This window comes from Pseudophryne corroboree, chromosome 8, assembly GCF_028390025.1.
Source record: "Pseudophryne corroboree isolate aPseCor3 chromosome 8, aPseCor3.hap2, whole genome shotgun sequence".
Lineage (NCBI taxonomy): Eukaryota > Metazoa > Chordata > Amphibia > Anura > Myobatrachidae > Pseudophryne > Pseudophryne corroboree.
In genome coordinates this window covers 410,458,503-410,530,591 of record NC_086451.1, presented here as the reverse complement: position 1 = coordinate 410,530,591, position 72,089 = coordinate 410,458,503, and the positions used below count along the sequence as shown (strand labels likewise).

At 48.3% G+C, this 72,089-nt stretch overlaps 2 pseudogenes; one reads left to right on the top strand and one right to left on the bottom strand.

The window, feature by feature from the left end:
- Positions 1 to 37,248: 37,248 nt before the first annotated feature.
- LOC134953914 (5S ribosomal RNA) lies at positions 37,249 to 37,367 on the bottom strand (annotated as a pseudogene).
- Positions 37,368 to 44,052: 6,685 nt separating this feature from the next.
- On the top strand, positions 44,053 to 44,171 carry LOC134953902 (5S ribosomal RNA; annotated as a pseudogene).
- Positions 44,172 to 72,089: the final 27,918 nt, after the last annotated feature.

Below are 72,089 nucleotides of genomic sequence, written 5' to 3'. Positions count from 1 at the left end.
ACATGATTGTGAACCATTGGGAAAAACCAAAGGTGGACATGATGGCGTCCCGCCTGAACAAAAAACTGGACAGGTATTGCGCCAGGTCAAGAGACCCTCAGGCAATAGCTGTGGACGTTCTGGTAACACCGTGGGTGTACCAGTCAGTGTATGTGTTCCCTCCTCTGCTTCTCATACCTAAGGTACTGAGAATTATAAGACGTAGAGGAGTAAGAACTATACTCGTGGCTCCGGATTGGCCAAGAAGGACTTGGTACCCGGAACTTCAAGAGATGCTCACAGAGGACTCATGGCCTCTGCCGCTAAGAAGGGACTTGCTTCAGCAAGTACCATGTCTGTTCCAAGACTTACCGCGGCTGCGTTTGACGGCATGGCGGTTGAACGCCGGATCCTAAGGGAAAAAGGCATTCCGGAAGAGGTCACTCCTACCCTGGTCAAAGCCAGGAAGGAGGTGACCGCACAACATTATCACCACATGTGGCGAAAATATGTTGCGTGGTGTGAGGCCAGGAAGGCCCCACGAAGAAATTTCAACTCGGTCGATTCCTGCATTTCCTGCAAACAGGAGTGTCTATGGGCCTCAAATTGGGATCCATTAAGGTTCAAATTTCGGCCCTGTCGATTTTCTTCCAGAAAGAATTGGCTTCAGTTCCTGAAGTCCAGAAGTTTGTCAAGGGAGTACTGCATATACAACCCCCTTTTGTGCCTCCAGTGGCACTGTGGGATCTCAACGTAGTTCTGGGATTCCTCAAATCACATTGGTTTAAACCGCTCAAATCTGTGGATTTGAAATATCTCACATGGAAAGTGACCATGATGTTGGCCCTGGCCTCGGCCAGGCGAGTGTCAGAATTGGCGGCTTTGTCTCACAAAAGCCCATATCTGATTGTCCATTCGGACAGGGCAGAGCTGCGGACTCGTCCCCAGTTTCTCCCTAAGGTGGTGTCAGCGTTTCACCTGAACCAGCTTATTGTGGTACCTGCAGCTACTAGGGACTTGGAGGACTCCAAGTTGCTAGATGTTGTCAGGGCCCTGAAAATATAGGTTTCCAGGACGGCTGGAGTCAGGAAAACTGACTTGCTGTTATCCTGTATGCACCCAACAAACTGGGTGCTCTTGCTTCTAAGCAGACGATTGCTAGTTGGATGTGTAGTACAATTCAGCTTGCACATTCTGTGGCAGGCCTGCCACAGCCAAAATATGTAAATGCCCATTCCACAAGGAAGGGGGGCTCATCTTGGGCGGCTGCCCGAGGGGTCTCGGCTTTACAACTTTGCCGAGCTGCTACTTGGTCAGGGGCACACCCTGGCTGAGGAGGACCTGGAGTTCTCTCACTCGGTGCTGCAGAGTCATCCGCACTCTCCCGCCCGTTTGGGAGCTTTGGTATAATCCCCATGGTCCTGACGGAGTCCCCAGCATCCACTTAGGACGTCAGAGAAAATAAGAATTTACTTACCGATAATTCTATTTCTCGTAGTCCGTAGTGGATGCTGGGCGCCCATCCCAAGTGCGGATTGTCTGCAATACTTATACATAGTTATTGTTACAAAAATCGGGTTATTATTGTTGTGAGCCATCTTTTCAGAGGCTCCGCTGTTATCATGCTGTTAACTGGGTTCAGATCACAGGTTGTACAGTGTGATTGGTGTGGCTGGTATGAGTCTTACCCGGGATTCAAAATCCTTCCTTATTGTGTACGCTCGTCCGGGCACAGTATCCTAACTGAGGCTTGGAGGAGGGTCATAGGGGGAGGAGCCAGTGCACACCACCTGATCCTAAAGCTTTTACTTTTGTGCCCTGTCTCCTGCGGAGCCGCTATTCCCCATGGTCCTGACGGAGTCCCCAGCATCCACTACGGACTACGAGAAATAGAATTATCGGTAAGTAAATTCTTATTTACAGCACTACCTTCCCACCCCACATTACTGCGCTACCTTCTCAACCCACGTTACTGCGCTGCCTTCCCACCCCACATTACAGCACTACCTTCCCACCCCACATTACAGCACTACCTTCCCACCCCACATTACAGCACTACCTTCCCACCCCACATTACAGCACTACCTTCCCACCCCAATTACAGCACTACCTTCCCACCCCACATTACTGCGCTACCTTCCCACCCCACATTACTGCGCTACCTTCCCACCCCACATTACTGCGCTACCTTCCCACCCCACATTACTGCGCTACCGTCACATCCCACATTACTGCACTACCTTCTCACACCACTTTACTGCACTACCTTCCCACCCCACTTTAATGCGCTACCTTCCCACCCCACTTTAATGCACTACCTTCCCACCCCACATTGCTGTGCTACCTTCCCACCCCACGTTACTGTGCTACCTTCCTACCCCACATTACTGTGCTACCTTCCCACCCCACATTACAGCGCTACCTTCCCACCCCACATTACTGCGCTACCTTCCCACCCCACATTACTGCGCTACCTTCCCACCCCACATTACTGCGCTACCTTCCCACCCCACATTACTGTGCTACCGTCACATCCCACATTACTGCACTACCTTCTCACACCACTTTACTGCACTACCTTCCCACCCCACATTACTGCGCTACCTTCCCACCCCACGTTACTGCGCTACCTTCCCACCCCACTTTACTGTGCTATCTTCCCACCCCACATTACAACACTACCTTCCCACCCCACATTACTGTGCTATCTTCCCACCCCACATTACTGCGCTACCTTCCCACCCCACATTACTGCGCTACTGTCACACCCCACTTTAGTGCACTACCTTTCTGTACTGCGCTACCTTCCCACCCCACATTACTGCGCTACCTTCCCACCCCACATTACTGCGCTACCTTCCCACCCCACATTACTGCGCTACCTTCCCACCCCACATTACTGCGCTACCTTCCCACCCCACTGTACTGCGCTACCTTCCCACCCCACTTTACTGCGCTACCTTCCCACCCCACATTACTGCGCTACCTTCTCACACCACTGTACAGCGCTACCTTCCCACCCCAGGTTACTGAACTACCTTCCCACCCCACATTGCTGCGCTACCTTCCCACCCCACATTGCTGCCCTACCTTCCCACCCCACATTACAGCACTACCTTCCCACCCCACATTACAGCACTACCTTCCCACCCCACATTTCTGCGCTACCTTCCCACCCCACATTACTGTGCTACCTTCCCACCCCTCATTACTGTGCTACCTTCCCACCCCACTGTACTGCGCTACCTTCCCACCCCACTGTACTGCGCTACCTTCCCACCCCACTGTACTGCTCTACCTTCCCACCCCACTATACTGCGCTACCTTCCCACCCCACTTTACTGCGCTACCTTCCCACATTGCTGTGCTACCTTCTCACCCCACGTTACTGCACTAACTTCCCACCCCACATTACTGCGCTACCTTCCCACCCCACATTACAGCGCTACTTTCCCACCCCACATTACTGCACTACCTTCTCACATCACTGTATCGCGCTACCTTCCCACCCCACTTTACTGCGCTACCTTCCCACCCCACATTACTGCACTACCTTCCCACCCCACATTACTGCGCTACCTTCCCACCCCACTTTACTGTGCTATCTTCCCACCCCACATTACAGCACTACCTTCCGACCCCACATTACTGTGCTATCTTCCCACCCCACATTACTGCGCTACCTTCCCACCCCACATTACTGCGCTACTGTCACACCCCACTTTAGTGCACTACCTTTCTGTACTGCGCTACCTTCCCACCCCACATTACTGCGCTACCTTCCCACCCCACATTACTGCGCTACCTTCCCACCCCACATTACTGTGCTACCGTCACATCCCACATTACTGCACTACCTTCTCACACCACTTTACTGCACTACCTTCCCACCCCACATTACTGCGCTACCTTCCCACCCCACGTTACTGCGCTACCTTCCCACCCCACTTTACTGTGCTATCTTCCCACCCCACATTACAGCACTACCTTCCCACCCCACATTACTGTGCTATCTTCCCACCCCACATTACTGCGCTACCTTCCCACCCCACATTACTGCGCTACTGTCACACCCCACTTTAGTGCACTACCTTTCTGTACTGCGCTACCTTCCCACCCCACATTACTGCGCTACCTTCCCACCCCACATTACTGCGCTACCTTCCCACCCCACATTACTGCGCTACCTTCCCACCCCACATTACTGCGCTACCTTCCCACCCCACATTACTGCGCTACCTTCCCACCCCACTGTACTGCGCTACCTTCCCACCCCACTTTACTGCGCTACCTTCCCACCCCACATTGCTGTGCTACCTTCCCACCCCACATTACTGCACTACTTTCTCACACCACTGTATTGCGCTACCTTCCCACCCACTTTACTGCGCTACCTTCCCACCCCACATTACTGCACTATCTTCCAACCCCACATTACTGCACTACCTTCCAACCCCACATTACTGCTCTACATTCCCACCCCATATTGCTGCGCTACCTTCCCACCCCACTTTACTGCGCTACCTTCCCACCCCACTTTACTGCGCTACCTTCCCACCCCACTTTACTGCGCTACCTTCCCACCCCACATTACTGTGCTACCTTCCCACCCCACGTTACTGCGCTGCCTTCCCACCCCACATTGCTGCGCTACCTTCCCATCCCACATTACAGCACTACCTTCCCACCCCACATTACTGTGCTACCTTCTCAACCCACGTTACTGCGCTGCCTTCCCACCCCACATTGCTGCGCTACCTTCCCACCCCACATTACAGCACTACCTTCCCACCCCACATTACAGCACTACCTTCCCACCCCACATTACTGCGCTACCTTCCCACCCCACATTACTGCGCTACCTTCCCACCCCACATTACTGCACTACCTTCTCACATCACTGTATCGCGCTACCTTCCCACCCCACTTTACTGCGCTACCTTCCCACCCCACATTACTGCACTACCTTCCCACCCCACATTACTGCGCTACCTTCCCACCCCACGTTACTGCGCTACCTTCCCACCCCACTTTACTGTGCTATCTTCCCACCCCACATTACAGCACTACCTTCCCACCCCACATTACTGTGCTATCTTCCCACCCCACATTACTGCGCTACCTTCCCACCCCACATTACTGCGCTACTGTCACACCCCACTTTAGTGCACTACCTTTCTGTACTGCGCTACCTTCCCACCCCACATTACTGCGCTACCTTCCCACCCCACATTACTGCGCTACCTTCCCACCCCACATTACTGCGCTACCTTCCCACCCCACATTACTGCGCTACCTTCCCACCCCACTGTACTGCGCTACCTTCCCACCCCACTGTACTGCGCTACCTTCCCACCCCACTGTACTGCGCTACCTTCCCACCCCACTTTACTGCGCTACCTTCCCACCCCACATTGCTGTGCTACCTTCCCACCCCACATTACTGCACTACTTTCTCACACCACTGTATTGCGCTACCTTCCCACCCCACTTTACTGCGCTACCTTCTCACCCCACATTACTGCACTACATTCCCACCCCATATTACTGCGCTACCTTCCCACCCCACTTTACTGCGCTACCTTCCCACCCCACTTTACTGCGCTACCTTCCCACCCAACTTTACTGCGCTACCTTCCCACCCCACGTTACTGCGCTGCCTTCCCACCCCACATTGCTGCGCTACCTTCCCATCCCACATTACAGCACTACCTTCCCACCCCACATTACTGTGCTACCTTCCCACCCCACATTACTGCATTACTTTCTCACACCACTGTATTGCGCTACCTTCCCACCCCACTTTACTGCACTACCTTCCCACCCCACATTACTGCACTACATTCCCACCCCATATTACTGCGCTACCTTCCCACCCCACTTTACTGCGCTACCTTCCCACCCCACTTCACTGCGCTACCTTCCCACCCCACTTTACTACGCTACCTTCCCACCCCACATTACTGTGCTACCTTCCCACCCCACGTTACTGCGCTGCCTTCCCACCCCACATTGCTGCGCTACCTTCCCATCCCACATTACAGCACTACCTTCCCACCCCACATTACTGTGCTACCTTCTCAACCCACGTTACTGCGCTGCCTTCCCACCCCACATTGCTGCGCTACCTTCCCACCCCACATTACAGCACTACCTTCCCACCCCACATTACAGCACTACCTTCCCACCCCACATTACTGCGCTACCTTCCCACCCCACATTACTGCGCTACCTTCCCACCCCACATTACTGCGCTACCTTCCCACCCCACATTACAGCGCTACCGTCACATCCCACATTACTGCACTACCTTCTCACACCACATTACTGCGCTACCTTCCCACCCCACTTTAATGCGTTACCTTCCCACCCCACTTTAATGCACTACCTTCCCACCCCACATTGCTGTGCTACCTTCCCACCTCACGTTACTGTGCTACCTTCCCACCCCACATTACTGTGCTACCTTCCCACCCCATATTACAGCGCTACCTTCCCACCCCACATTACTGCGCTACCTTCCCAGCCCACATTACTGCGCTACCTTCCCACCCCACATTACTGCGCTACCTTCCCACCCCACATTACTGCGCTACCTTCCCACCCCACATTACTGCGCTACCGTCACATCCCACATTACTGCACTACCTTCTCACACCACTTTACTGCGCTACCTTCCCACCCCACTTTAATGCGCTACCTTCCCATCCCACATTACTGTGCTACCTTCCCACCCCACGTTACTGTGCTACCTTCCCACCCCACATTACTGTGCTACCTTCCCACCCCACATTACTGCGCTACCTTCCCACCCCACATTACTGCGCTACCTTCTCACACCACTGTACAGCGCTACCTTCCCACCCCAGGTTACTGAACTACCTTCCCACCCCACATTGCTGCGCTACCTTCCCACCCCACATTGCTGCGATACCTTCCCACCCCACATTACAGCACTACCTTCCCACCCCACATTACAGCACTACCTTCCCACCCCACATTTCTGCGCTACCTTCCCACCCCACATTACTGTGCTACCTTCCCACCCCACATTACTGTGCTACCTTCCCACCCCACTGTACTGCGCTACCTTCCCACCCCACTGTACTGCGCTACCTTCCCACCCCACTGTACTGCTCTACCTTCCCACCCCACTATACTGCGCTACCTTCCCACCCCACTTTACTGCGCTACCTTCCCACATTGCTGTGCTACCTTCTCACCCCACGTTACTGCACTAACTTCCCACCCCACATTACTGCGCTACCTTCCCACCCCACATTACAGCGCTACTTTCCCACCCCACATTACTGCACTACCTTCTCACATCACTGTATCGCGCTACCTTCCCACCCCACTTTACTGCGCTACCTTCCCACCCCACATTACTGCACTACCTTCCCACCCCACATTACTGCGCTACCTTCCCACCCCACGTTACTGCGCTACCTTCCCACCCCACTTTACTGTGCTATCTTCCCACCCCACATTACAGCACTACCTTCCCACCCCACATTACTGTGCTATCTTCCCACCCCACATTACTGCGCTACCTTCCCACCCCACATTACTGCGCTACTGTCACACCCCACTTTAGTGCACTACCTTTCTGTACTGCGCTACCTTCCCACCCCACATTACTGCGCTACCTTTCCACCCCACATTACTGCGCTACCTTCCCACCCCACATTTACTGCGCTACCTTCCCACCCCACATTACTGCGCTACCTTCCCACCCCACATTACTGCGCTACCTTCCCACCCCACTGTACTGCGCTACCTTCCCACCCCACTTTACTGCGCTACCTTCCCACCCCACATTGCTGTGCTACCTTCCCACCCCACATTACTGCACTACTTTCTCACACCACTGTATTGCGCTACCTTCCCACCCCACTTTACTGCGCTACCTTCCCACCCCACATTACTGCACTACCTTCCAACCCCACATTACTGCAGTACCTTCCAACCCCACATTACTGCACTACATTCCCACCCCATATTGCTGCGCTACCTTCCCACCCCACTTTACTGCGCTACCTTCCCACCCCACTTTACTGCGCTACCTTCCCACCCCACTTTACTGCGCTACCTTCCCACCCCACATTACTGTGCTACCTTCCCACCCCACGTTACTGTGCTGCCTTTCCACCCCACATTGCTGCGCTACCTTCCCATTAGAGATGAGCGCCTGAAATTTTTCGGGTTTTGTGTTTTGGTTTTGGGTTCGGTTCCGCGGCCGTGTTTTGGGTTCGAACGCGTTTTGGCAAAACCTCACCGAATTTTTTTTGTCGGATTCGGGTGTGTTTTGGATTCGGGTGTTTTTTTCAAAAAACACTAAAAAACAGCTTAAATCATAGAATTTGGGGGTCATTTTGATCCCAAAGTATTATTAACCTCAAAAACCATAATTTACACTCATTTTCAGTCTATTCTGAATACCTCACACCTCACAATATTATTTTTAGTCCTAAAATTTGCACCGAGGTCGCTGTGTGAGTAAGATAAGCGACCCTAGTGGCCGACACAAACACCGGGCCCATCTAGGAGTGGCACTGCAGTGTCACGCAGGATGTCCCTTCCAAAAAACCCTCCCCAAACAGCACATGACGCAAAGAAAAAAAGAGGCGCAACGAGGTAGCTGACTGTGTGAGTAAGATAAACGACCCTAGTGGCCGACACAAACACCGGGCCCATCTAGGAGTGGCACTGCAGTGTCACGCAGGATGTCCCTTCCAAAAAACCCTCCCCAATCAGCACATGATGCAAAGAAAAAGAAAAGAAAAAAGAGGTGCAAGATGGAATTGTCCTTGGGCCCTCCCACCCACCCTTATGTTGTATAAACAAAACAGGACATGCACACTTTAACCAACCCATCATTTCAGTGACAGGGTCTGCCACACGACTGTGACTGATATGACGGGTTGGTTTGGACCCCCCCCAAAAAAGAAGCAATTAATCTCTCCTTGCACAAACTGGCTCTACAGAGGCAAGATGTCCACCTCATCTTCACCCTCCGATATATCACCGTGTACATCCCCCTCCTCACAGATTATCAATTCGTCCCCACTGGAATCCACCATCTCAGCTCCCTGTGTACTTTGTGGAGGCAATTGCTGCTGGTCAATGTCTCCGCGGAGGAATTGATTATAATTCATTTTAATGAACATCATCTTCTCCACATTTTCTGGATGTAACCTCGTACGCCGATTGCTGACAAGGTGAGCAACGGCACTAAACACTCTTTCGGAGTACACACTTGTGGGAGGGCAACTTAGGTAGAATAAAGCCAGTTTGTGCAAGGGCCTCCAAATTGCCTCTTTTTCCTGCCAGTATAAGTACGGACTGTGTGACGTGCCTACTTGGATGCGGTCACTCATATAATCCTCCACCATTCTATCAATGTTGAGAGAATCATATGCAGTGACAGTAGACGACATGTCCGTAATCGTTGTCAGGTCCTTCAGTCCGGACCAGATGTCAGCATCAGCAGTCGCTCCAGACTGCCCTGCATCACCGCCAGCGGGTGGGCTCGGAATTCTGAGCCTTTTCCTCGCACCCCCAGTTGCGGGAGAATGTGAAGGAGGAGATGTTGACAGGTCGCGTTCCGCTTGACTTGACAATTTTGTCACCAGCAGGTCTTTCAACCCCAGCAGACCTGTGTCTGCCGGAAAGAGAGATCCAAGGTAGGCTTTAAATCTAGGATCGAGCACGGTGGCCAAAATGTAGTGCTCTGATTTCAACAGATTGACCACCCGTGAATCCTTGTTAAGCGAATTAAGGGCTGCATCCACAAGTCCCACATGCCTAGCGGAATCGCTCCCTTTTAGCTCCTTCTTCAATGCCTCCAGCTTCTTCTGCAAAAGCCTGATGAGGGGAATGACCTGACTCAGGCTGGCAGTGTCTGAACTGACTTCACGTGTGGCAAGTTCAAAGGGCATCAGAACCTTGCACAACGTTGAAATCATTCTCCACTGCACTTGAGACAGGTGCATTCCACCTACTATATCGTGCTCAATTGTATAGGCTTGAATGGCCTTTTGCTGCTCCTCCAACCTCTGAAGCATATAGAGGGTTGAATTCCACCTCGTTACCACTTCTTGCTTCAGATGATGGCAGGGCAGGTTCAGTAGTTTTTGGTGGTGCTCCAGTCTTCTGTACGTGGTGCCTGTACGCCGAAAGTGTCCCGCAATTTTTCTGGCCACCGACAGCATCTCTTGCACGCCCCTGTCGTTTTTTAAAAAATTCTGCACCACCAAATTCAAGGTATGTGCAAAACATGGGACGTGCTGGAATTTGCCCATATTTAATGCACACACAATATTGCTGGCGTTGTCCGATGCCACAAATCCACAGGAGAGTCCAATTGGGGTAAGCCATTCCGCGATGATCTTCCTCAGTTGCCGTAAGAGGTTTTCAGCTGTGTGCGTATTCTGGAAAGCGGTGATACAAAGCGTAGCCTGCCTAGGAAAGAGTTGGCGTTTGCGAGATGCTGCTACTGGTGCCGCCGCTGCTGTTCTTGCGGCGGGAGTCCATACATCTACCCAGTGGGCTGTCACAGTCATATAGTCCTGACCCTGCCCTGCTCCACTTGTCCAGATGTCCGTGGTTAAGTGGACATTGGGTACAACTGCATTTTTTAGGACACTGGTGAGTCTTTTTCTGACGTCCGTGTACATTCTCGGTATCGCCTGCCTACAGAAGTGGAACCTAGATGGTATTTGGTAACGGGGGCACACTGCCTCAATAAATTGTCTAGTTCCCTGTGAACTAACGGCGGATACCGGACGCACGTCTAACACCAACATAGTTGTCAAGGACTCAGTTATCCGCTTTGCAGTAGGATGACTGCTGTGATATTTCATCTTCCTCGCAAAGGACTGTTGAACAGTCAATTGCTTACTGGAAGTAGTACAAGTGGGCTTACGACTTCCCCTCTGGGATGACCATCGACTCCCAGCGGCAACAACAGCAGCGCCAGCAGCAGTAGGCGTTACACGCAAGGATGCATCGGAGGAATCCCAGGCAGGAGAGGACTCGTCAGAATTGCCAGTGACATGGCCTGCAGGACTATTGGCATTCCTGGGGAAGGAGGAAATTGACACTGAGGGAGTTGGTGGGGTGGTTTGCGTGAGCTTGGTTACAAGAGGAAGGGATTTACTGGTCAGTGGACTGCTTCCGCTGTCACCCAAAGTTTTTGAACTTGTCACTGACTTATTATGAATGCGCTGCAGGTGACGTATAAGGGAGGATGTTCTGAGGTGGTTAACGTCCTTACCCCTACTTATTACAGCTTGACAAAGGGAACACACGGCTTGACACCTGTTGTCCGCATTTCTGGTGAAATACCTCCACACCGAAGAGCTGATTTTTTTGGTATTTTCACCTGGCATGTCAACGGCCATATTCCTCCCACGGACAACAGGTGTCTCCCCGGGTGCCTGACTTAAACAAACCACCTCACCATCAGAATCCTCCTGGTCAATTTCCTCCCCAGCGCCAGCAACACCCATATCCTCCTCATCCTGGTGTACTTCAACACTGACATCTTCAATCTGACTATCAGGAACTGGACTGCGGGTGCTCCTTCCAGCACTTGCAGGGGGCGTGCAAATGGTGGAAGGCGCATGCTCTTCACGTCCAGTGTTGGGAAGGTCAGGCATCGCAACCGACACAATTGGACTCTCCTTGTGGATTTGGGATTTCAAAGAACGCACAGTTCTTTGCGGTGCTTTTGCCAGCTTGAGTCTTTTCAGTTTTCTAGCGAGAGGCTGAGTGCTTCCATCCTCATGTGAAGCTGAACCACTAGCCATGAACATAGGCCAGGGCCTCAGCCGTTCCTTGCCACTCCGTGTGGTAAATGGCATATTGGCAAGTTTACGCTTCTCCTCCGACAATTTTATTTTAGGTTTTGGAGTCCTTTTTTTACTGATATTTGGTGTTTTGGTTTTGACATGCTCTGTACTATGCCATTGGGCATCGGCCTTGGCAGACGACGTTGCTGGCATTTCATCGTCTCGGCCATGACTAGTGGCAGCAGCTTCAGCACGAGGTGGAAGTGGATCTTGATCTTTCCCTAATTTTGGAACCTCAACATTTTTGTTCTCCATATTTTAATAGGCACAACTAAAAGGCACCTCAGGTAAACAATGGAGATGGATGGATTGGATACTAGTATACAATTATGGACGGGCTGCCGAGTGCCGACACAGAGGTAGCCACAGCCGTGAACTACCGCACTGTACTGTGTCTGCTGCTAATATATAGACTGGTTGATAAAGAGATAGTATACTCGTAACTAGTATGTATGTATAAAGAAAGAAAAAAAAACCACGGTTAGGTGGTATATACAATTATGGACGGGCTGCCGAGTGCCGACACAGAGGTAGCCACAGCCGTGAACTACCGCACTGTACTGTGTCTGCTGCTAATATATAGACTGGTTGATAAAGAGATAGTATACTCGTAACTAGTATGTATGTATAAAGAAAGAAAAAAAAACCACGGTTAGGTGGTATATACAATTATGGACGGGCTGCCGAGTGCCGACACAGAGGTAGCCACAGCCGTGAACTACCGCACTGTACTGTGTCTGCTGCTAATATATAGACTGGTTGATAAAGAGATAGTATACTCGTAACTAGTATGTATGTATAAAGAAAGAAAAAAAAACCACGGTTAGGTGGTATATACAATTATGGACGGGCTGCCGAGTGCCGACACAGAGGTAGCCACAGCCGTGAACTACCGCACTGTACTGTGTCTGCTGCTAATATATAGACTGGTTGATAAAGAGATAGTATACTCGTAACTAGTATGTATGTATAAAGAAAGAAAAAAAAACCACGGTTAGGTGGTATATACAATTATGGACGGGCTGCCGAGTGCCGACACAGAGGTAGCCACAGCCGTGAACTACCGCACTGTACTGTGTCTGCTGCTAATATATAGACTGGTTGATAAAGAGATAGTATACTCGTAACTAGTATGTATGTATAAAGAAAGAAAAAAAAACCACGGTTAGGTGGTATATACAATTATGGACGGGCTGCCGAGTGCCGACACAGAGGTAGCCACAGCCGTGAACTACCGCACTGTACTGTGTCTGCTGCTAATATATAGACTGGTTGATAAAGAGATAGTATACTCGTAACTAGTATGTATGTATAAAGAAAGAAAAAAAAACCACGGTTAGGTGGTATATACAATTATGGACGGGCTGCCGAGTGCCGACACAGAGGTAGCCACAGCCGTGAACTACCGCACTGTACTGTGTCTGCTGCTAATATAGACTGGTTGATAAAGAGATAGTATACTCGTAACTAGTATGTATGTATAAAGAAAGAAAAAAAAACCACGGTTAGGTGGTATATACAATTATGGACGGGCTGCCGAGTGCCGACACAGAGGTAGCCACAGCCGTGAACTACCGCACTGTACTGTGTCTGCTGCTAATATAGACTGGTTGATAAAGAGATAGTATACTACTAATATTATATATACTGGTGGTCAGGTCACTGGTCACTAGTCACACTGGCAGTGGCACTCCTGCAGCAAAAGTGTGCACTATTTTAATATAATATTATGTACTCCTGGCTCCTGCTATAACCTATAACTGGCACTGCAGTAGTGCTCCCCAGTCTCCCCCACAATTATAAGCTGTGTGAGCTGAGCAGTCAGACAGATATATAATATATATAGATGATGCAGCACACTGGCCTGAGCCTGAGCAGTGCACACAGATATGGTATGTGACTGACTGAGTCACTGTGTGTATCGCTTTTTTCAGGCAGAGAACGGATATATTAAATAAACTGCACTGTGTGTCTGGTGGTCACTCACTATATAATATATTATGTACTCCTGGCTCCTGCTATAACCTATAACTGGCACTGCAGTAGTGCTCCCCAGTCTCCCCCACAATTATAAGCTGTGTGAGCTGAGCAGTCAGACAGATAATCAGATATATATAATATTATATATAGATAATAGATGATGCAGCACACTGGCCTGAGCCTGAGCAGTGCACACAGATATGGTATGTGACTGAGTCACTGTGTGCTGTGTATCGCTTTTTTCAGGCAGAGAACGGATTATAAATAAAACTGGTGGTCACTATCAGCAAAACTCTGCACTGTACTGAGTACTCCTAATGCTCCCCAAAATTAGTAAATCAAGTGTCTCTCTAATCTATTCTAAACGGAGAGGACGCCAGCCACGTCCTCTCCCTATCAATCTCAATGCACGTGTGAAAATGGCGGCGACGCGCGGCTCCTTATATAGAATCCGAGTCTCGCGATAGAATCCGAGCCTCGCGAGAATCCGACAGCGTCATGATGACGTTCGGGCGCGCTCGGGTTAACCGAGCAAGGCGGGAAGATCCGAGTCGCTCGGACCCGTGAAAAAAAACATGAAGTTCGTGCGGGTTCGGATTCAGAGAAACCGAACCCGCTCATCTCTACTTCCCATCCCACATTACAGCACTACCTTCCCACCCCACATTACTGCGCTACCTTCCCACCCCACATTACTGCGCTACCTTCCCACCCCACTGTACTGCGCTACCTTCCCACCCCACTGTACTGCGCTACCTTCCCACCCCACTGTACTGCGCTACCTTCCCACCCCACTTTACTGCGCTACCTTCCCACCCCACATTGCTGTGCTACCTTCCCACCCCACATTACTGCACTACTTTCTCACACCACTGTATTGCGCTTAGAGATGAGCGGGTTCGGTTTCTCTGAATCCGAACCCGCCAGAACTTCATGTTTTTTTTCACGGGTCCGAGCGACTCGGATCTTCCCGCCTTGCTCGGTTAACCCGAGCGCGCCCGAACGTCATCATGACGCTGTCGGATTCTCGCGAGACTCGGATTCTATATAAGGAGCCGCGCGTCGCCGCCATTTTCACACGTGCATTGAGATTGATAGGGAGAGGACGTGGCTGGCGTCCTCTCCGTTTAGAATTAGAATAGATTAGAGAGACACTTGATTTACTAATTTTGGGGAGCATTAGGAGTACTCAGTAGTGTACAGTGCAGAGTTTTGCTGATAGTGACCAGTGACCACCACTTTTATTTATAATCCGTTCTCTGCCTGAAAAAAGCGATACACAGCACACAGTGACTCAGTCACATACCATATCTGTGTGCACTGCTCAGGCTCAGGCCAGTGTGCTGCATCATCTATTATCTATATATAATATTATATATATCTGTCTGACTGCTCAGCTCACACAGCTTATAATTGTGGGGGAGACTGGGGAGCACTACTGCAGTGCCAGTTATAGGTTATAGCAGGAGCCAGGAGTACATAATATAATCCGTTCTCTGCCTGAAAAAAGCGATACACAGCACACAGTGACTCAGTCACATACCATATCTGTGTGCACTGCTCAGGCTCAGGCCAGTGTGCTGCATCATCTATTATCTATATATAATATTATATATATCTGTCTGACTGCTCAGCTCACACAGCTTATAATTGTGGGGGAGACTGGGGAGCACTACTGCAGTGCCAGTTATAGGTTATAGCAGGAGCCAGGAGTACATAATATATTATATAGTGGGTGACCACCAGACACACAGTGCAGTTTATTTAATATATCCGTTCTCTGCCTGAAAAAAGCGATACACACAGTGACTCAGTCAGTCACATACCATATCTGTGTGCACTGCTCAGGCTCAGGCCAGTGTGCTGCATCATCTATATATATTATATATCTGTCTGACTGCTCAGCTCACACAGCTTATAATTGTGGGGGAGACTGGGGAGCACTACTGCAGTGCCAGTTATAGGTTATAGCAGGAGCCAGGAGTACATAATATTATATTAAAATTAAACAGTGCACACTTTTGCTGCAGGAGTGCCACTGCCAGTGTGACTAGTGACCAGTGACCTGACCACCAGTATATAATATTAGTAGTATACTATCTCTTTATCAACCAGTCTATATTAGCAGCAGACACAGTACAGTGCGGTAGTTCACGGCTGTGGCTACCTCTGTGTCGGCACTCGGCAGCCCGTCCATAATTGTATATACCACCTAACCGTGGTTTTTTTTTCTTTCTTTATACATACATACTAGTTACGAGTATACTATCTCTTTATCAACCAGTCTATATATTAGCAGCAGACACAGTACAGTGCGGTAGTTCACGGCTGTGGCTACCTCTGTGTCGTCACTCGGCAGCCCGTCCATAATTGTATATACCACCTAACCGTGGTTTTTTTTTCTTTCTTTATACATACATACTAGTTACGAGTATACTATCTCTTTATCAATCAGTCTATATATTAGCAGCAGACACAGTACAGTGCGGTAGTTCACGGCTGTGGCTACCTCTGTGTCGGCACTCGGCAGCCCGTCCATAATTGTATATACCACCTAACCGTGGTTTTTTTTTCTTTCTTTATACATACATACTAGTTACGAGTATACTATCTCTTTATCAACCAGTCTATATTAGCAGCAGACACAGTACAGTGCGGTAGTTCACGGCTGTGGCTACCTCTGTGTCGGCACTCGGCAGCCCGTCCATAATTGTATATACCACCTAACCGTGGTTTTTTTTTCTTTCTTTATACATACATACTAGTTACGAGTATACTATCTCTTTATCAACCAGTCTATATATTAGCAGCAGACACAGTACAGTGCGGTAGTTCACGGCTGTGGCTACCTCTGTGTCGGCACTCGGCAGCCCGTCCATAATTGTATATACCACCTAACCGTGGTTTTTTTTTCTTTCTTTATACATACATACTAGTTACGAGTATACTATCTCTTTATCAACCAGTCTATATATTAGCAGCAGACACAGTACAGTGCGGTAGTTCACGGCTGTGGCTACCTCTGTGTCGGCACTCGGCAGCCCGTCCATAATTGTATATACCACCTAACCGTGGTTTTTTTTTCTTTCTTTATACATACATACTAGTTACGAGTATACTATCTCTTTATCAACCAGTCTATATTAGCAGCAGACACAGTACAGTGCGGTAGTTCACGGCTGTGGCTACCTCTGTGTCGGCACTCGGCAGCCCGTCCATAATTGTATATACCACCTAACCGTGGTTTTTTTTTCTTTCTTTATACATACATACTAGTTACGAGTATACTATCTCTTTATCAACCAGTCTATATATTAGCAGCAGACACAGTACAGTGCGGTAGTTCACGGCTGTAGCTACCTCTGTGTCGGCACTCGGCAGCCCGTCCATAATTGTATATACCACCTAACCGTGTTTTTTTTTTCTTTCTTTATACATACATACTAGTTACGAGTATACTATCTCTTTATCAACCAGTCTATATATTAGCAGCAGACACAGTACAGTGCGGTAGTTCACGGCTGTGGCTACCTCTGTGTCGTCACTCGGCAGCCCGTCCATAATTGTATATACCACCTAACCGTGGTTTTTTTTTCTTTCTTTATACATACATACTAGTTACGAGTATACTATCTCTTTATCAACCAGTCTATATATTAGCAGCAGACACAGTACAGTGCGGTAGTTCACGGCTGTGGCTACCTCTGTGTCGGCACTCGGCAGCCCGTCCATAATTGTATATACCACCTAACCGTGTTTTTTTTTTCTTTCTTTATACATACATACTAGTTACGAGTATACTATCTCTTTATCAACCAGTCTATATATTAGCAGCAGACACAGTACAGTGCGGTAGTTCACGGCTGTGGCTACCTCTGTGTCGGCACTCGGCAGCCCGTCCATAATTGTATACTAGTATCCAATCCATCCATCTCCATTGTTTACCTGAGGTGCCTTTTAGTTGTGCCTATTAAAATATGGAGAACAAAAATGTTGAGGTTCCAAAATTAGGGAAAGATCAAGATCCACTTCCACCTCGTGCTGAAGCTGCTGCCACTAGTCATGGCCGAGACGATGAAATGCCAGCAACGTCGTCTGCCAAGGCCGATGCCCAATGTCATAGTACAGAGCATGTCAAATCCAAAACACCAAATATCAGTAAAAAAAGGACTCCAAAACCTAAAATAAAATTGTCGTCGGAGAAGCGTAAACTTGCCAATATGCCATTTACCACACGGAGTGGCAAGGAACGGCTGAGGCCCTGGCCTATGTTCATGGCTAGTGGTTCAGCTTCACATGAGGATGGAAGCACTCAGCCTCTCGCTAGAAAAATGAAAAGACTCAAGCTGGCAAAAGCAGCACAGCAAAGAACTGTGCATTCTTCGAAATCCCAAATCCACAAGGAGAGTCCAATTGTGTCGGTTGCGATGCCTGACCTTCCCAACACTGGACGTGAAGAGCATGCGCCTTCCACCATTTGCACGCCCCCTGCAAGTGCTGGAAGGAGCACCCGCAGTCCAGTTCCTGATAGTCAGATTGAAGATGTCAGTGTTGAAGTACACCAGGATGAGGAGGATATGGGTGTTGCTGGCGCTGGGGAGGAAATTGACCAGGAGGATTCTGATGGTGAGGTGGTTTGTTTAAGTCAGGCACCCGGGGAGACACCTGTTGTCCGTGGGAGGAATATGGCCGTTGACATGCCAGGTGAAAATACCAAAAAAATCAGCTCTTCGGTGTGGAGGTATTTCACCAGAAATGCGGACAACAGGTGTCAAGCCGTGTGTTCCCTTTGTCAAGCTGTAATAAGTAGGGGTAAGGACGTTAACCACCTCGGAACATCCTCCCTTATACGTCACCTGCAGCGCATTCATAATAAGTCAGTGACAAGTTCAAAAACTTTGGGTGACAGCGGAAGCAGTCCACTGACCAGTAAATCCCTTCCTCTTGTAACCAAGCTCACGCAAACCACCCCACCAACTCCCTCAGTGTCAATTTCCTCCTTCCCCAGGAATGCCAATAGTCCTGCAGGCCATGTCACTGGCAATTCTGACGAGTCCTCTCCTGCCTGGGATTCCTCCGATGCATCCTTGCGTGTAACGCCTACTGCTGCTGGCGCTGCTGTTGTTGCCGCTGGGAGTCGATGGTCATCCCAGAGGGGAAGTCGTAAGCCCACTTGTACTACTTCCAGTAAGCAATTGACTGTTCAACAGTCCTTTGCGAGGAAGATGAAATATCACAGCAGTCATCCTACTGCAAAGCGGATAACTGAGGCCTTGGCATCCTGGGTGGTGAGAAACGTGGTTCCGGTATCCATCATTACTGCAGAGCCAACTAGAGACTTGTTGGAGGTACTGTGTCCCCGGTACCAAATACCATCTAGGTTCCATTTCTCTAGGCAGGCGATACCGAAAATGTACACAGACCTCAGAAAAAGAGTCACCAGTGTCCTAAAAAATGCAGCTGTACCCAATGTCCACTTAACCACGGACATGTGGACAAGTGGAGCAGGGCAGGGTCAGGACTATATGACTGTGATAGCCCACTGGGTAGATGTATGGACTCCCGCCGCAAGAACAGCAGCGGCGGCACCAGTAGCAGCATCTCGCAAACGCCAACTCTTTCCTAGGCAGGCTACGCTTTGTATCACCGCTTTCCAGAATACGCACACAGCTGAAAACCTCTTACGGCAACTGAGGAAGATCATCGCGGAATGGCTTACCCCAATTGGACTCTCCTGTGGATTTGTGGCATCGGACAACGCCAGCAATATTGTGTGTGCATTAAATATGTGCAAATTCCAGCACGTCCCATGTTTTGCACATACCTTGAATTTGGTGGTGCAGAATTTTTTAAAAAACGACAGGGGCGTGCAAGAGATGCTGTCGGTGGCCAGAAGAATTGCGGGACACTTTCGGCGTACAGGCACCACGTACAGAAGACTGGAGCACCACCAAAAACTACTGAACCTGCCCTGCCATCATCTGAAGCAAGAAGTGGTAACGAGGTGGAATTCAACCCTCTATATGCTTCAGAGGTTGGAGGAGCAGCAAAAGGCCATTCAAGCCTATACAATTGAGCACGATATAGTAGGTGGAATGCACCTGTCTCAAGTGCAGTGGAGAATGATTTCAACGTTGTGCAAGGTTCTGATGCCCTTTGAACTTGCCACACGTGAAGTCAGTTCAGACACTGCCAGCCTGAGTCAGGTCATTCCCCTCATCAGGCTTTTGCAGAAGAAGCTGGAGGCATTGAAGGAGGAGCTAACACGGAGCGATTCCGCTAGGCATGTGGGACTTGTGGATGCAGCCCTTAATTCGCTTAACAAGGATTCACGGGTGGTCAATCTGTTGAAATCAGAGCACTACATTTTGGCCACCGTGCTCGATCCTAGATTTAAAGCCTACCTTGGATCTCTCTTTCCGGCAGACACAGGTCTGCTGGGGTTGAAAGACCTGCTGGTGACAAAATTGTCAAGTCAAGCGGAACGCGACCTGTCAACATCTCCTCCTTCACATTCTCCCGCAACTGGGGGTGCGAGGAAAAGGCTCAGAATTCCGAGCCCACCCGCTGGCGGTGATGCAGGGCAGTCTGGAGCGACTGCTGATGCTGACATCTGGTCCGGACTGAAGGACCTGACAACGATTACGGACATGTCGTCTACTGTCACTGCATATGATTCTCTCAACATTGATAGAATGGTGGAGGATTATATGAGTGACCGCATCCAAGTAGGCACGTCACACAGTCCGTACTTATACTGGCAGGAAAAAGAGGCAATTTGGAGGCCCTTGCACAAACTGGCTTTATTCTACCTAAGTTGCCCTCCCACAAGTGTGTACTCCGAAAGAGTGTTTAGTGCCGCCGCTCACCTTGTCAGCAATCGGCGTACGAGGTTACATCCAGAAAATGTGGAGAAGATGATGTTCATTAAAATGAATTATAATCAATTCCTCCGCGGAGACATTGACCAGCAGCAATTGCCTCCACAAAGTACACAGGGAGCTGAGATGGTGGATTCCAGTGGGGACGAATTGATAATCTGTGAGGAGGGGGATGTACACGGTGATATATCGGAGGGTGAAGATGAGGTGGACATCTTGCCTCTGTAGAGCCAGTTTGTGCAAGGAGAGATTAATTGCTTCTTTTTTGGGGGGGGTCCAAACCAACCCGTCATATCAGTCACAGTCGTGTGGCAGACCCTGTCACTGAAATGATGGGTTGGTTAAAGTGTGCATGTCCTGTTTTGTTTATACAACATAAGGGTGGGTGGGAGGGCCCAAGGACAATTCCATCTTGCACCTCTTTTTTCTTTTCTTTTTCTTTGCATCATGTGCTGATTGGGGAGGGTTTTTTGGAAGGGACATCCTGCGTGACACTGCAGTGCCACTCCTAGATGGGCCCGGTGTTTGTGTCGGCCACTAGGGTCGCTAATCTTACTCACACAGTCAGCTACCTCATTGCGCCTCTTTTTTTCTTTGCGTCATGTGCTGTTTGGGGAGGGTTTTTTGGAAGGGCCATCCTGCGTGACACTGCAGTGCCACTCCTAGATGGGCCCGGTGTTTGTGTCGGCCACTAGGGTCGCTAATCTTACTCACACAGCTACCTCATTGCGCCTCTTTTTTTCTTTGCGTCATGTGCTGTTTGGGGAGGGTTTTTTGGAAGGGACATCCTGCGTGACACTGCAGTGCCACTCCTAGATGGGCCCGGTGTTTGTGTCGGCCACTAGGGTCGCTTATCTTACTCACACAGCGACCTCGGTGCAAATTTTAGGACTAAAAATAATATTGTGAGGTGTGAGGTATTCAGAATAGACTGAAAATGAGTGTAAATTATGGTTTTTGAGGTTAATAATACTTTGGGATCAAAATGACCCCCAAATTCTATGATTTAAGCTGTTTTTTAGTGTTTTTGGAAAAAAACACCCGAATCCAAAACACACCCGAATCCGACAAAAAAAATTCGGTGAGGTTTTGCCAAAACGCGTTCGAACCCAAAACACGGCCGCGGAACCGAACCCAAAACCAAAACACAAAACCCGAAAAATTTCAGGCGCTCATCTCTAATTGCGCTACCTTCCCACCCCACTTTACTGCGCTACCTTCTCACCCCACATTACTGCACTACATTCCCACCCCATATTACTGCGCTACCTTCCCACCCCACTTTACTGCGCTACCTTCCCACCCCACTTTACTGCGCTACCTTCCCACCCAACTTTACTGCGCTACCTTCCCACCCCACGTTACTGCGCTGCCTTCCCACCCCACATTGCTGCGCTACCTTCCCACCCCACATTACAGCACTACCTTCCCACCCCACATTACTGTGCTACCTTCCCACCCCACATTACTGCATTACTTTCTCACACCACTGTATTGCGCTACCTTCCCACCCCACTTTACTGCACTACCTTCCCACCCCACATTACTGCACTACATTCCCACCCCATATTACTGCGCTACCTTCCCACCCCACTTTACTGCGCTACCTTCCCACCCCACTTTACTGCGCTACCTTCCCACCCCACTTTACTACGCTACCTTCCCACCCCACATTACTGTGCTACCTTCCCACCCCACGTTACTGCACTGCCTTCCCACCCCACATTGCTGCGCAACCTTCCCATCCCACATTACAGCACTACCTTCCCACCCCACATTACTGTGCTACCTTCCCACCCCACATTACAGCACTACCTTCCCACCCCACATTACAGCACTACCTTCCCACCCCACATTACAGCACTACCTTCCCACCCCACATTACAGCACTACCTTCCCACCCCACATTACTGCGCTACCTTCCCACCCCACATTACTGCGCTACCTTCCCACCCCACATTGCTGTGCTACCTTCCCACTCCACATTACTGTGCAACCTTCCCACCCCACATTGCTGTGCTACCTTCCCACCCCACATTGCTGTGCTACCTTCCCACACCACTTTACTGCGCTACCTTCCCACCCCACTTTAATGCGCTACCTTCCCACCACACATTGCTGTGCTACCTTCCCACCCCACGTTACTGTGCTGCCTTCCCACCCCACATTACTGTGCTACCTTCCCACCCCACATTACTGTGCTACCTTCCCACCCCACATTGCTGTGCTACCTTCCCACCCCACATTGCTGTGCTACCTTCCCACCCCACTGTACTGCGCTACCTTCCCACCCCACATTACTGTGCTACCTTCCCACCCCACTTTAATGCGCTACCTTTCCACCCCACTTTAATGCGCTACCTTCCCACCCCACATTGCTGTGCTACCTTCCCACCCCACGTGACTGTGCTACCTTCCCACCCCACATTACTGTGCTACCTTCCCACCCCACATTACTGCGCTACCTTCCCACCCCACATTACTGTGCTATCTTCCCACCCCACATTGCTGTGCTACCTTCCCACCCCACATTACTGTGCTACCTTCCCACCCCACATTGCTGTGCTACCTTCTTACCCCACTGTACTGTGCTACCTTCCCACCCCACATTGCTGTGCTACCTTCCCACCCCACATTACTGTGCTACCTTCCCACCCCATATTACTGCGCTACCTTCCCACCCCACATTGCTGTGCTACCTTCCCACCCCACATTGCTGTGCTACCTTCCCACCCCACTGTACTGCGCTACCTTCCCACACCACTTTACTGCGCTACATACTACATCACTACATTGACCCCACACACACACAGACACTACATAACATCCCCACACTACATCACTGCATTACACTCTGCTAATCCTACCCACCTACATGAGAACATACCCAGGGGTAAATTTACTAAGGTGGGAGATTTTTAGAACTGGTGATGTTGCCCATAGCAACCAATCAGATTACATCTATTATCTGCTAGAAGCAGCTAGATAATGGTAAGTAGAATCTGATTGGTTGCCATGGGCAGCATCACCAGTTCTAAAAATCTTCCATCTTAGTAAATTTACCCCCCAATCTCCACAGGCAGTTACCTGTAAAGAGGATTTCTGTGTCCCACTCACTTCCTTTCCTCAGGACAGGTTTCTGGCAGCACGTACAGAAGCCCCTCCTCCGGAGCATCAGCACTAGTCATGGGCAAAGAGATACATTGAACTGAGGCCCTCATTCTGAGTTGTTCGCTCATTATTTTTCTTCGCATCGGTGCGATTTTCCGCTAACTGCGCATGCGCAATGTTCGCACTGCGGCTGCGTCAAGTAAATTTGCTAAGAAGTTTGGTATTTTACTCACGGCATTACTAGGTTTTTTCTTCGTTCTGGTGACCGGAGTGTGATTGACAGGAAGTGGGTGTTTCTGGGCGGAAACTGACCGTTTTATGGGTGTGTGTGAAAAAACGCTGCCGTTTCTGGGAAAAACGCGGGAGTGGCTGGAGAAACGGGGGAGTGTCTGGGCGAACGCTGGGTGTGTTTGTGACGTCAAACCAGGAACAAAACTGACTGAACTGATCGCAGTGGCAGAGTAAGTGTCGAGCTACTCAGAAACTGCTAAGAAATTTCTATTCGCAATTTTGAGAATCGTTCGTTCGCAATTCTGCTAAGCTAAGATACACTCCCAGAGGGCGGTGGCTTAGCGTGTGCAATGCTGCTAAAAGCAGCTTGTGAGCGAACAACTCGGAATGAGGTCCTGAGTTAAGACATTTGACTCCGCCCAGTGTAGTGTCTGGAGACAGTGTCTCGGTACATGGCTCTTTTGTAATGCATTGCAGACTGTGCACTTGCAGTAAGTGCAGAGAATGCTGGCAGTGCTGGGACTTGTGGAGGGAGTGACTAAAGGCCCATACACACTTGACGATAAAATGAACGACGTCGTTCATTTTAGCCCTCATCAACGACGTCGTTCATTATTATCGTCAAGTGTGTATGCATCCGACGACCAACGATGCGCGGCCCCGCGGAACGTTAACGTCCATCGTTCATCTGTGGAGCATGTATGCTCAATTTACACTATGGTCGTTGCCGACCATAGACGTCGCTGAATGTGTATAACACCAACGACCAACGACGAACGACGTTGCCAGGCTATTATTTAAATCCACTGTCCAGATTGGAAGCTGAATGGTCGTTGGTCTTTGGTCGTTGGTCGTTGGTCTTTGGTCTTTGGTCTTTGGTGTAGTGTATGCTCATGTCGTTTGCTCAGCTGTTCAAGGGAAGTTCAAGGGAAGTCGTTGACGACGGTCGTTGACGATGTGTGCATCGTCAAGTGTGTATGGGCCTTAAGACAGTATCCAATGTTTAGGTTGACAGTGAGTATGTCAACACTGATTGAAGGTCGACATGTATGCAAGGTCAACATGGTCATTAGGTTGCCATGGGAAAGGTCAACACAGGTTTTGGGGGATTTTTAGTACCTTTTCATACCTACTCTATCCAAGTGGGCATAAAGTTGGTTATAAACCATTTAACGAGTGTAGTGAGCCACCGTGCCCGAAGCATGGCGAGCAAAGGCGTTTCATCTGTCGTGGTCCTATATGGAAATTCGGGTCAAGAACCTCCCCCCAAAACAAAAAGCTGTGTTGACCTAATGATCATGTCGACCTAGTAATGTGTCGACCTACTCACTGTCTACCTTCTGTGGTCAACCTAGTGACTGTCAAACTAGACAGTATCGACCCAATGATCGGCACCTGACTCAGACATCTGTGGGTGGGTCAGCTATTCAGCTGCACTGAATGAAGCTGATCCTTCTCCACTGAGTCTGCATCAGTCGAGTGAAGTTTCTTCAATCCCCCCGTCACGCGGCTCCATTGAAGTGCAGGCAAATATGGACGAGATCGTCCATATTGGCCTGCATGCACAGCCGACGGCGGACCAGTGATGAACGAGTGCGGGGCCGCGCATCGTTCATAGCTGGAGCCCCCACACTGAAAGATATGAACGAGTTCTCGTTCATTTATGAACGAGATCGTTCATATCTTTCAAAAAAATCGACCAGTGTGTAGGGCCTATCAGTCAGTGCTCAGTGACTTATAGGGGGGTATTCAATTGTTTGAAGAGTCAGTTGGGTGTCTTTTTTTTTTTCTATCTAATAGGAAAAAACAGACACCCAACCGACTTTTCAAACAATTGAATTTCACCCATAATGTGTAAGCTATTCTGCTGCACTGAATGAATCAGTAATGAATCCTATGAGTCTCCACTGAGTTGTGCACTGTCTCACAGGCAGTCAGTGCTCAGTGACTCAGACCTCTGATTGTGGGTCAGCTATTCTGCTGCACTGAATGAATCAGTAATGAATCCTTTGAGTCTCCACAGAGTTGTACACTGTCTCACAGGCATTCAGTGCTCAGTGACTCAGACCTCTGATAGTGGGTCAGCTATTCTGCTGCACTGAATGAATCAGTAATGAATCCTATGAGTCTCCACTGACTGAGTTGTGCACTGTCTCAACTCAGTGTCACAGGAAGTCAGGCACAACAGCAGCAGCCCTGACACACTAAGCAGCATCTCACTGCTCCGTCAGCCAGGATTACTGCCACCCAATCACCGAGACTGACTGAAAGAGGCTACCGTGGGCTGTCTCACCACCATTGGCGTTTCTATAATGGGTGCAATGTGTGCGTTTCACACGGGCCCCTGGGTCCAGGGGGGGCCCAGACCACACACATTGCACCCACTTAAATACTTACCTAACCGGAGTCCTGCGGCGGGCGCAGCGTCCGCGGTGGAAATCGCCACCAAAATGGTCGCTGCGCATGCGTGGTAGCCAAATTGGTCTCCAGATCATGGCGGGCGCATTGTTTCCGAAGACCTGTGCATGCGCAGTAGACTCCGGCACATTGCCGGAGTCTACAGTGCCGTTCAGAGGAGGGGCCCACCCGGAGGTGCACACGGGCTCCCTCCTCTGTAGAAACGCCCCTGCTCACCACACCAAACTGTGAGTGACTCCAATCATGCAGACTTCTAAATGATTCAAATCACTGTGTTGAGACAGCAACTCAGTAGCCATCTCTAATCAGCACAGAGAGGACAGGCTCAGATAGGACGGAGGATAAGGAGAGGCGGTCCTGAGGATGAGGATGGAAGAAACAGAAGAAAAGAGGGAGGCAGCTGGGGCTATAGGAGCAGGGTTGGTTCTAAATCGGAGTGGGAGAAGGGACCTTCTGATGTCACTAGGGGAGGAGACACGTCACCAGGGGGAGGAGCTAAGGCCGAACAGGGTACCCCAAAAGTACCCTCGTGGGCTCGTTGGCTCGCTCCGCTTCGCTCGCCACCTGTTTACTAAAGATAATAGTTGGTGGCGTGGATAGTAGAGGAACTATCCCACTGGCCTAGCTCCTCCCCCTTGTGTCATGCCGCCTCCCCCTGACGTAAAAGGTCCCTTAGGCCACTTGAATCTAGCATCTACCATATGAGCAGGAGGAGGGGGAGGGTCTGTTCCTGGGAATGGGAGGGGCTATCTGGTTGTCTGTCTATTCTAATGCCTATTCACTACAATGCTGCTGCTGCAGCAGAAGGCAGCCGTGGCTGGTGGAGGGGCCAGCCACAGCATCCCAGCATGTCAGAGTCAGAGTGGGTGAGAGGTGAGAACCAAGACGGACAGGACTTGGTGCATACAGCCTGACACTGCGGGTTACAGCAGCTAGTCGCACTGCATGGCTGACAAATTGCAGGGGATTCTTTGGGCCTATTTTTATTGGGGGCCTGGAGCTGCAGCTCCATCCGCCCCATTGTAAATCCGGCTCTAAGCCTAGAAGAGATCATCAGGACCTCTGATTTTTGGGGGTCCTGGTGCTAAAGAGGAAGAGCTCCAAGCATGCCGAAGCCAAGCCTGGGTAATTAGTAACCCCCCACCCACCTTGGAGCCCACCAGTCAGGGCCGGCTCCAGGCCTACTAGCACCCTGAGCGAGAAAATATCAAAGCACCCCCTCCCATACTCTATGTGCGCACTCCTGGAGAAGTGGGCGTGGCCTCCTGGAAAAGTGGGTGGAGCCTCACAACTTCATATTATCAAACTATAAATAAATATATTTTCACCCCCCCCCTCTACGCACACAATTAGCAGCATTACACATAACAGCTACAGTAGTGTTCCTTACACATAATGGCCCTCATTCCGAGTTGTTCGCTCGGTATTTTTCATCGCATCGCAAAGAAAATCCGCTTAGTACGCATGCGCAATGTTCGCACTGCGACTGCGCCAAGTAACTTTGCTATGTAGAAAGTAATTTTACTCACGGCTTTTTCATCGCTCCGGCGATCGTAATGTGATTGACAGGAAATGGGTGTTACTGGGCGGAAACACGGCGTTTCAGGGGCGTGTGGCTGAAAACGCTACCGTTTCCGGAAAAAACGCAGGAGTGGCCGGAGAAACGGTGGGAGTGCCTGGGCGAACGCTGGGTGTGTTTGTGACGTCAACCAGGAACGACAAGCACTGAACTGATCGCACAGGCAGAGTAAGTCTGAAGCTACTCTAAAACTGCTAAGTAGTTAGTAATCGCAATATTGCGAATACATCGGTCGCAATTTTAAGAAGCTAAGATTCACTCCCAGTAGGCGGCGGCTTAGCGTGTGTAACTCTGCTAAATTCGCCTTGCGACCGATCAACTCGGAATGAGGGCCAATGTCTCCAGTATAGTGCCAGCTACACATAATGTCTACAGTAGTGCAGTGCCAGATACACATGATATACACCCCAGCAGTGCCAGATAGACATGATATACACCCCAGCAGTACCAGCTACACATGACATGCCCCCCAGCAGTGCCAGCTATACGATAAACCCCCCAGCAGTGCCAGATAGACATGAAATGCCCCGCAGCAGTGCCAGCTACACATGACATGCCCCCCAGCAGTGCCAGATACACATGATAGTGTTCACTCTAGGATTTTTTTAGGACAGGGTGCTGACCATGGGAGGGCACATTTTTTTTAAGTTAGAAGGGTAAAATTATGTACATACCGTAATGCTTGGTGCTCCGTATGCGAAATCATGGACAGTGCGCGCCGAAGGCGCGCAGCAAAAATTTTGCGGCGTTGCTTCGTGGGGAAGGGGCGTGGCCACATAATAGTGGCAATTCGCATTACACCACACATTAGTGCAGCTAATACACATTGCACCAGGTAGAATCTCCTATACACACTGCGACAGGTAGAGCACATTATACACTTGCGCCACATTGCCCCAGGTATTGCACTGAGACACGGGAAACTACATGATATGCCGCCCAGCCATGCCAGCTACACATGACATGCCCCCCAGCAGTGCCAGATGCACATGACATGCCCCCAGCAGTGCCAGATGCACATGACATGCCCCCCACAGTGCCAGATACATAAATGCCCCCCACAGTGCCAGATAAATGCCCCCACAGTGCCAGAAATGCCCCCACAGTGCCAGATACATTAATGACCCCCACAGTGACAGAAATGCCCTCACAGTGACAGAAATGCCCCCAGTGCCAGATACATTAATGACCCCACAGTGCCAGATAAATGCCCCCACAGTGCCAGATACATTAATGACTCCCACAGTGCCAGATAAATGCACCCACAGTGCCAGATAAATGCCCCCCACAGTGCCAGAAATTCCCCCCACAGTGCCAGATAAATGCCCCCACAGTGCCAGATACATTAATGACCCCCACAGTGCCAGATAAATGCCCCCACAGTGCCAGATACATTAATGACCCCCACAGTGCCAGAAATGCCCCCAGTGCCAGATAAATTAATGACCCACACAGTGCCAGATAAATGCCCCCACAGTGCCAGATAAATGCCCCCACAGTGCCAGAAATGCCCCCACAGTGCCAGAAATGCCCCCACAGTGCCAGATACATTAATGACCCCCACAGTGCCAGAAATGCCCCCACAGTGACAGAAATGCCCCCAGTGACAGATACATTAATGACCCCCACAGTGCCAGATAAATGCCCCCACAGTGCCAGATAAATGCCCCCACAGTGCCAGAAATGCCCCCACAGTGCCAGATACATTAATGACTCCCACAATGCCAGATAAATGCCCCCACAGTGCCAGATAAATGCTCCCCACAGTGCCAGAAATGCCCCCCCACAGTGCCAGATAAATGCCCCCACAGTGCCAGATACATTAATGACCACCACAGTGCCAGATAAATGCCCCCACAGTGCCAGATAAATGCCCCCACAGTGCCAGATAAATGTCCCCCCACAGTGCCAGATATATGCCCCCACAGTGCCAGAAATGCCCCCACAGTGCCAGATACATTAATGACCCCCACAGTGCCAGATAAATGCCCCCACAGTGCCAGATACATTAATGACCCCCACAGTGCCAGATAAATGCCCCCCAAAGTGCCAGATATATGCCCCCACAGTGCCAGAAATGCCCTCACAGTGCCAGAAATGCCCCCACAGTGCCAGATACATTAATGACCCCCACAGTGCCAGAAAAATGCCCCCACAGTGCCAGAAATGCCCCCACAGTGCCAGATAAATGCCCCCACAGTGCCAGATAAATGCCCCCCACAGTGCCACATATGCCCCCAGTACCTGCTGTGCCGACTGTGAGGGAGGAGAAGTGCTGCTGTGCTATCCGCTCCCTGAAACAGAACTGTGCGCGCTGTGCGGCGCCGTGCGGCGCTGGTGTCTGACATCAGACGCCGGTGCCGCATAGCTCGCACAGCTCACTGTGGAGATCAGCTGCTGCGGGCTTCAGGACAGGGCCGGCTCCAGGCTCCGACATAGCGGCGTCAGCGTGCGGTGCCCATTAAGGGTGGCGCCCTGCGCGGCCCCTCGAGTCGAACATGCCTCGAGCCGGCCCTGCCACCAGTGCAAGCATAAATACTTTAATAAACAAACTCAGCTCTGTTCCAGACCTGTTGGGATCATGAGGATTTTTGAGGGCAATTCAATTGTGAGCGCTGCTGGAATTGTGCCTTTGGAACAGGCTGCACATTGTAGGCACAAATCACTCATTTACCTTTGGACAGTGCCGTAACTAGGCATTTTAGCGCTGTGTGCAAGAAACGGCATTGGTGCCCCCCCCCCCACACATGCAAGATAGGGGCAGTGCACACCGTAGGCACGCAAAAAATATATAGTGGCGTGGCTTCATGGGGAAGGGGCGTGGCCACAAAATAATACCATTCATACTACGGTGCACAGTAGACAGCGTCCCCCTTTTTACACATTACGGCAGACAGCGTCCCCTTTTTACACATTACGGCAGACAGCGTCCCCTTTTTACACATTACGGCAGACAGTGTCCCCTTTTTTTACACATTACGGCAGACAGCGTCCCCTTTTTTACACATTACGGCAGACAGCGTCCCCTTTTTTACACATTACGGCAGACAGCGTCCCCCTTTTTTACACATTACGGCAGACAGCGTCCCCTTTCTTACACAGTACGGCAGACAGCGTCCCCCTTTTTACACATTACGTCAGACAGCGTCCCCTTTTTTTTTAATTCAATACGTTTTTATTGATTTTTCCAGACAAACATATAAACCATAACATTGAATAAAAAAAAAGGTATGCACTATGTAAACACAGATAAACATCAACGAATGTTGTATGCATCAACAGAACAACATAAAGAGGGTTGCAATAGCTATAAGTTATATATAGCAAGTGTCGTGGTTTCTTTTCATTTGTTCATACAGTGGTGCTACACGAAGTGACCAGATATCAATACGAGGCAGAAGCACGGGTACACTGGTACAGTGGAGACGATAACCACCTATCCCATATCTTGTAAAATTTATCCGGGGCTTTCATAGAAATATAAACAAACTTTTCATGGGACACAACCGAGTTCACTAACGGGATCCATTTATTAATATCAGGGCCCGCAGTCGCCATGCATGAGTGTGCTATCAGTACTTTGGCCAAAGCGCATAAATTAAGAATATATCTTCTAGAGTGAGCATCTAATATCTCCTCATCTATGACCCCAAGGATACACACAAGGGGGGTAAACACGTCAAAGGGGATTCCCGTAGAGGCTATTACCCGTATCACCGCCTGCCAAAAGTCCTGTACCACCGGACAGGCCCACAATAGATGCCAGAAGGTACCGTCAAGGGAGGCACACTTCGGGCACCATGGTCACTCCGTCCCCCTATGTTGACAAGACGTGTGGGAGTGATGTAGACTCGATGTAATATAAACAAGTGTATCTGTTGAAAACGAGCCGAGGTGGTAGCGGTACGTGCAGTCCCCAAGGCCTCCCCCCATACATCTAGGGAAATCGGTCCCAAATCTACCTCCCATTTAGATTTAAGGTGTGAGCGGAGTAGAGAGCAGAAACAGTCCCTGAGCCTAGCGTATCAGTCAGGAGCAGGTGAACCGGTGACTTCCGAAGGAGAGGTGGAGCAGCACTAAACTGAGACGCGCACGCGTGGCGAAGCTGAATATATCTATAATAATAGGATGCGGGTATATTAAACTCAGTCTGCATTTGTCCAAAATAAATAAGCGTGCCCGAGGCGTACAATTGATTAAGGGAACAAACTCCCCAGCATACCCACACCGATCCCATTTGTAGGGACGTGAAATGAGTGAGAGCACGAGTGTGCATCAATGGGGTGTCAGGATCCCATCCCTCCTCCCCCAACATAGAATGTATCTGTCTCCAAACCATGAGCGCTTGTTTAACCAACGGCATCCTAAGGAGTGCAACATTATCACTAAGTAGGAGCTGGAGGGGTGACAAATTGATTTTAGATGCTAGTAATACTTTAGAGATTAATAAATCCCCAGACGAGTCGGAGACCCAAGGAATTAGATGGAATAGCTGAGCCGCTAAGTAATAGAATCTAAGTTTAGGGAGAGCCAGACCACACGAGTCCCGAGGCCTAGTTAGAGTATCTAGTTTAATCCGAGCTCTACGGTTGGACCACACCAGTGAGGACAAGATACCATCTATCATACCAAATAATCTCTGGGGGAGATAGACAGGGAAATGTTGGAGGACATACAGCATTTTAGGTAATACAACCATTTTAATTAGGTTTATCCTACCCGTAACAGTAAGTGGCAGTTTACTCCACACCCTGACACGAGACCGTAGATAGTCCATTTGTGGACGTATATTCAGATCAATAAATTGTGAGGACCGGTTAGTAACCCATACCCCCAGGTATTTAAAAGAGTCCACCCAGCAAAGCGGCAGGTCCCCGGGAGGGCAGACAGGACAGAGGCCTCTAAGCGGAAGGACACAGGACTTGTCCCAGTTAATGGACAAACCAGAGAATCCCCCAAACGTGTCAATTACTTCCAAGATATGAGGCATAGTGGCAAAGTAATCAGATACAAACAACAGAATATCATCTGCATAAAGAGCAATTTTGTCTGTCCTGCCACCCAACCGGGAGCCCGCCACCCGCGAGGAGGATCTAACAATACAGGCCAAAGGCTCTATGGCCAGAGCAAATAGGATCGGGGACAACGGACAACCCTGTCTCGTCCCTCTCTGTAAAGAGAAAGTGGAGGATATGTGGCCGTTAACAGAAACAAGGAAATCGGACGATAAGATTCGACCCGTGTTGGGTCTTTATCCGGCTTAAGGAGGACTATAATTAGGGCCTCAGCCATAGAGTCAGGCAGCCTACCCTGCGCAAATAAATAATTACATATATCAAGTAGTTTAGGGCCATAAAAAGGTAAGTGCTTTTTATAAAGTTCCAGGGGCATTCCATCAAGACCCGGGGGCTTTCCTCCAGGAAAAGAATTAACAGCGGATTCCACCTCAGTCAGTGTTAAGGGGGAGTCCAAAAACGTTATATCGTCCTGGGACAGTGTGGGTAATGGAATATCAGCTAAGTACACCTCTATTTCCGTCCCAGTGTGAGTAAGCCTAGAACTATACAGCCGTCTATAGTAATCTACAAAGTCCCCCACAATGTCGGGCGTATGAAAATGGGTCACAGTATCATTAGTACAAATTGCAGGCACCATATTAGATGCCCTGTCCGCACCCGCCAATGTTGCCATAAAGCTACCTGGCCTGTCACCCGTTGCATAGTACGTGTGTTGACCATAAAGTAGACGGTACTTAGCCTTATCAGCCAAGCAATCACGCCATTCAGCCTGCGCAAGCAACCACCTCTCCCTCGTAGTGTCAAGACCATCGGCCATATACTGCAGCTCCAGCCTCCTACATCCTGCCTCAAGGTCACGCTCACCCTGGGCATAACCAAATTTGAAGACAGCCACTGTTTTGATCACGGTGCCGCGTACATATGCCTTAAAGGCATCCCATAAAACTGTGTCAGACACTGAGCCCTGATTTTCCAGCAAAAAGGCCTCCCACATCTCCACCAACTCCGCACCGGTGCCCATCTGAGTCAGCCAAAAGGAATTAAACCTCAAAAACCGTGCCCCCCTAACATCTCCCATGTCTAGACAGAGAATAACCGGGGAGTGATCTGATATGCCCCTAGTAGCATACTGAACATCAACCACCCGTGGCAGCAAGCTTTTAGAGGTGAAGGCCAAATCTAACCTAGAGAAGGATAAGTAGGTAGGAGAAAAGCATGTATACTGATGTATGCCAGGATGACGGACCCTCCACGCATCGACCAATCCCAGACTGTCCACCAGCAGCGCAAAGTCCCTCCTGCGCACCACAGGAGCATCAGGGGACCGTCTAGATCTATCTAAAGCATGGTCGATGACGTTATTAAAGTCACCAAGACAAACTATAGCAACATTTGGATACAACGTGATAAACTCTGCTGCCTTTCTGAGAACTTCCGGGGAATAAGGGGGAGTATATAAACAGCCAGGATAAGCAAAGACATAGAATAAACTTGACATTTTAGAAAAACATATCTGCCCCACTGGTCCAATTGGACCTGATCAAGGACAAACGGGACCGACCTTCGAACTAGAATGGACACACCCCGCGAATGCGACGTATGGGTGGAGTGGTAAGCCCAGCCCACCCATGGTTTCTTAAGAGCCAGGACCTTTGCCCCCACCAGATGGGTCTCCATGAGGCAAATAATATCTGCACCATATTGTTTAAAGTGCCGAAGCACTAGTGAACGTTTGACTTTATCATTCAGCCCCCGGACATTCCAGGATAGAAATTTAAGTTGATTAGAGGCCATAAGTCAAGACAAAACAAAATATATGATCGGTCCCGCGTATCCCCACCAGGCCATCAACACCAAGACTAGATGCTGTTGAAAAAATCAATGAACCCATAGCGTCTGCAACCTATACAAGAAAAGAAAAAAAGAAAACAAACAACAAAATACAATCCCTCCCATCCTGCCCCCCCTCCCTGTATACCCGCCCGAACTGAGGCATACCTTATCCCAATAAACTGTTCCCCTTTAACAAAGAAAAAACAAACTATACCAACATAAAAGGGCAATGAATAGAATGACCCAAAGACAAAAGGCGTAGGTCCCCCTCCCTCACCTAAGAAATGTGAGGAGACCCCACCCCGAGCCCTAAATATAAACATCAGTGATGTGAAAAAATTAACATTAGCAGAGGCAATGTAGTATTATCCGGGTAACATACTGCGACGCGGATATCAGCAAGAAATACCAGCCTAAACATAAGAATATATCAGACATTAAGGATCATCAGCAAGCGCCCGCCTGGCCGGGGCCCATCGATCCAGCCACAGGGCAGCGTCCCGAGGTGTAGCAAAGAATTTTGTTTCTCCGTCTGCCACCACCCTTAACCTAGAAGGAAAAAGCATTGCATACTGTAGATTAAGTTCCCTGAGGCGTCTTTTAATCGGAACAAATTGTGCACGGTCCTTTTGCACCTCCAGCGCAAAGTCAGGAAACACGGAAATTTTGGAGCCATTCCACAACAGGGGCCCCCTGGTGCGCGCCAGAGATAGAACAGCATCCCGATCTCGGTAGTGGAGAAATTTCGCTATAAGTGTGCGCGGTGGCGCACCCGGCGGCAGCGGCCTGAAAGGGATTCTGTGAGCCCGTTCAACCGTGAAGAAAGGCGTAAAGGAGTCAGCCCCAAAATAATTTTTCAGCCAAGATTCAACTAATTGCTCCGGGGCGTTGCCCTCCTCCTTTTCCAGGAGCCCCACAAAGCGGACATTATTCCTCCTCAGTCTACCTTCCATATCTAGCATCTTGCCTTTTATATCGGACAGCTGACCATCAATGGCAGTAACACGGGAGCTAAGCAGTGAGATCTTATCCTCAAGCGTGGATGTTCGTGTCTCGACTTCCCCGACTCGTTCTCTAACCTTTTGGATATCGTGATGGATTATGGTCAGGTCAGCCTGCACCTGGCCTATCTTGTCTGAGAGACGGGATTCGCTAGCCGCCAGGGCCTCCAACACTTTTTGCAGCACATCATCAGAGGTATCACCAGAGGAGGATGAGTGACTGGGGGACCCCGGTGGAGGGGTATCCCCACCCCCCCTCGGCACCGCCGCGCGCCCTCTAGGGGTATGCGAGTATTGTGCAAGCCGGGCCGCAGCAGATTTATGGTGATTCTTCACCATTTTGTAGATATCTTAGAGTAATTCAGGATCAGTAGCTCAAAGAATATCAAACAACAGCACAGAGGTTTTATAGCTCAGAGTAATAGTAGTGTGTGCACACACTGGAAGCAGAAGGATATATTCACAGCACCACAGATAACTATATATGGCAGTCCAGTGAAGTTCCACAGGAGCATACAGGAGGAACCAAGGTAGAAGGAGTACGACAGTGCCGTAACTAGGCATTTTAGCACTGTGTGCAAGAAACGACAGTGGCGCCCCCCCCCCCATGTAAGATAGGGGCAGTGCGCGCCGTAGGCGCGCGAAAAAATTATAGGGGCGTGGCTTCACTGGGAAGGGGCGTGGCCACAAAATAATAGCAATTCATACTACGGTGCACAGTAGTCTACATTATTCAAATTACGCTGCACAGTAGCGCCACTACACCAGGTAGAGCCCCTTTTATACATTTTTTTATACAAAGGGGAGAGGACAGAAGGCTCTTGTGTGGGCGCACTCTTATAGAAAAGAAGTAAATTTGATAAGGTAATTGAGATAAATGGTTAAAACATAACTTTTATTGACTAATATTACAAACGAGGTTGTTACCGGAGATCTATCCTTTAAGAATGCAATATACCGAGCATCTTAGTGAGATAAAAAATGTTCTGGTCTCTTAATGATTAAAAGTGTGTGGAAGGGCGGTAGACATTAGTTGGTCATACCCCCATTCCCACTTGACCAGTACAGACTTGCTGTATTGATGGAACCACAGGGTAGTCAAGACACAAAAATAATGATAATAACTATGCTCTCTTGGCTTAAGTAGAATTAGAGAAATGATCAGAAGTCATTCCTCTGAGTATAATACAAGAAAAATGGACATGCTCCTATCTGGATTTGAGACAGTAATAACGGTAGAGGTAAATATGGCACCTCACGTAGATGGTGCCCGTGACCAAAGGTCTGGAGATTGCAGAGTAAAGAAAAAAAGTGGTGATACTGCTGTTGGTGTTGCTACCACATAGGTGAGGAAAAAATCCCACTCTACAACACCAGGTATTCGCAGGTGGTCCCCCTTCCTGGTACTGACTTGGCCCAACGCTGTTTAGCTTCCAAGATCAGACGAGATCGGGCGTTGGCAGCGTGGTATGGTAGTAGAGAATTTTATGTGAACATCAATGAGAGTGCACCTATTTAAGAATATTGAAAATCAGAGCCGACAGGAAGAGGATTGAGGAAAGATGGAGTAAAAAGGTGGATCTGCTTTCCACGTTAGACCTGATCCAATATTCCCACTCATGTGGTGCAATGTACCAGGAATCGTAAATGAGAGTCCACGAAGGATAGTGATCTATAGACAGTTGAAGTTAATGAGAATCATGATCTATAGACAATTTGAAATTAATAAAAATACAGTCAGAAAAACACTATCACAGGTATATTACAGTATATCCCGACAGATAGTGCATGATAGGAGATGCTGATTGAAACAGATAAATGCGTAGTCACTCTGGTGATACGGTCTATTTCAAAACTGAGGGTAAGGTCTGGGATCTATAGGGTTAAGCACTGAGGTGACTGATTTATAGAAACTATACCAACATATATCTGTTAACCATGTGTGTCATACACTGTTTGCCACGTAGTCCCGGATAGAATATGGGATGCTAATATATACTAATTATCTGCATGCATAAATTGCTATGAGGAGGCAATAATAAAAATGGATGAATACCAGCACTTAAATAAGTATAACAAATATAATGGTCAAAAATTAATAACACCTAAACTAGGCGTTAGTTTCCAATAGGTTCACTCAATGCTAGGTGAGTGCTAATGAATAAAGGTCTCTAGATAATCACCCCTATGATACGTACTAGGTACGAGATAATTCAAGCGGTACTGCTAGGTTTTGTAAGTAGGAGTTGCTATCCGTGTCAGAGAGCCACAGGATAGTAATGCTTACAGTTTCACCAGAGATCAGGGTAAGCCGAGAGAGCAAGGCAGATAAATGAAGCTAAATGCCAGGATACGGTAGTGTCGACGGGACCCCTGTTCCTAAATGCGGAAGACGCGTTTCGCCCTAGGGCTTGTTCACTTCCGGGTTCCGTGCTGTACGGTGTAGGGAGAGGGCTTTTATGTCCGCCCCGGTTAAGGCTTAGCCAATCATGTGGTGTGGTGTGGTGGGTGTGATCTCCCCATATGTGTAGTTGCTAGGAGACCGCATGCATAAGGACGTCAGATAGGGAGGCGGGAGATACATAACTTATCGCGAGATCGCGGGCGCCATCTTGGATGTGGGAAGAAAATCTTGAAGGTTTGTGTGGGCAGTTACTAAGAGACTGAGAATAGCGGAGCGAAAAACGTCATTGCCGGAGGCTAGAAACATTGGGTGATGGTAAATCACCAATTAAGATATGTCGTATGATGAATGTGATCTCCCCGTATGTGTAGTTGCTGGGAGACCATATTTACTGGTGACGTCAGATCGAGAGACAGCAGATGCACCTCATATCGCGAGAGCACGGGCGCCATCTTAAAGGTGGGAGAAATGCCATAGAGAATAGGGTTTGTATAAGCGGTTGCTAAGATACTGATAATACAGAGCTGAGAAGTCATAACCGGAGGGCTGTGAACATTAGGTGGTAGTAAATCACCATTGTTAGATATAAAAATACTAAATAGTGGATAGGTGGCAAAAGCCCTTATTGCATTGCTGCGTTATAAAGGATGCTAATGTTGCCATTTGATATTAGGTGATACAAATAGATTAAATATTTAGGAAGAACTATACATGGGGGATGAGGGAATGTGATGAGATGGGGATATAATAATGAGAGAAAATAAAATATGATATGAAAAATCTATAAGATATATAAAGAAATAAATAACCTAAAATTATGACTGGAAGTGGATAACAGATAAAGATAATAATTTATTAGTACCATACTTGATTATAGGGAAATATTAAAATGAAATTAAATTAAAATGAGAATAAAATTAAAAAAAATTTTTGAAAAGTAAAATGATAAATAAATAAATGATAAATAATAAATGAATAAAAAATATATTGATGAATGAAAGGTGAAAAATGAAAAATGAAAAGCAAACAGGATAGGCCTGGGGGAAATTGTAATGGAGGGGCTGGACGTGCCTAAGGGGCCATGATAAAAGGGAGGTAAATGTAGGAGTGGAGGGGTCGGATTGTGACAGTGATAATACTGTATGTACATAGGAAAGCAGGTGTCGGGGTGCAGTAACAAGTCAACAAATGAAAGGGGTGAGTGGAAGCTGAGGATGGGATGTGAGTGCAAGGGGGTGCAATGACCATGGGAATAGATAAAATAATTAGTCTTGCATTTGTGAGGATAGAAAAGAAGATGAGGGGTGGGTGTGAGTGGTTATGATTGATGGGGGAAAATCAGGGATAAATGTCTGGTGGGTGTGGGCTATTGGTGAAGAATGGAAATGGGAACTAGGTGTAAAGAGGAATGTTGGATGGGAAAGGGGGATGATGAAGTCAGGTGTTAAAAAGTGATGTAAATATGGAAGATGAGAGGTGCATGGAAATTGTGTGCAGTGAAAGGTGTAGGTGTATCCATGACCTGTGGAAAAAATGATAAAAAGAGGAATATAAATTCAGAACATATAAATGGTAAGTGAAAAGCTAAATTACAAGAAAGCTCCATAATTAATGGTTTCATTCAAGCCAAAGGGTTTCAGGCTGTTCAGGCGGAAAATCCACTCACTCTCCTTTTTGTATAGTTCTTTTGTTATGTCTCCTCCTCGTATTCCGAGATGTACTCGATCCAAGCAGAAAGTCTTGAACCCTTTGATGGATCCTTTATGCACAGAGTTGAAATGTCTTGCTACTGAAGTGAGCTGTTTCATTCTGTTTAAATCTCTGGAGGCATTACGGATGTTCCCAAGGTGTTCCAAAATTCTTTCTTTCCATTTGCGAGTGGTCATGCCCACATACTTAAGATTACACTCGCACGTTATGCAATATATCACCGCCTGCGTATTACAATTGAAGAAATATTGTAACTTAACAGGCTGGTCAAATTTATCGATGACCGTGTTGGTTTGCAAAATTTGGGGGCATGCTTTGCAGTGGCCGCAGGGGAAAGAGCCTGTGATGATAGGTTTTTTGATATTTGAAGAGATCAAATGGCTGTGCACTAGCTGGTCTCTCATATTTTTTGATCTGCGCCAGCTCATTTGCAATGGGGAGTCGAAGAGGGGTGCCAAATCTGGGTCCAATTGTAAGATTGGAAGATGTCTAGTTATTGCTCCCTTCAACTTCCTCCATTCAGGGCAGAAGGTCCCAATGAAGCGAACGGTGTCTTCCTGCTCCGTGCTCTTATTTTTCTTTCCAAAGATCAAACTCTCTCTTTTGGTTTTTGCTATGGCAGTGTATGCCCGCTTGAGTGAGCGTCTGCTGTAGCCTCTATCCAGTAGACGGTTGGTTAATTCCAAGCTTTTGGCCTTGAAAGTTGAATCTTCCGAGCAATTGCGTCTTAGGCGTAGATATTCCCCTTTAGGGATGTTCTCCACAGTGGGCGGAAAATGAGAGCTTGTTTGGTGTAGGAGGCTGTTAGTAGCCGTCTCCTAGGAGACGGCTACTAACAGCCTCCTACACCAAACAAGCTCTCATTTTGGAATTAACCAACCGTCTACTGGATAGAGGCTACAGCAGGAAGTTGAAGGGAGCAATAACTAGACATCTTCCAATCTTACAATTGGACCCAGATTTGGCACCCCTCTTCGACTCCCCATTGCAAATGAGCTGGCGCAGATCAAAAAATATGAGAGACCAGCTAGTGCACAGCCATTTGATCTCTTCAAATATCAAAAAACCTATCATCACAGGCTCTTTCCCCTGCGGCCACTGCAAAGCATGCCCCCAAATTTTGCAAACCAACACGGTCATCGATAAATTTGACCAGCCTGTTAAGTTACAATATTTCTTCAATTGTAATACGCAGGCGGTGATATATTGCATAACGTGCGAGTGTAATCTTAAGTATGTGGGCATGACCACTCGCAAATGGAAAGAAAGAATTTTGGAACACCTTGGGAACATCCGTAATGCCTCCAGAGATTTAAACAGAATGAAACAGCTCACTTCAGTAGCAAGACATTTCAACTCTGTGCATAAAGGATCCATCAAAGGGTTCAAGACTTTCTGCTTGGATCGAGTACATCTCGGAATACGAGGAGGAGACATAACAAAAGAACTATACAAAAAGGAGAGTGAGTGGATTTTCCGCCTGAACAGCCTGAAACCCTTTGGCTTGAATGAAACCATTAATTATGGAGCTTTCTTGTAATTTAGCTTTTCACTTACCATTTATATGTTCTGAATTTATATTCCTCTTTTTATCATTTTTTCCACAGGTCATGGATACACCTACACCTTTCACTGCACACAATTTCCATGCACCTCTCATCTTCCATATTTACATCACTTTTTAACACCTGACTTCATCATCCCCCTTTCCCATCCAACATTCCTCTTTACACCTAGTTCCCATTTCCATTCTTCACCAATAGCCCACACCCACCAGACATTTATCCCTGATTTTCCCCCATCAATCATAACCACTCACACCCACCCCTCATCTTCTTTTCTATCCTCACAAATGCAAGACTAATTATTTTATCTATTCCCATGGTCATTGCACCCCCTTGCACTCACATCCCATCCTCAGCTTCCACTCACCCCTTTCATTTGTTGACTTGTTACTGCACCCCGACACCTGCTTTCCTATGTACATACAGTATTATCACTGTCACAATCCGACCCCTCCACTCCTACATTTACCTCCCTTTTATCATGGCCCCTTAGGCACGTCCAGCCCCTCCATTACAATTTCCCCCAGGCCTATCCTGTTTGCTTTTCATTTTTCATTTTTCACCTTTCATTCATCAATATATTTTTTATTCATTTATTATTTATCATTTATTTATTTATCATTTTACTTTTCAAAAAAAATTTTTAATTTTATTCTCATTTTAATTTAATTTCATTTTAATATTTCCCTATAATCAAGTATGGTACTAATAAATTATTATCTTTATCTGTTATCCACTTCCAGTCATAATTTTAGGTTATTTATTTCTTTATATATCTTATAGATTTTTCATATCATATTTTATTTTCTCTCATTATTATATCCCCATCTCATCACATTCCCTCATCCCCCATGTATAGTTCTTCCTAAATATTTAATCTATTTGTATCACCTAATATCAAATGGCAACATTAGCATCCTTTATAACGCAGCAATGCAATAAGGGCTTTTGCCACCTATCCACTATTTAGTATTTTTATATCTAACAATGGTGATTTACTACCACCTAATGTTCACAGCCCTCCGGTTATGACTTCTCAGCTCTGTATTATCAGTATCTTAGCAACCGCTTATACAAACCCTATTCTCTATGGCATTTCTCCCACCTTTAAGATGGCGCCCGTGCTCTCGCGATATGAGGTGCATCTGCTGTCTCTCGATCTGACGTCACCAGTAAATATGGTCTCCCAGCAACTACACATACGGGGAGATCACATTCATCATACGACATATCTTAATTGGTGATTTACCATCACCCAATGTTTCTAGCCTCCGGCAATGACGTTTTTCGCTCCGCTATTCTCAGTCTCTTAGTAACTGCCCACACAAACCTTCAAGATTTTCTTCCCACATCCAAGATGGCGCCCGCGATCTCGCGATAAGTTATGTATCTCCCGCCTCCCTATCTGACGTCCTTATGCATGCGGTCTCCTAGCAACTACACATATGGGGAGATCACACCCACCACACCACACCACATGATTGGCTAAGCCTTAACCGGGGCGGACATAAAAGCCCTCTCCCTACACCGTACAGCACGGAACCCGGAAGTGAACAAGCCCTAGGGCGAAACGCGTCTTCCGCATTTAGGAACAGGGGTCCCGTCGACACTACCGTATCCTGGCATTTAGCTTCATTTATCTGCCTTGCTCTCTCGGCTTACCCTGATCTCTGGTGAAACTGTAAGCATTACTATCCTGTGGCTCTCTGACACGGATAGCAACTCCTACTTACAAAACCTAGCAGTACCGCTTGAATTATCTCGTACCTAGTACGTATCATAGGGGTGATTATCTAGAGACCTTTATTCATTAGCACTCACCTAGCATTGAGTGAACCTATTGGAAACTAACGCCTAGTTTAGGTGTTATTAATTTTTGACCATTATATTTGTTATACTTATTTAAGTGCTGGTATTCATCCATTTTTATTATTGCCTCCTCATAGCAATTTATGCATGCAGATAATTAGTATATATTAGCATCCCATATTCTATCCGGGACTACGTGGCAAACAGTGTATGACACACATGGTTAACAGATATATGTTGGTATAGTTTCTATAAATCAGTCACCTCAGTGCTTAACCCTATAGATCCCAGACCTTACCCTCAGTTTTGAAATAGACCGTATCACCAGAGTGACTACGCATTTATCTGTTTCAATCAGCATCTCCTATCATGCACTATCTGTCGGGATATACTGTAATATACCTGTGATAGTGTTTTTCTGACTGTATTTTTATTAATTTCAAATTGTCTATAGATCATGATTCTCATTAACTTCAACTGTCTATAGATCACTATCCTTCGTGGACTCTCATTTACGATTCCTGGTACATTGCACCACATGAGTGGGAATATTGGATCAGGTCTAACGTGGAAAGCAGATCCACCTTTTTACTCCATCTTTCCTCAATCCTCTTCCTGTCGGCTCTGATTTTCAATATTCTTAAATAGGTGCACTCTCATTGATGTTCACATAAAATTCTCTACTACCATACCACGCTGCCAACGCCCGATCTCGTCTGATCTTGGAAGCTAAACAGCGTTGGGCCAAGTCAGTACCAGGAAGGGGGACCACCTGCGAATACCTGGTGTTGTAGAGTGGGATTTTTTCCTCACCTATGTGGTAGCAACACCAACAGCAGTATCACCACTTTTTTTCTTTACTCTGCAATCTCCAGACCTTTGGTCACGGGCACCATCTACGTGAGGTGCCATATTTACCTCTACCGTTATTACTGTCTCAAATCCAGATAGGAGCATGTCCATTTTTCTTGTATTATACTCAGAGGAATGACTTCTGATCATTTCTCTAATTCTACTTAAGCCAAGAGAGCATAGTTATTATCATTATTTTTGTGTCTTGACTACCCTGTGGTTCCATCAATACAGCAAGTCTGTACTGGTCAAGTGGGAATGGGGGTATGACCAACTAATGTCTACCGCCCTTCCACACACTTTTAATCATTAAGAGACCAGAACATTTTTTATCTCACTAAGATGCTCGGTATATTGCATTCTTAAAGGATAGATCTCCGGTAACAACCTCGTTTGTAATATTAGTCAATAAAAGTTATGTTTTAACCATTTATCTCAATTACCTTATCAAATTTACTTCTTTTCTATAAGAGTGCGCCCACACAAGAGCCTTCTGTCCTCTCCCCTTTGTATAAAAGTTTGCATACTTTCTGGCTCTGGGCGCACCACCAACTAGGACGATAATAACACCGATACGTATATAGTATACCATATGGAAAAGGCTAATTTTTGCCCTTTTTCTCCCCTACCAGTTTAGGGTAACTCACTGTCCTGTTTTGGTTTTTCTTCTTTAATTTTCAGTATCTATTCTTATTTAGCTTTACCGGTGCCGGATCGCCCTAGGTTTTTGTATACCCCTTTTATACATTACAGCAGACAGCATCCCCCTTTTTACACATTACAGCAGACAGCGTCCCCCTTTTTACACATTACGGCAGCCAGTCCCCCTTTTTACACATTGCGGCAGCCAGGACCCCTTTTTACACATTGCGGCAGCCAGGCCCCCTCTTTACACATTGCGGCAGCCAGGCCCCCTTTTTACACATTGCGGCAGCCAGGACCCCATTTTACACATTGCGGCAGCCAGGACCCCCCCCTTTTTACACATTGCGGCAGCCAGACCCCCTTTTTATACATTGCGGCAGCCAGTCCCCCTTTTTATACATTGCGGCAGCCAGGACCCCTTTTTACACATTACGGCAGCCAGTCCCCCTTTTTACACATTACGGCAGCCAGTCCCCCTTTTTACACATTGCGGCAGCCAGTCCCCTTTTTCACACATTGCGGCAGCCAGGCCCCCTCTTTACACATTGCGGCAGCCAGGCCCCCTTTTTACACATTGCGGCAGCCAGGACCCCATTTTACACATTGCGGCAGCCAGGACCCCCCCCTTTTTACACATTGCGGCAGCCAGACCCCCTTTTTATACATTGCGGCAGCCAGGCCCCTTTTTTACACATTGCGGCAGCCAGGACCCCATTTTACACATTGCGGCAGCCAGGACCCCCCCCCCCTTTTTACACATTGCGGCAGCCAGACCCACTTTTTATACATTGCGGCAGCCAGGACCCCTTTTTACACATTGCGGCAGCCAGTCCCCCTTTTTACACATTGCGGCAGCCAGTCCCCCTTTTTACACATTGCGGCAGACGGTGTCCCCCTGAGAGAGAGAGAGAGAAAGAAAGAAAGAGAGAGAGAGAGGGATATACTTACCTTCTCCCCGCTGACAGGCTCCTCGTGCTGGCATCTCCCTCTCGGTGCAGGCAGTGAGATGAGAAGGAGGAGGAGGGAGGGGGAGCCGCAGCAGCGCTATTTGCAGGGCCGGCGCTACCACTAGGCAGTTTTAGGCAGCTGGCTAGGGCGGCAGCCGCTGGAGGGCGCCTCTTATTCAGCCCAACATTAAAATGATGAAAGACATTTCTTTAACATCTTTCATCTACTGTACCAGATGCTGGTGACAGAAGCGGCAGCCACTTTTCCCCCAGCAACCCATTTTTACCTTAATATTTTCAAGGGGGAGGGGATTAAGGTCAAGCGTGCATGCAATCAGAGGCAGCAGGTACCTGCTCCTCACCAGCGGCACTTTAACCCCCGCCAGCTGCGCTATGTAGCCGGTGACCGCAACGGGGCGGGGAGCAGCGCCTCCCCGCCAGCAGCAGCAGCGCCAACCCGGCCGGCGGGACCAAGGGCTGATAGATGTTGGAAGCTGCAGGGAGCAGTAACTCCCCCCGCCAACCCGGCCAGCGGTAAGATGTACTTTGTGGTGATGCTGCATCCGGAGTAGTGGCTTCCTGGAGGAGTCTCTCCCCGAGAAAGTGGTAGAGGTCACAGTGTGCCCTGGCTACATATATGTGTGGACTATGGAGGCAGTCAGTGTATTTATGTATGAGAGAGGCAGGGTGGCAGTGGTGCTGTGTTGTGCTGCAACAGTCCAGTGGTGGTGTCTTGTACTGCATCAGTCCAGTCACAGTGGTGGTGTCCTCTGCTGCCATATTTCCAGTGCTGCTGTATAAGTCCAGTCCAGTGGTGCTGTGTTGTGCTGCATCAGTCTAGTGGTGGCGTATTGTGCTTCATTAATCCAGTCACAGTGGTGGTGTCCTCTGCTGCCATATGTCCAGTGCTGCTGGATAAGTCCAGTCCATTGCAGCGGTGCTGTGTTGTCCTGTATAAGTCCAGTGGTGGTGTCCCTATGCTGATGTATAAGTCCAGAAGTACTGCCGTATATCTCCAGTGATACTGCCGTATATGTCCAGTGATACTGCCGTATATGTCCAGTGGTACTGGTGTATAAGTCCAGTGATTCTGCCGTAAAAATCCAGTGGTACTGCCGTATAAATCCAGTCCAGAGATACTGCCGTAAAAATCCAGTGGTATTGGAGTATAAATCCAGTCCAGTGATACTGCCGTATAAATCCAGTGACACTGCCGTATATGTCCAGTGGTACTGCCATATAAATCCAGTCCAGTGATACTGCCGTATATGTCCAGTGGTACTGCCATATAATTCCAGTGATACTGTTGTATATGTCCAGTGGTACTGCCGTATAATTCCAGTGATACTGCCATATAATTCCAGTGGTACTGCCATATACTTCCAGTGGTACTGGCGTATAAGTCCAGTGGTACTGCCGTATAAATCCAGTCCAGTGGTACTGCCATATAAATCCAGTGGTACTGCCGTATAAGTCCAGTGATACTGCCGTATAAATCCAGTCCAGTGATACTGCCATATAAGTCCAGTAGTACTGCCATATAATTCCAGTGATACTGTCGTTTAATTCCAATGATACTGTTGTATAATTCCAGTGGTACTGCCGTATAAGTCCAGTGGTACTGCCATATATTTCCAGTGGTACTGGCGTATAAATCCAGTGGTACTGCTGTATAATTCCAGTGATACTGCCGTATATGTCCAGTGGTACTGCCATATAATTCCAGTGATAAATGGCGTATATGTCCAGTGGTACTGCCAAATAATTCCAGTGATACTGCCGTATATGTCCAGTGGTACTGCCATATAATTCCAGTGATACTGCCGAATAATTCCAGTGATACTGCCGTATATATCCAGTGGAACTGCCGCATAATTCCAGTGATACTGCCTTATAATTTCAGTGATACTGCTATATATGTCCAGTGGTACTGCCATATAATTCCAGTGATACTGCCGTATATGTCCAGTGGTACTGCCATATAATTCCAGTGGTACTGCCGTATAATTCCAGTGGTACTGCTGTATAATTCCAGTGGTACTGCTGCATAATTCCACTGGTACTGTCGTAGAATTCCAGTTATACTGCCGTATAATTCCAGTGGTACTGCCATATAATTCCAGTGATATGACCGTATAATTCATGTGATACTGCCGTATAATTCTAGTGGTACTGCCGTATAAGTCCAGTGGTACTGCCGTATAATTCCAGTGGTACTGGTGTATAAATCCAGTGGTACTGCCGTATAACTCCAGTGACACTGCTGTATATGTCCAGTGGTACTGACATATAATTCCAGTGATAGTGCCATATATGTTCAGTGGTACTGCCGTAACTCCAGAAAAATAATGGAGAACAACAATTGGAGGATAAAATAGGGAAAGATCAAGAACCACTTCCTCCTAGTGCTGAAGCTGCTGCCACTAGTCATGACATAGACAATGAAATGCCATCAACGTCGTCTGCCAAGACCGATGCCCAATGTGATAGTAGAGGGCATGTAAGATCCAAAAAGCCAAAGTTCAGTAAAAAGACCCAAAAAAATAAAATTAAATTGTCTGAGGAGAAACTTAAACTTGCCAATATGCCAATCATGACACGGAGTGGCAAGGAACGGCTAAGGCCCTGGCCTATGTTCATGACTAGTGGTTCAGCTTCACATGACGATGGAAGCCCTCATGCTCCCACTAGAAAAATTATAAGAATTAAGCTGGCAAAAGCACAGCAAAGAACTGTGCATTCTAAGATGGTATCACAAATCCCCAAGGAGAGTCCAAGTGTGTCGGCGGTTGCGATGCCTGACCTTTCAAACACTGGACGGGAAGAGGTGACTCCTTCCACCATTTGCCCTCTGCAAGTGCTGAAAGTAGCACCCACAATCCAGTTTCTGCTATTCAAATTGAAGATGTCACCGTTGAAGTACACCAGGATGAGAATATGGGTGTTGCTGGCGCTGAGGAGGAAGTTGATGATGAGGATTATGATGGTGATGTTGTTTGTTTAAATCAGGCACCGGGGAAGACAATTGTTGTCCGTGGGATGAATAAGCCCATTGTGATGCCTGGGCAAAATACCAAAAAAGCCACTTCTTTGGTGTGGAATTATTTCTCCACAAATCCGGACAACAGGTGTCAAGCCATGTGTTGCCTCTGTCAATCCATAATAAGTAAGGGTAAGGACGTTAACCACCTAGGAACATCCTCCCTTATACGTCACCTGCTGCGCATTCATCAGAAATCATTGTCAAGTTGTGAAACTTTGGGTAAGAGCGTAAGCAGTCCACTGACACCTAAATCCCTTCTTCCTCTTGTACCCAAGCTCCTGCAAGCCACACCACCAACTCCCTCAATGTCAACTTCCTCCTCAGTCAGGAACATAAGTAGTCCTGCAGGCTATGTCACTGGCAAGACTGAGGAGTCCTCTCCTAACCGGGATTCCTCCAGAGGACCCTTGAGTGGTATGCCTACTGCTGCTGTTGCTGCCGCTGCTGTTGTTGCTGCTGGGAGTCAATCATCATCCCACAGGGGAAGTCGTAAGACCACTTGTACTACTTCAACTAAGCAATTGACTGTCCAATAGTCCTTTGCGAGGAAGATGAAATATGACAGCAGTCATCCTGTTGCAAAGCGGATAACTGAGGCCTTGACAGCTATGTTGGTGTTAGACGTGCGGTATCTGCCATTCGTTCAGTGGAACTTAAAGAATTGATGGAGATAGTGTGTCCCTGGTACCAAATCCCATCTAGATTCCACTTCACTAGGCAGGCGATACCGAGAATGTACAGAGACATCAGAAAAAGTGTCCTCAGTGTCCTAAAAAATGCAGATGTACCCACTGTCCACTTAACCACGGACATGTGGACAAGTGGAACAGGGCAGACTAAGGACTATATGACTGTGACAGCCCACTGGGTAGATGTATTGCCTCCCGCAGCAACAACAGCAGTGGCACCAGTAGCAGCATCTCGCAAATGCCAACTAATTTCTAGGCAGGCTACGCTATGTATCACCACTTTCCGTAAGAGGCACACCACTGACAACCTCTTACGGAAACTGAGGGACATCATCGCACAATGGCTTTCCCCACTTAGACTCTCCTGGGGATTTTTGATATCGGACAACACCACCAATATTGTGTGTGCATTACATCTGGGCAAATTCCAGCACGTCCCATGCAATTAATGCCATTAGTTCCAGCACATGCAATTAATTTGGTGGTGCAGAATTTTTTTTTAAATTACAGGGGCGTGCAGGAGATGCTGTCGGTGGCCCGAAAAATTGCAGGCCACTTTCGAAACATTCAGCCACTATATGCCAAAGACTGGAGCGCCAGCAAACACTCCTGAACCTGCCCTGCCATCACCTGAAGCAAGAGGTGGTAACGAAGTGGAATTCAACACTCTATATGCTTCAGAGGATGGAGGAGCAGCAGAAGGCCATTCAAGCCTATACATCCACCAATGATATAGACAAAGGAGGGGGAATGCACCTGACTCAAGCGCAGTGGAGAATGATTTCCAGCTTGTGCAAGGTTCTCCAACCCTTCGAACTTGCCACACGTGAAGTCAGTTCAGACACTGTCAGCTTGAGTCAGGTCATTCCCCTCATCAGGCTTTTGCAGAAGCAGCTGGAGAAATTGAAGGAGGAGCTAAGACGGAGCGATTCCGAAAAGTATGTGGGACTTGTTGATGGAGCCCTTTATTCACTTTGCCAGGATTCAAGGGTGGTCAATCTGTTGAAATCAGAGCACTAAATTTTGGCCACCGTGCTCGATCCTAGGTTTAAAGCCTACATTGTATCTCTCTTTCTAGCAGACACAAGTCTGCAGAGGTTCAAAGACCTGCTGGTGAGAAAATTGTCAACTCAAGCGGAACGTGACCCATCAACAGCTCCTCATTCATTTTCTCCCGCAACTGGGGCTGCGAGGAAAAGGATAAGATTTCCTAGCCCACCCACTGGCGGTGATGCAGGGCAGTCAGGAGCAAGTGCTGACATCTGGTCCGGACTGAAGGACCTGCCAACGATTACTGATATGCCTACTGTCACTGCATATCGGCCCTCATTCCGAGTCGTTCGCTCGGTAATTTTCTTCGCATCGCAGCGTTTTTCTGCTTAGTACGCATGCGCAATGTTCGCACTGCGACTGCGCCAAGTAATTTTGCTATGAAGATAGTATTTTTACTCACGGCTTTTTCTTCGCTCCGGCGATCGTAGTGTGATTGACAGGAAATGGGTGTTACTGGGCGGAAACACAGCGTTTTATGGGCGTGTGGATAAAAACGCTACCGTTTCCGGAAAAAATGCGGGAGTGGCTGGAGAAATGGAGGAGTGTCTGGGCGAACGCTGGGTGTGTTTGTGACGTCAAACCAGGAACGACAAGCACTGAACTGATCGCAGATGCCGAGTAAGTCTGAAGCTACTCTGAAAATGCTAAGTAGTTTGTAATCGCAATATTGCGAATACATCGTTCGCAATTTTAAGAAGCTAAGATTCACTCCCAGTAGGCGGCGGCTTAGCGTGTGTAACTCTGCTAAAATCGCCTTGCGAGCGAACAACTCGGAATGAGGGCCATCATTCTGTCACCATTGAAAGAATGGTGGAGGATTATATGAGTGACAGCATCCAAGTCGGCATGTCAGACAGTCCGTATGTATACTGGCAGGAAAAAGAGGCAATTTGGAGGCCCTTGCACAAACTGGCTTTATTTTACCTAAGTTGCCCCCCCCTCCAGTGTGTACTCCGAAAGAGTGTTTAGTGCAGCCGGTAACCATGTCATCGATCGGCATCGAAGGTTACTTCCGCAAAATGTGGAGAAGATGATGTTCATCAAAATGAATTATAAATTCCTCCAGGACCAGTTATCCTGTCTGACACTGCAGTGCCACTCCTAGATGGGCCAGGTGTTTGCTCCGCACACTTTTGTTGCTTAGCTTAGTCATACAGCCACCTCGGTGCAACCTTTTGGCCTAAAAACAATATTGTGAGGTGTGAGGTGTTCAGAATAGACTGGAAATGAGTGGAAATGAATGTTATTGAGGTTAGTAACACCGTAGGATCAAAATTACCCCCAAATTCTGTGATTTTAGCTGTTTTTATGTTTTTTCCCAAAAATCATCCAGATCCAAAACCAAAACACGAAAGGGTGGTTTTGGCAAAACCAATCCAGATCCAAAACACAAGCATAGAACCAGAACCAAAACACTAAAAGTGCCCGCCGAACATCTCTACATTTTACCTGTCACGGCAGCTGTGTGTGACGTCACGCAGCCGACACGACCACTCCCCCGATACTCCCCAATTTGCCCCCCACCGCCCACCATTCGGGTCGCCCTGCCCCCGCAACGCTCCATCTCCTCCCTGGAAACGGAGCGCTGCTGCCCCCCCTCCCGCCCCGTGACTGCCTCTGCCTAAATGACAGGCAGAGGCGAACACATTTTCTGCGGCCCCCCACATTAAGTGTGTGTGCTTGCGCAGTATGGGCGCTGCGCTTGCGCCCACGGGCCCACCGCAAAAACTCCGGTTGGATCGCGATTTGCGATCCAACCTGAATTAGCCCATATAGCCTTCCAGGGCTAAAAACACTCTCTGTATGCAGCATATGGTGTCCTTATTGCAGGTGTAATAATGTAATGCAGCAGTCACTGTGAGACCAGCTCACTGCGATCTCACACCAGAGACTCGTGATCCTGTTAGTATATGTATAATAATATATCTCAGGCAGCATTACCCAGAACACATGCATAAGGTGGTAACTTGGTTACAGTACACTCCTATGGGCCTGATGCTGGGCCACTTTGTGCATTCCTCCTAACTGTCCCGGATACAGCGGGACAGACCCGCTATTCAGGCACTGTCCCGCTGCCCCTCCTGTGGATAGTAGTGTTCCACGGGCGTGCGCGGGGGGGACCAGTTAAGGAGGATTTGATCACCTGCTGCTATGCTCTGCAAAACAGCGAGAGATCTCTGAATAGATGTTGTGCGCACTCGCACGGCATCTATTCAGTGCTGGGCAGTGAGCAGGGGGGTGCCCAGCTGCTTGGAGAGCGCTGGGCACGCTCCCTAAATGCCGGACAACAGGTTAGTGTAACAAGGCCATGCCCACTTGGACGAGGTCATGACCACTTATCCCGATGTCACACCCCCTTTCCGGGTCCCAAACGAAGTTGGGAGGTATGGTTTGTGAGCCATTAGTTGCGCATCTTCACTAGACTCATGCAGAAACACCTTACATCTGTAGTGGCATAACGAGGGATGTAATGGGATGCGCTCAATTTACCTGACGGTCAAAATCCTGACAACCATTGACAGACATTCAAAACCCCGACATGGTCAAAATCCCGACAAGGTCAAAATCCAGACATGCTCAAAATCCCAACATTTAAAATACCGACATTTAAAATGTTGACAGGTCAAAAAGTCGACATGAGTTTTTCATGTTTTTTTTTATTGAAACCGACTTGTTCATACTTTACCATCCCAGTGGACCTGGAGGGGGAATATAATATAATATAACCGTGCCCGAAGCATGGTGAGCGCAGCGAGCCATGCGAGGGGCCACGGTACACTTATACGTTGTCCAAGTCAACCTATGTCGACATACACACCAAAAAACAATGAAAAACTTGTGTCAACTTTTTGACCTGTCAACATTTTAAATGTCGGTATTTTGACCTTGTCTGTATTTTTAATGTCTGTATTTTGACCTTGTCGGAATTTTGAGCGTCGGTCAATTGTTGGGATTTTGATTGTAGGTATTTCATACTGATCCCGATGTAATGGGCGGTCTGATAAAGACCAAGCGCAGTAAGGGCGGATATGTGTAAGTGCGGCTTATGCAGTCCTCATGCAGCATGCATCTGTGAATACAGGAGAAGCATCTTTCATCCACCCTAGGGATCAGAACAGTCTATCTGGCCAACTTTGGCACAGAGCAACATGTCCACATTGAAAGACTCAATGTGCCTTGTTATGGGCATCAGTCGTACCTCCCAACTGTCCCGAGTTTGGCAGTACAGTCCCGTTTTTCATGGGCGGTCCCCCTATCCCTCCTGCGGGCTGCAGTGTCCTACAGTGGTGGTGGGGCAGTTGGGAGACTCTTGCTCACTTGCTGCTCTTCTTAGCAGAGCAGAGGTAAATAGAGCACAGCACACAGCGTCTATTCACCAGCAAAGAGGGACAGGGGGCACGGCCAGCAGCTCCCAAAGCGCTGTTCATGCCTCCATAGTGACGGAAATGGGGGCCTGGCTCGCGATTGCGTCACTTCCAGTGAGGCCACACCCTATAGGCTTGAGGCCACACCCCCTAATTTCAGGCAGGATTTTGCATTGTGCAGATGTCCCTCCTAAGACAAGCAAAAAGTTGGGAGGTATGAATCAGGAACCTAACGCCCTAATTTATACTGTGCTTTCCACCATATACTGTATACTAGTAGGAAGAGACAGTATACTGAGGTCCTGAACAGAGCTGTTGTATACAGATATATATGGCGATATACTGCTGGGTTCCGCCACTGTGTACAGTGCTGCAGAACCCTAGGGGCACCTAACAACATACAGGGGGGTATCCTATTTGCCCTGATCATTTTCATACAAAAAAGGGTCTGATATCCTGATTTTAGACCGGTGTTGAGTATCGGGCTATCCTATTACAGCCTGCTTTCTACATCCGTAAATGTGTTGGATTGCCTGATAACACATGGGATCTAGGATAAGTTCCCGGACCCATGTGTTATTGCGGGTCTGAGGGACTGTTTATCTGGGACTATGCTTTGTGTGCATGAGGCTTAATGCAGATTAGGTGCATAGACACAGGGCCGGATTAACAATGGGGCGGGTGGAGCTGCAGCTCCAGGCCTCCCATGAAAATAGGCCCAGAAGATCCCCTGCAGTGCAGTGTTGACAGGAAAAAATGTTTTTCCTGTAAACACTGTGACGACTAGCCCAGCACATTATCCTCCTGGCTGCCCCAAGCATTGTACACACATACCCCCAGTTCCTGGCCGCTGATCAGCGGAGCTGACCAAAGCTCCGCCCCTGGCTGTGCTAAGCTGCGCCCCCGGCCAACCAAGGATTTGCCACCAGTGTGTGATTCGAGTCCTGACTGCGCAAGGCCCCGCCCCCTGTGCGCAATAAGCCCCGCCCCCGGCCATCCGATGCTTTGCCACTAGAGTGTGACAATCCTGGCTGCTTAAGGCCCCGCCCCCTGTCTGCGATATGTCCCGCCCTCGGCAATCCGATGCTTTTCCAACAGTGTCAGACAGTCCTGACCGTGCAAGGCCCCGCCCCCTGTCTGCAATAAGTCCCGCCCCAGCAATCCGATGCTTTTCCAACAGTTTGAGACAGTCCTGGCCACGCTAGGCCCCGCCCCCTGTGCGCGATAAGCCCTGCCCCTGGCATGAGATGCTGTGCCATCAGTGTATGAGCCTACTGGTCGCGCTAGGCTCCGCCCCCTGTGTGCGATAAGCCCCGCCCCCGGCCATGCATTTCTTTGCCAAACTTGGTGTGGGAGGCTCGGAGCCTCCTGGCTGCACTTTATCTCCGCTCCCAGTTATTTGAAGCTGTGTTATTTGTGTGGGAGCCCCCTGGTTGCACTTAGCTTCACCCACAGCCATCAGAAGCTGTGTCACCAGAGTGGACCACCCTGGTCTCACTTAGCTCCGCCCCCAGTCGTGAAAACCCCCACTCCTGGTCACCTGAAAATGTCACACCAGTGTGGGTGCCCCCTGGTTGCTCTAAGCTTCCCCCCTCCCCCAGCCATCCGAAGAACCTATGGTTCGGTGTGCCTCATTAACTGTACTGGACCAACTACAGCATTGTATCTCAGAAACCCAGAATTGGTGAGTGGGACAGCTGATTTTTCCCTACTTGGTTGTACTCCCTGAAGTTGACTTTTTCTCTTTTTGTCTTTGCTGTAATGTGTATGCGTTGCAGCAAGCACAGCGTGGCATAGCTGGGCGCATGCAATCGCACACTTCCGCTATTCCATAGACATGATTGAGAGCTGGCGTGTGCATGCACCCGCCTCCCATTCACTTCTGTGGGACCCAGCAGCGATGCGAACAAGCGTGACATGACGCACTGCGTTCACATTGTGGTCCCGCTACAGCACGCTGCTAAAAGCAGCAAGGCTGTAGTAGGACACATCTTTATGGTGATTTAAGAACATCAGGGCCTGATTCAGAGATGTACGTAATACCTGATTATTTGCGATTGTGGGTCTGCGCTCACAAGACCGGATTAAGCCTTGGAGGTGGCTAGGGCACTTAAGACTGGGGGGCCCCAGTGGAAGGTGGTCAGTGTATACTAGATTGTGCATACCTCCCAATATGTCCCATTCCAAGAGGGACAAAATGCTGTCTACCTGGACTTCTCACCTAATATATGATTGGTGTCAACTGAACAAAGGTATTTCAACACAGGTGATTGCAATCATAAATTAAGATGGAAGTCCAGGTAGAGAGCATGTTGTCCTTCCTGGAATGAGTCATGGTAGGAGGTATAAATTGTGTATATTAAATTTAAACCAATGGTGTATATTAGTTTTAAACTAATAGTTTAGTAATGGCTATTAGTTGTTAATGGCTGTTTATAGCTCCACCTAATTGAAAGTCAACTATTTTGTAATATTTTCTTGTAGTGTAACAAAAACAACTTAACCTTAAAATACACATAGAAAAATAAAATAATTTATCTTGTCACATGCAAGAATAGCAGCAGCCTCTGTACTACTTACACACTGGGACAGGACTCAGGGGGACTATATGTGTGTGTCTGTATCTCTAGACCCAAATGGTTTAGTTGCATAACAGGTTACACTGGACTCAGACACCAAGGCAGGGAGGAGGAGAAGCTGGGATCCCTGTGTCACTTACAGCTCTCTCCACCCTCCTATCTTTCCTAAAGCTCCCGGTAGCTCATGAAACATGATACTCCTGTGTCTCTGCCTGCACTGTATACTGTCCTGCTCACATTCTGGCTGCTGGTTCTGCTGCTGCCTAAGCGGGAAAGCTAGTGATGACAGTGTGCTCTGGCCGGGGTGCCCCCTGACACAGGGGGGCCCGGGGTACAGTATGCCCTGCTTCCCCCCCTTAATCTGGCTATGTGCGCACATGCTGTGTGTGTTGCCACTGTACAGATTGACCCTGTGTGTGCTGGTGCAGTGCTGTGTAACACAGTGTGTGCTTCCACTCAATGGATTTGCCCTATGTGTGCTGTCACTGTATGTTGTAACCCTTTGTGTGCTGGAGCACTGCGGTGTAAACCTTTGTACTGCCACTGTATGGTGTGTTCAGTGCAGTGTAACTCTGTGTGTGCTGCCCATATGGTGTAACCCTGTGTGCTGGTGTAGTTTGGTGTAAAACTGTGTGTGCTGGAGCAGTGCAGTGTATCCCTGTGTGTGCTAGTGCAGCCTTGTGTGTGCTGGTGCAGTGGCCATAGTATATTGCATTTATGTGTATACACAGGAGAGTGTGTGTATGTGTGTGTATATATATATACATACATACAGTGCTCGATGTGGGCCAGTATACACCGCTGTGGCATACTGACACTTCGCGCACTGACTGCTGAAGACTCCCGCTGCTGCCATCATTTCAAATTTGGCGCTATTCAAGTACCAATTGGAGCTCTCAAGCCAGCAGCTAATGAGGAGCAGCCGCTCGGCCGCTCCTGATTGGCTGCTGGTCCGTGGCAGATTTTAAATGATAGGCGGACTGGACGTGGGGGGGGGCGTCACAACCAGAGCCACACTGAAGGCCACAGAAGCCGCTGCTTCCTCCGCACCGCCAACCACAGCCTCCTCCTTCGCACCGCTGCCGCCGACCACAGCCTCCACCTCCTCTGCACTGCCGCCGACTGCAGCCTCCTCCGCACCACCACCACTGACCACAGCCTCCTTACTGCTGTCCATTAGGTAATCTTACCCTGCTGCTTTTCTCTCTACCTACTGTATGTCCTTGCTGTCTCTCTCTCTGTCCCTGCTGTCACTCTCCCTGTCCCTATGTCCCTCTGTCACTCTCCCTGTCCTTATGTTCCTCTGTCACTCTTCCTGTCCCTCTGTCACTCTCTATGTCCCTGCTGTTACTCTCTCTGTCCCTATGTACCTCTATCACTCTCTCTGTCCCTCTGTCACTCTCCCTGTCCCTCTGTCACTCTCCCTATCCCTCTGTCACTCTCCCTGTCCATATATCCCTGCTGTTCACTCTCCCTTGTCACCCTCCCTGTCCCTCTCTATGTGTTAGGGTCTCCTGCCCTGTGCTGCCACGTCGTCATGGCAACCGGGAGACAAGTGCTAGCGGAGTGACCTGAGCGCAGCTGATACTCCGGTTCGGGTCTTTTGCTGTGCAGTGGTTATAGGCTCTGTGCATGGCAGGGGATCCGGTGCTGGTTTTTGTGCTCACAGTCTGTGAGGTCTGAGTGGGGCGTGGACAGCACCTGCTTTATAAGGCCTCTTCTCAGGGTAAGCAGATGCTGCTGAATCTTTGTTGGTTAGTCAGTTTCTGAAAGTTAGCCAGTACTGTGTAGCTTTGTATTTGTTTGTTGCTTACTGCAAATAGGCCTGGGGATTTGGTATTACACTCTGCCAATCCAGACCTAGCAGTAAGACTGGAGTCAGTCGTTTAGCTTGCTGGGGTTCTGTTACTACTCTGTGAACTTAGCAAGTTTGCGGCTGTATTCTAAGACTTGCCTGTCTAATCCTGTCTCACTGTGCTAGGTGTCAGGGGTCAGTTTAGTGGCAGTAAGCTGAACCTGTGCACTGCAAGTGAGAATTAGGATTGTGGAGACTCTCCTTGTGTCTATCATTCCATCTCTGACCAAGGAGTTTACTGCCACACCCGTTGGTAACCCTTTAGGGTTTTGCTGTTGCCCTTAGCAACAGCATTTCGGGTTCTCTACGTATTAAAACACAACATCTTGCTTTTCCCATCTGAGCAGTTCTAATACAAGGGAGATACCCAGTTCCTTAGCCTCTGGGCTTCTCTGTTCACTTTGTGTGTATTTTGTTAACCTATCACCTTCTGTGTACGTTATGTCATATTCCCCAGTCTGTCTGTAAGTCCATTTGTTTTGCATAACAGTTCAAACACCAGTACATTCCTGCAGGCACTGGAGTGCATAACAGTCCTGACACCAGTACTTTCCTGCAGGCACTGGTGTGCATAACATATTCAGCAGCCTAATACTCCTGTTGAAATTTTGTGGGAATATGGAGCATACCCCTCAAAATACGTTGCAACAGGTGGTCGATCAGGTGCAGGTCCTGACTCGACAATTTAATGATTTGTCCATTAAAATGCACACCTCCCAGGCTGCTGGCGGAGCTCCCGCAGCAGCAGCACCTGCAGGGGTTAAGGAGCCGAAAGTAAATCTCCCGGGTCGTTTTTCTGGAGATCGCTCGCAGTTCTTTTGTTTCAAGGAGAGCTGCAAGCTATACTTCCGGCTTAGGCCTCAGTCTTCTGGGTCAGAGATTCAGCGGGTGGGCATAGTGATTTCCTTGCTACAAGGAGACCCACAGGTCTGGGCATATGGGTTGCAGCCTGACTGTCCGTCGCTTAAAAGTGTTGATGCTTTTTTTACGGCACTGGGCATGTTGTATGATGACCCTGACAAGACGGCCTCAGCCGAGGCTCAGATTTCGATCCTTAAGCAAGGGCGAAGGCCAGTTGAGGTTTACTGTACGGAGTTTCGGAGGTTGGCCCATGATACCCAGTGGAATGACCCAGCCCTGAGACACCAGTACCGAAGAGGTCTTTCTAACCAGATAAAGGACCAACTGGTACAATATCCCTTGCCTGATAGCTTGGATCAGCTCATGCAGTTATCCATCCGGGTGGATAGATGGCTGAGAGAGCGTAGGCTTGAAAGGGAGACTGAGATTTCCTTCCTTCCCAAGGGAACCTCAGACTCTGAGGAATTTTCAGAGGAGCCTATGCAGATTGGGGCTACCCGCCTCTCCTCGCGTGAGAAGACGCGGAGGAGACAGCAGGGGTTGTGTTTGTACTGTGGGAATAAAGGTCATGTGGTAGTATCATGCCCAGAAAAGCCGGAAAACTTCAGGGCCTGAGGGTGATGGGAAATATCCTGTCAGGCCAGAAGTCAGAATTTCCCAAGAAGACTTTTATCATTCCGGTGACCTTGAAGATCCTCGGTCAAACTGTCAAGACTGAGGCCTTTGTGGACAGTGGGGCCGACGGGGTTTTTATGGACCGCCAATTCGCCCTGAAACACTCTGTTCCCTTAGTACCCCTGGCATCGGAAATTGAGATTTGTGGGTTAAACGGGGAACCATTATCCCAAGGTAAAATTACCTCTTGCACTAGCCAGATTTCTTTGTTTATTGGAGCCACACACTCTGAAAAATTGTCCTTTTATGTGACTGTCTGTACTTTTGCCCCATTGGTGTTGGGGTTACCCTGGTTAAGGGCCCACAATCCTCAATTTGACTGGGTCTCTGGGGAGATTCTTAGTTGGGGTACTGATTGTTTCAGGAGTTGCTTGAGCCTTCCAGTCAGGCTCTCGCAGCTAAGTTTGCCAGGATTGCCAGGGTGTTATGCAGATTTTGCGGACGTGTTCTCCAAAAAAGTTGCAGAGGTACTACCTCCCCATCGCCCCTATGACTGTGCCATTGATTTGTTGCCAAATGCTAAGCTTCCCAAGAGCAGGTTGTACTCCCTGTCACGTCCTGAGACTCAGGCTATGGCAGAGTACATTCAGGAGAACTTGGCTAAGGGATTTATCAGACCTTCACAGTCTCCAGTTGGGTCGGGGTTCTTCTTCGTGGGTAAAAAGGACGGTTCGTTGCGACCCTGCATCGACTTCAGGGAATTGAACCGTATCACGATTAAAAACTCATACCCACTGCCTCTCATTTCGGTCTTGTTTGACCAGCTTCGTACTGCCACCATTTTTTCTAAGATTGACCTACGCGGTGCGTACAATCTAATCCGAATAAGAGAGGGGGATGAATGGAAGACTGCCTTTAATACCCACTCAGGGCATTATGAATATTTGGTGATGCCTTTTGGGCTCTGTAATGCCCCGGCAGTCTTCCAGGATTTCATGAATGATGTGCTCAGGGAATATTTGGATAGATTCTTAGTTGTATACTTAGATGACATCCTAATCTTCTCCCATTCCCTGGAGGAACATCGGAAGCATGTACGCTTAGTCCTCCAGAAACTCAGAGACCACCGGCTTGGGGCGAAGCTGGAGAAGTGCGAATTTGAAGTTCAGCAAATCGCATTTCTAGGATATATTATCTCCCCAGAAGGTTTCCAAATGGAGGGTTCCAAGGTACAGGCAGTCCTGGATTGGGTGCAGCCCACTAGTTTGAAGGCGCTTCAGCGTTTCCTGGGCTTTGCGAATTTTTATAGACGATTTATCGCTGGATTTTCGTCTATAGTGGCGCCCTTGGTGGCACTCACTAAGAAAGGGGCGGATGTTGCTCACTGGTCTTGTGAGGCTAAAGCGGCTTTTGCCCGTCTCAAAAGGGCATTTGTTTCGGCCAAAGTGCTGCGACACCCAGATCCAGAGCGTCCTTTTGTGGTGGAGGTGGATGCCTCTGAGATGGGTATTGGGGCAGTGCTTTCTCAGATGGGAGTGTCTGATAATTGCCTTCATCCCTGTGCTTACTTTTCCCGTAAATTTTCGCCTGCCGAGATGAATTATGACGTGGGTAACCGGGAATTGTTGGCTATTAAGGATGCACTCGAGGAGTGGAGACACTGGCTTGAGGGGGCTAAGTTTGTGGTCTCAATTCTCACTGACCATAAGAATCTGGCATATTTAGAGTCAGCGAAGCGTCTCAATGCCAGGCAGGCACGATGGGCTTTGTTTTTTGCTCGCTTTAATTTTTTGATAACATATCGCCCTGGGTCAAAAAACATCAAGGCTGATGCGCTCTCGCGGAGTTTTGCTCCAATCCAGGAGACCACCGAGGAGCCGTTGCCCATTGTTTCCCCATCATGTATTAAAGTGGGCATTACCTAGGACCTCTTATCATTAGTCCTTAGAGCACAGGAGCAGGCTCCTCCAGACCTTCCGGTAGGTCTTTTGTTTGTGCCTCCTAGGTTAAGACAGCGAGTGTTCCTGGAATTCCATGCCAAGAAGTCTGCAGGTCACCCGGGTATTGCCAGAACTCGGGAGTTGCTATCTAGGGCGGTGTGGTGGCCCTCGGTGGCTAAGGATGTGGATCAGTGGGTTCGGGCATGTGACATCTGTGCCCGAAATAAGACTCCTAGAGGGGTTCCGGTTGGCCCATTACATCCACTCTCTATCCCATCTAAGCCATGGACCCACATTTCAATGGATTTTGTGGTGGACTTGCCCAAATCCTCGGGGATGACAGCCATCTGGGTTGTCGTTGACAGGTTTTCGAAGATGGCGCACTTCGTTCCACTGGTTGGGCTGCCATCGGCCAGACGCCTGTCTGAATTATTTATGCTGCATGTTGTGCGTCTCCACGGGTTGCCACTTGATGTGGTCTCTGACCGCGGATCCCAGTTTGTGGCCAAATTCTGGAGGGCATTTTGTTCCGATCTCCAGATTTCTGTCAGCTTGTCGTCGGGCTACCATCCGCAGTCTAATGGGCAGACTGAAAGGGTGAACCAGTCCTTGGAGCAGTTCCTCAGGTGTTATGTCTCCAAGTGTCAGACTGACTGGGTTGCTCATCTGTCCATGGCGGAGTTTGCCTATAACAACGCGGCTCACTCTGCTACAGGGATCTCTCCATTCCTTTGTGTGTATGGGCATCATCCTAAGGCCAATTCTTTTGACCCCCTGGACTCCACGCCTGGTGGTTCCTCTGTGGTTTCGGTCCTTAGAGGTATTTGGCGGAAAGTGAAGAAAGCCCTTGTGTCTGTGTCATTAGTGACCAAAAGGGTTTTTGATAAGCGGAAAAGACCCTGCAGCTTCAAATTAGGAGACTTCGTCTGGTTGTCTACCAAGAATTTGAAGTTGAGACAGCCATCTCATAAGTTAGGCCCCCGGTTCATCGGCCCTTATAAGATCACCAGGGTTATCAATCCGGTGGCATTTCAGTTAGATCTGCCCCGTTCTTTGGGTATCAATAAAACCTTTCATTGTTCCCTTTTAAAACGGGCGATTAGTAATCCTTCTTCCAGTGGAAGACCTTCCCCTCTTCTGATACGTGGCCAGAGGGAGTTTGTTGTTGAAAGGATTCTTGACTCCAAGGTGGTTCGGGGTCGGCTGTCATTTTTGGTGCACTGGAAGGGGTATGGCCCGGAGGAGCGGTCGTGGGTGCGCAGTTGTGATCTTCATGCCCCCAGACTGATACGCTCTTTCTTCTCGCAGTTCCCCGATAAACCCGGTGGTAGGGGTTCTTTGACCCCTCGTCAGAGGGGGGGTACTGTTAGGGTCTCCTGCCCTGTGCTGCCACGTCGTCATGGCAACCGGGAGACAAGTGCTAGCGGAGTGACCTGAGCGCAGCTGATACTCCGGTTCGGGTCTTTTGCTGTGCAGTGGTTATAGGCTCTGTGCATGGCAGGGGATCCGGTGCTGGTTTTTGTGCTCACAGTCTGTGAGGTCTGAGTGGGGCGTGGACAGCACCTGCTTTATAAGGCCTCTTCTCAGGGTAAGCAGATGCTGCTGAATCTTTGTTGGTTAGTCAGTTTCTGAAAGTTAGCCAGTACTGTGTAGCTTTGTATTTGTTTGTTGCTTACTGCAAATAGGCCTGGGGATTTGGTATTACACTCTGCCAATCCAGACCTAGCAGTAAGACTGGAGTCAGTCGTTTAGCTTGCTGGGGTTCTGTTACTACTCTGTGAACTTAGCAAGTTTGCGGCTGTATTCTAAGACTTGCCTGTCTAATCCTGTCTCACTGTGCTAGGTGTCAGGGGTCAGTTTAGTGGCAGTAAGCTGAACCTGTGCACTGCAAGTGAGAATTAGGATTGTGGAGACTCTCCTTGTGTCTATCATTCCATCTCTGACCAAGGAGTTTACTGCCACACCCGTTGGTAACCCTTTAGGGTTTTGCTGTTGCCCTTAGCAACAGCATTTCGGGTTCTCTACGTATTAAAACACAACATCTTGCTTTTCCCATCTGAGCAGTTCTAATACAAGGGAGATACCCAGTTCCTTAGCCTCTGGGCTTCTCTGTTCACTTTGTGTGTATTTTGTTAACCTATCACCTTCTATGTACGTTATGTCATATTCCCCAGTCTGTCTGTAAGTCCATTTGTTTTGCATAACAGTTCAAACACCAGTACATTCCTGCAGGCACTGGAGTGCATAACAGTCCTGACACCAGTACTTTCCTGCAGGCACTGGTGTGCATAACACTATGTCCCTGCTGTCACTCCCCCAGGGAGTATTTTGGCTCATTCCGTGTGGCATAATGTGAATCTTGTCTCATCCTGTGTGGCATAATGTGAATTTTGGTTCATTTTGTGTGGCATAATATGAATTTTGGCTCATTCCGTGTGGCATATAATGTGAATTTTGGCTCATTCCGTGTGGCATAATGTGAATTTTGGCTCATTCTGCATGGCATAATGTGAATTTTGGCTCATTCCGTGTGGCATAATGTGAATTTTGGCTCATTCTGTGTGGCATTGGCATAAGGTGAATTTTGGTTCATTCCATATGGCATAATGTGAATTTTGGCTCATTCTGTGGGAATTTTGGCTCATACTGTGTCACATAATGTGAATTTTGGCTCATTGTGTGTGGCATAATGTGAATTTTGGCTCATTCTGTGGGAATTTTGGCTCATTCCATGTGGCATAATGTGTAAGGGGCACCAGTACTAGATATTATAGCTCCAGGCACTTAAAGTGGGAGCTACATGCATGCAATGCTAATTGAATTAACTTCAATGTGTATCCAATTCCTGGGCAGTGACTGGGAGGTGGCTATTAATGCGCACAAAAATGGTCCGTCTCATGGGCGTGTTGCGTACATGATGCTAAAGTGTTTGCGTACACAGACGATTCATTGTTAACATTGGAGGCCACACTCAAATTGGAAAATCTGCACTTACCCAAGGGCTGGTGCAAGTTTCAACGGTGCGACCAATAATAGTGTCTAAAGAAGCACCAAGCAGTGTTAGAGCTGCGGCACAAACAATAGGCCCTTCATAAATCTCAGCTCCAGGCCCATGTGGACCTTAATCTGGCACTGCATAGACATACCTAAGTGAAGAAACCTGATTCATTCAGTTGGGCAAGATTATTTAATAGAGATAAATTACAATGTAAGCTCTCATGAGCAGGACCCTCAACCCTCATGTGCTTATCTTTCTCTTACTTAAACCATCCCCGATGGCACCTAATCCCGCGGTTTTCTGCCACCCTAATACTTATGTCAGTATTTATTTACCCTGTACTTAGCCTATATTGTCTTCAACTGTAAGTCACTATCGTCCTGTTTTGGATAATAATAAGAATAATAAGAATAAGAATAATAAAGGGGGCTGTGAGGATACAGGGGTAATGTTTACCTGTATTCTACCGCATTCAATATAAAATGCTTTTACTCACACGCAAGGCCATTAACCAAACTACACCAACGTACATCACTTCGCTTATCTCAAAATATCTCCCAACCCGACCTCTTCGCTCTTCACAAGACCTGCGTCTCTCATCCACACTCATTACTCGCTCCCACTCATGACTGCAGGACTTTCATCGGGCTGCACCCACTCTGTGGAATGCCCTACCACGCACAATAAGACTCTCCTCTAGTCTCCAAACCTTCAAGCGTTCCCTGAAAATTCACCTCTTTAGGCAAGCATATCAAATTCCAGATACACAATGAAGATTGAGTGCAATTTAGGCGCTACTACCATAAAAGTGATTACCACATAAGGGTCTATGAGGTATAAATTCGTAATTGTCCAAGCAGTCCTTTGAACGGGTGTAGTATGGTATGCCGGCGGCCGGGCTCCCGGCGACCAGCATACCGGCGCCGGGAGCCCGACCGCCGGCATACCGACAGTGTGGTAAGCGCAAATGAGCCCCTTGAGGGCTCGCTGCGCTCGCCACGCTGCAGGCAAGGTCAACACTATTTTATTCTCCCTCCAGGGGGGTCGTGGACCCCCACGAGGGAGAATAAGTGTCGGTATGACGGCTGTCGGGATTCCGGCGCCGGTAAACTGTGCGCCGGGATCCCGACAGCCGGCATACTGAAGACAACCCCTTTGAACAACTTACGGTATATCTTCGTGGGATGTATTCTCCTCCACTTTCTTAGAGGTTAAATCTCTCTTTGTTCGGAAGGAGGTCAATCTCAGCATACATATGCAAAAAGGGAGGAGATGTCGCATTTAGTATATTATTTCTTAAAAATTCACAATTTATTTTCCAATATTAAAAACAATATGCAAAATGTTTCCATCCAATAAAAGTGAAATCTTTCACCTTAAAAAGTAAAAATTGGAACCGTGACGTGCCAAGCTCCCAGCAAGGAGCAAGGAGCAATGGACAGAGCAATAAATGGGAGGTTTCCAGAATTCCTCCTTCCTCCCTCCAAGCTAATCGCCAGTAACTGGACTCGGTATGTTCTTTTGTAATCGAGGATGCAGGCAGATGGATCATTATGCCGTCAACGCGTTTTCGAGTTGTTTATAACTCTTCCTCAGGGCAGTGTCCTGAGGAGCAGTATTTGGCCCCCACCAATTCGTCAAAATCCCCACCTACATACCCACAAAAGCATACACTTGCCCAGATAATGCAAGCTGACACTGATACCGACTCTGATACAGGGGACGGTGATGGGGATATGCAGGGGGGAGGGGGGGTGCATCCCTTTCTAAGGGGGTGCAACTAATGATTGAAGTCATTAGGGATGTTTTGCACATTACTGAGAAGGTACCTGAGCAGGTGGAGGAATCTTATTTTACAGATGCAGAATCCAAGAGAAGCGTGGAGAACCTACCCTTCACAGGTCAGGCTCTGCTTAGGGACGCATTGGATGCGTGGATCTCCACGGCAACTGCGGGTAAGTCAACCTTTCTTCCCTCAGCAGCACCACCAGCTAGGAAATCTTATCTTTCGCCTACACTGCAGTCCTTTCGGACCACAAACTGTAAGAAATCCAAACCCCCGCCCACCTTCTTTAATGGAGGTCGGGGAAAGTCCAGAAAACCTGCACCATCAGGTTCCCAGGAACAGAAACCAGGTTCTGCTTCCTCAAAATCTTCAGCATGACTCTGGACCTCCCAGCCTGGAGGTCGGGTAGGTGGGAGCGAGACTAAAGGCTTTCAGTCACGTTTGGGCGTCATCATGCCTAGACCCCTGGGTAAAGGATATTGTTACCCAGGGATACAAACTCCCACAAGAACTCCCACCTCACAGATTCTTCAAATCAGGCTTACCAGCTTCGCTGACAGAAAGTGCCATCCTACAGGAAGCCATTCAAAAATTGGTTCAAACGGATGTCATTGTTCCAGTTCCACCTCACCTAAAACACAAGGGTTATTACTCAAACCTGTTTGTGGTACCGAAACTGGAAGATGAAGTTTCTGAGAGCGGTGATCTCAGGTCTGGAGGAGGGGAAATTCCTAGTATCCCTGGATATCAATGATGCGTACCTTCACATTCCGATCTGGCCGCCTCACCAGGCTTATCTCAGATTTGCACTGCTGGACTGTCACTATCAGCTCCAGGCACTGCCATTTGGCCTCTCCACAGCACTAAGGGTGTTCACCAAGGTCATGGCGGAGATGATGCTACTCCTCCGCAGACAGGGAGTGAACATAATTCCATATCTGGACGATCTGCTGATAAAAGCATCTTGCAAGGAGAAGATGTTGCAGAGTATTGCTCTCTCAACTCGACTACTCCAGGATCATGGATGGATCCTGAACCTTCCAAAGTCACATTTGGAGCCAACAAGGAGACTGTCCTTCCTGGGAATGATACTTGACACAGAAGTGCAGAGGGTGTTTCTAACGGTGAAGTAAGCATTGGTGATCCAATCAATGGTCCGGAAGCTCCTGAAGCCAGCCCGAGTATCGGTTCATCAGTGCATTCGCCTTCTGGGGGAGATGGTTGCATCCTATGAGGCTCTTCAGTACGGAAGATTCCATGTGAGGTTCTTCCAACTGGATCTCCTAGACAAATGGTCGGGATCGCATCTTCACATTCACCAACGGATACGCCTGTCACCGAAAGCCAGAATTTCACTCCTATGGTGGCTGCAAGCTTCTCACCTACTCGAAGGCAGCAGGTTCGGGATTCAGAATTGGATCCTTCTAACCACGGATGTAAGCCTCAGAGTTTGGGGAGCAGTCACCCAAGGGGAAAACTTCCAAGGAAGGTGGTCCAGTCAGGAATCTCTCCTTCCAATAAACGTTCTGGTACTGAGGGCCATTTACAATGGCCTTCTACACGCGGCACATCTTCTGCAAGATCAAGCCATTTAGGTTCAGTTGGACAACGTCACAGTGGTGTCTTACATAAACAGGCAGGGCAGAACGAAGAACAGAGCTGCGATGTCAGAGGTAACAAGAATCATCCTCTGGGCAGAAAAGCATGCGGTGGCGCTGTCAGCAATCTTCATTCCGGGAGTGGGCAACTGGGAAGCGGACCTCCTCAGCAGACACTATCTCTGGAGGTGTTCGCAGAGGTAACAAGCCGATGGGGTGTACCTCAAATAGATATGATGGTCTCTCGCCACAACAAGAAGCTTCGGAGGTACTGTTCCAGGTCGAGAGACCCGCACGCAGTACCAGTCAGTGTATGTGCTCCCTCCACTTCCACTCATCCCAAGGATTCTCAAGCTCATAAAGAGAACAGGAGTTCAGGTGATCCTCATTGCTCCGGACTGGCCAAGAAGGGCTTGGTACGCGGATCTTCTGGAATTACTGCTGGAGGATCCGAGGCCTCTTCCTCTTCGCGAGGACCTTCTGCAACAGGGGCCGTTCACCTATCAAGACTTCCCGCGGCTACATTTGACAGCATGGAGGTTAAACTCCAGATCTTAGCTCAGAAGGGCATTCCGAAAAAGGTAGTTCCTACCCTGATACAGGCTAGGAAGGGAGTAACGTCAAAACATTACCATCGGATTTGGAAAAAGTATGTGTCTTGGTGTGAATCCAAGAAGTTTTCTATGGTGGAGTTTCAACTGGGATGGTTTCTCTTCTTTCTGCAAGCAGGTGTGGATGTCGGCCTACGCTTGGGCTGCATAAAGGTCCAGATTTCGGCCTTGTCCATTTTCTTCCAGAAACAATTGGCTGCTCTTCCTGAAGTTCAGACATTCTTGAAAGGGGTTCTGCATATTCAACCACCCTTTGTGCCGCCTACGGCACCTTGGGATCTTAAGGTGGTACTGCAGTTCCAGCAATAATATTGGTTTGAGCCTTTACAGGACGTGGACGTCAAGTTTCTAACTTGGAAAGTGGTCACACTGTTGGCTTTGGCATCTGCTAGACGTGTGTCGGAATTGGGGGCATTGTCATGCAAGAGCAGAGGCGGCCCTAGGTATAGGCAAACTAGGCAAATGCCTAGGGCTTTTGGTATGCCTAGGGGCACAAACAGCTTCTGCTGACTAAAATGATATGCAGCATGCCTATATTCTGTGTGTGACTGCAGCTGTATGTGCATACGAAATGCTACATTACAGTGTATTCCTGGAAATCAGTGTAACGTAGCATTTCATATGCATATATAGCCGCAGTTGCACACAGAATATAGGCAAGCCGCATATCATTTTAATCAGCAGAAGTTGCTTGTGCATCCTACATAGTAATGAAAATAAGATGCATTTTCATCAAAACAAGACGCCCGACGATAGCAGAGCTGGCCTTGAGTTGCCAGCTGACTCACGACAGGCATCTCCTGCTGCATGGCGTATTGAGGCAAGATATATGAGGACACCTGTATCCAAGCAGAGGCAGAGGTCACAGTGTTAGTGGCCATGTGAGTGCTGTGTGTGGGTGGGTTGGTTGTGCAGTAGTGTTCAGCATAGGTGTTAGGGGCATCATGTGTGTCATGTGTATAAAGGCATTAATAATGTGCGGCATACAGTATGTGTAAGGGACATTATGTGTGTCATTATGTGTGTAAGGGCACTAATAATGTGGGGCATATGTGTAAGGGACATTGGCCCTCATTCCGAGTTGTTCGCTCGCAAGCTGCTTTTAGCAGCTTTGCACACGCTAAGCCGCCGCCTACTGGGAGTGAATCTTAGCATAGTAAAATTGCGAACGAAAGATTAGCAGAATTGCGAATAGACACTTCTTAGCAGTTTCTGAGTAGCTCCACACTTACTCGGCAACTGCGATCAGTTCAGTCAGTTTCGTTCCTGGTTTGACGTCACAAACACTCCCAGCGTTCGCCCAGACACTCCCCCGTTTCTTCAGACACTCCCGCGTTTTTCCCAGAAACGGTAGCGTTTTTTCACACACACCCATAAAACGGCCAGTTTCCGCCCAGAAACACCCACTTCCTGTCAATCACATTACGATCACCAGAACAAAGAAAAAACCTTGTAATGCCGTGAGTGAAATTCCTAACTGCATAGCAAATTTACTTGGCGCAGTCGCAGTGCGAACATTGCGCATGCGCAATTAGCGGAAAATCGCTGCGATGCAAAGAAAATTACTGAGCGAACAACTCGGAATGACCACCATTATGTGTGTACTTATGTGTATAAGGGCATTAATAATGTGCAGCATATTTGTAAGGGACATTATGTGTATAAGGGCACTAATAAAGGTTGGCATAATGTGTAAGGGACATTGGGGGTCATTCCGAGTTTATCGCTAGTTGTCGTTCACTGCGTAGCGATCAGTGAAAAAAATGGCTAATCTGCGCATTTGTATGCACCGCAATGTGCACGCGCATCGTACGGGTACGAAGTCCTTTGTGGTTTTGCACTAGTTCTAGCGACGATTCCAATCGCACAGCCGAACGCATGGAGATTGACAGGAAGTGGGAGTTTCTTGGTGGCAACTGACCGTTTTCTCGGAGTGTTTGGAAAAACGCAGGTGTGGCCGGGCGTTTGCAGGGGGGGTATCTGACGTCATTACTGTGTCACTCGTCGCAGCAATCATCGCACAGGATAAGTAACTACAGGGCTGGTCTTGTTTTGCACAAAATATGTTTGCAGGCGCTCTGCTGCACAGGCGTTCGCACTCCTGCAAAGCGAAAATACACTACCCCGTGGGCGACAACTATGCATTTGCACGGCTGCTAAAAACTGCTAGCGAGCGATCAACTCGGAATGACCCCATTATGTGTGTACTTATGTGTACAAGGGCATTAATAATGTGCGGCAAATGTGTAAGGGACATTATGTGTATAAGGTGCTCTATTGTGTGGCATTACATATAGAAAGGGCACTACTGTGTGGTCTAATGTGAATAAAGAGCAATATGGTGTGGTGTAATGTGAATAAGGCGCTATTCAGTGTGGTGTAATGTGAATAAGGGGCACTACTGTGAGGAGTAACGTATATAAAGTAAAGTGGTACTACTGTGTGGTCTAATGTGAATAAAGAGCAGTATGGTGTGGTGTAATGTGAATAAGGAGCAATTCAGTGTTATGTAATGTGAATAAGGGGCACTACTGTGAGGAGTAATGTATATAAGGTAAAGTGGTACTACTGTGTGATGTATCGTGAATTAGAGACACTATCACATGATAAAATGTGAATAAAGTTGCACTACTGTGTGGCGTAATTTTAATTGGGGGTACTATTGTGTGGCCATGCCCCTTCCCAGCAAGAACACACCCCTTTTTGGGCTGTGCGCCGAATGTGCACAGTGCTCCTATTTAAAATATAGTGAGTAGGAGCACCAAAATGAGGACTGCTATGGGTAAGGGGTGATGGTGCTGGGAAAGGGGTGCAGGGTCAGAGGTGGAACTGGCGGTGGTGTTGGGGGCACCAGCCAAAATCTTGCCTAGGGCATCATATTAGTTAGGGCCGGCTCTGTGCAAGAGCCCCTACTTGATTTTCTATGAGGCTAGAGCTGAGCTCAGAAAGCGTCAGCAATTTCTTCCGAAGGTTGTGTCAGCCTTTCATATCAACCAACCTATTGTGGTGCCAGTTGCTACTGACTCCTCAATTACCTCAAAATCCTTGGATGTTGCGAGGGCTTCGAAAATATATGTGAAGAGAATTTCTCGTCACAGGAAGTTGGACGCTCTGTTTGTCCTTTATGATCTCAACAAGGTTGGGTGTCCTGCTTCTAGGCAGACAATTTCTCGCTGGATCAGGTTCACTATCCAGCATGCTTATTCTACTGTAGGCTTTCCGTGTCCAAGATCTGTTAAGGCCCACTCTACTCGTAAAGTGGGTTCTTCCTGGGCGGC